Source organism: Canis lupus, chromosome 28 (genome assembly GCF_048164855.1).
Source record: "Canis lupus baileyi chromosome 28, mCanLup2.hap1, whole genome shotgun sequence".
In the NCBI taxonomy this organism is placed as follows: Eukaryota; Metazoa; Chordata; class Mammalia; order Carnivora; family Canidae; genus Canis; species Canis lupus.
In genome coordinates, this window is record NC_132865.1 from 35487059 (window position 1) to 35559147 (window position 72089).

General features: G+C 37.9%; 1 protein-coding gene across 1 annotated transcript; it reads right to left on the reverse strand.

Moving 5' to 3' along the window:
* Window positions 1–23660: 23660 nt before the first annotated feature.
* Window positions 23661–57560, reverse strand: LOC140619897 (lipoxygenase homology domain-containing protein 1-like). Its single transcript, XM_072803776.1, has 5 exons — window positions 57537–57560; window positions 55607–55823; window positions 38838–38894; window positions 29400–29481; window positions 23661–24341 (listed from the first exon to the last, which is right to left on the reverse strand). The coding sequence occupies exons 1-5, from the start codon at window positions 57558–57560 to the stop codon at window positions 24245–24247; spliced, it is 477 nt and encodes a 158-aa protein (XP_072659877.1). The 3' UTR covers window positions 23661–24244.
* Window positions 57561–72089: the final 14529 nt, after the last annotated feature.

Below are 72089 nucleotides of genomic sequence, written 5' to 3' on the forward strand. Positions count from 1 at the left end.
GCCCTGGAGTCAGCTCCCGCAGTCACCACGGAGCTCTCCGTCTGCAGGGCCTGGAGGCTCCGGGCGGGGCGGCTGATCTGCTCAGCTCTGGGCAGGAGCCTCCTCGCTGTCCTGGGGGAGGCCGGATCCTGGGCTGTGTCCCGGCTCCCTGGGCTCCGGGACCTGCGCTGTTGGATTCGTGCTCCCGCCCCGCAGCCCCCTCCGCGGAGCCGCCCCCGAGCCCCCGGAGCTGCTCCGGGTCCCGCCGTGCGCGTTGCAGCCCTTAGGGAGCTCGGCGCACTCTCCCGGGCGCAGGTGTCTGTTAGTGTCCCCGGGAGCCCGAGGGCATCCCCGCCCTCCTGGGTCCTGCTCCACCTCCCCGCGAGCCCCTTTCCGCCCGGGAAGGTCGGTGCAGCTCCTGCGTCTCCGGGACGGGGCTCTCCTGTCCTGGGGACACTCGCCCCGGCCTCAGCCCGGCTCCTCGCGGGGCCCCGCCCCCTTGGAGGCCTTTTGTTCCTTTATTTCTTTTTCCCCGTCTTCCTACCGTGATAGAAGCGCGAACTCTTCTCACTGTAGCATTCCAGCTGGTCTCTCTTTAAATCTCAGGCCGAATTCGTAGATTTTCAGGATGATTTGAAGGTTATCTAGGTAATTTGGTGGGGACAGGTGACTTGGGGACCCTACTCTTCCACCAAATTGCCCCTCCTCTCCTCATATAGTATCATAATTAAGCATCAATGTGTTTTAGAAACAAGATAATGTGAAGGTTATGTAAACACCCTTGATAATAACTCATCATTGGATTATAATAAATACTTGTCACTTCTATCATCGATCCAGGGCACAAAGTATTAAATACAAGGGTTTAACTTAAAATGGTTTGCACTTTTGAACACATACTATTTCTTACCTGTAAGATTATTATGGAATTTAGACTTAGGTGAAAATTGAATTCTGATCCAACATGTACACTAAAAAAGTGATACATTTTCAAAATGATTATGAAGATGTCACAGAAGCAGATATCAAAAGGAGAGAAAAATAAAATGTAGAGCTCTGTTGACTTACTTCCAAAGCCTAGTTGACACTTTCTGTCTTCACCTTATGCGTACCTGACAAAACGTTGTGGTCTTTTCTCTTTGCAGGGAATTCCTCCACCACTTCCCCGTTTCTCTGTTAAGAACCTCCTTTTATGGTCAAAGTTTACCATGTGTTTTATATGTTCCTTTTATTTTTTCTTTAAAGATTTTATTTGCTTACTTGAGAGAAAGAGAGCATGAGTAGGGAGAGAGGGAGAAGCAGGCTCCCTAGAGCTGAACGTGGTGCTCAATTCCAAGACCCTGGGATCACGACCTGAGCTTAGGATCATGACCTGACCCGAAGGTAGATGCTCAACCAACTGAGCCTCCTTGCGCTCCCCCCTAGATGTTCCCTTTCTGTGTGAAAAAAACGCCAAGGACTGGTGAGGCCTCACAGCTGAGTCCAATCTTGTACCAGTCTCCCACATCTACAGCAGAGAGAGTATGGAAGAGAGGGGACACATTATCAAGGCTGTAGAGACCTAAGTATATTAACAGTTTCAGCTTCTGGAATACCATGCACACTACATAACAAATATTGTGCTAAATAGTTACAATGAGGCTTCCTTTAATCCTCACTATTATCTATTAGCCCTAGAAATCAGGGACCATTAAGCTCATCTTCCAAATGGGGAAATTGCAGCTCAGTCACAAGTAGGAAAATTAATATTCACATCCTGGTCAGTCTGATCCCTCCCTCTCAGCCTACCAACCAGCCAACCTGTAGCCAGTGTAAAGGTACCATTCATATCTGGTTAGAATGATGTGAACAATCATGATTTCTTTGCTGATTTTGTGACTGATTAGCCCTTAAGAACATGTACTAGACTAGTGAAACCAGAAAGCCAAGGATGTCCCTAAGATATTTTGTAGTTGGGGAAATAGGATGCTCTGAAGGCAGGCCACCTGCAGTTGGGTGTGGTATGGAATATTTGTGGTTAGAGCAATTAGTTCATGATTGGTATTAACACCCACTAGCTGTTAGAAAACAGTGTGCTGCTACTTGTTGATCTATAGGACTTAGGTTGGTTGATATTTGGGAAGATGAATATAACTAAATAATATTACTTTGAGCTTTTAGAATTAAATTCCACAAACATTTTCTTCATAGAATTGAGGCATTATAAAAGGTGACTCACCAAAAGTCATCCATCTGCCCTCAACACCAGCAATGAAAAAATAAAAGGGATAAAGTGTGGGTAAAATCATTCAAGTCAAAGAGAAGATGATGTGTCCGATTTCCATGGAGTCAGCCACCAGGAGTCTGGCCTGAGGCCTCTGCCTTTCTGCAGGATGCTGACAGAAAATACAGCCATTCTTCCTTTGCTTTATACTTGTGCCATTAACCACTATTGGTTTATGCAATGCTTAAAGCAAGTTGAGCAGAGAATGGTGGGTTCCCTCTGTGATGGGGTGGTGTTGTTGCTGCTGTTGTTATTGTTTATAGACAGATTGTAGAAACTTGTTGAAGAGAATGTATTTAACTATTTTATCCAATTAAGGACCTTTTTTTCTTTAAATTAAAAGCTCTGGGAAAGTCAATTTGTTAGACATTAAGTGGTTCACAAGATTTAAGTTTCTTACCAGTGCAACAAGCCATCTGGACACTTTGGATCTTACATTGCAGGAAGAACCAAAGCAAGGCTGAAGGATTATTAAAGATAGTCCAGGTCTTCAGACATGCATTGAACAGAAAGCCACCCATTAGGCCACATTTGTCTCCTCTTTACAGGAATGCTCTGATGTAATTGTGGATTTTGAAAAATTGCAGAACCAGTTAACAGAGATGACATCACAACTTCCAGGAAGATTCACAGATTTTTTTTTAAGTGGTTCAATTGCTTTCACTGCCTCTGGACCATAGGATTCCAAATGTCTCTGAACTATCATTATTCACTCTGCCTGTGACTCCACATCATCATGTCTATCAAGAAGACAAAGGGTCTCCAGGATAATAATGATGAGTCCATTAATTCTAGATGTCTCCTAAAAGATCTGGCAATGTGGCCAAAGACTGGACAATTTTTAGTAGCAATTAGCTCCAGGAATGCATTCCCTCTTTAATAAATCTTTGGTGATGTAGATTTGGGGTCACATATTAAATATACTCTAACACCTTTCCTAATCCTTGCAATTTCAAGACCAGAAATTCTAATAATGTCATTGAAGTTTCAAGGACTACTTTCAAGGTTGTATAGCTCACTTTTGTGCAAAAAGTTATTAAATACTTTAAAGCCTGCTTTTATAATTTGGGAATAATCCATATATTAAATAATTAACAGACTACTGTTAATCATATCATTATGATCAATTAAACATTTATGTGTACTACATACAGTTGGATTTCTGAATTTTAGCCCATTATAAAAAAAATAAATAAAAGCTTGGTCATCTCTAGAATACAGAGAGCTTCATCTAATTCCATCTCACCCATAGTGATCCCATTGTGGTGGTAACATAACAGTGGTCATAAAGTCTTTAGAAAATTTGTTCTCAGATTTTCTGTCCCCTGTAAAACAGTTGAATTTAGGCTATCCAGTATGTATCCTTACTGTTGGATGTACCAAAATGCTTGCAATCAAGAGTACAGCTGAAAATAAAACACATATTAACCATTTGCACTTCAAAAAGGAACAGTTACTGAAACCTTTGCTTGTCAGCCAATGCTGTCACTAGCTATGCCCAGGGAGAGATACATCTGATTTCATGACAAGATCAAGAGTTTAAAAATGAACCATGTTACAGTAACTGTCATTATCATCATTATTATTTTCGTATTTAGGAGCAATTTTACATATATTATCTCATTTCATGCTTGCCATTAGTTCAAAGAGATAGACAAGATTATTCACATTTTGTAGAGGAAAGCATCAGTCTTGGAGAGAGGTAATGATTTATCAAGGCCACTTCGACAACAAGTTATAGAGCTGAGAGCAGCTCATTCTTATCACTATCATGGTGAGTTTTAGGAAGAATAGTAACTCCCTTAGAAAGAATGAAGTCAGTGTGCGCTCATTGCTTCATTCCACCTGGCCTTTTCTGGTTGCCAGGAAGGCTAGCTCAGAGTATACCAAGGAAGGATTTCTGGAACTCAGGTGGTATGAGAATTCTAACTACAGAGCTAGCTGATCGCTATTCTCTGATCAGAGATTAGAGCCTTTGTTAAAAGGAGTTCCAGCACTCAAAAACCTTAGAAGTGTTTTTGGAAATTTAAGGAAGAATGATAAAAATAGCAAAGTAGCTTTTAAAATACAGACTGCAAATAGAAAAAGTAACTTTGCAAGCCTGTACATGGATATGACTGGAGTAATGTAGACTGAGAAGGTTTTCAGAGTGGATGCTCTGTATTTTCTCCCATGAATGTGATTCTTATTCAAAGGTAAACATGGCTTCATTACCATGCCTCTGAGAGACCCTTTAAAGGCCATGTTTTTCACAGCATTAGACTCAGCCCTCTAGTATATGTCAATATCACACTGGACCTCTCAGGAAAAAAAATGTATGTGAAATCTCTTGGTTTAGGAAGATAATGAATCTTGCAAATCTGCCTACTCATTGCGGAGACTGTCTTGAAACCTAAGAATCATCCCCTGGTTTCCAGTTCTTACTCATAAATGGGATTTTGAACAGCAACGTCTTGTTGGATATATTTTCCCCCTCTTTCATAAAAAGACTGGGTCACAAGCATTGCACCCAAACATTGAAAATTACCTGGAAGCCATTTAAAAGAATATTTTGTTGAGTTGATTGTTTGGATTGCTGTCAAAATGACTTTATGTTTTTAACTTGACTTCTCAAAGTCATGGTTTTCACTTACTTGGTAATTCTCATTGCATACATACACAACAGAAATACATTTGCAACCAAACTTCCCTCCTACTCACTAATTTTAAGATGTTCTTAGATAAACAGTTTTTTTAATGCTTTACCATTCTAGTTAAATTCATCAGTTTGGCCTCCAGCTAGTTGTTGTTTCATTACTTTGCTATGTATTTCCTCCTTACCACCTAGAGTGTATCAAACTTTTTTTCATAATTGAGTAACCAAAGATTTTATCCAATTTATCTTCTTTTCTAATCTCTGTTGTCTTAGGGATATACTCTACTTTGTCATGCCAGCCACTTGCGCCTCACCCGAATTAACTCTATTGTGTTCATCATGACATTGGTATTATTATAAAAAAATAAGATATGCTGAGTCCTCCTGGTTTTCTTCAGAAATGAATGCTCTAGTTCAGATAAAATCTTTATTGATAAAGATAGTAAGAATGACTAGTGACAATGTAGCATCTGTAGTCAAATCTTTCTAACTAGAATGTTATCCATGAAACATCACCTTCTTTTTTTATAATAAATTTATTTTTTATTGGTGTTGAATTTACCAACATACAGAATAACACCCAGTGCTCACCCTGTCAAGTGTCCCCCTCAGTGCCCGTCACCCATTCACCGCCACCCTCCGCCCTCCTCCCCTTCCACCACCCCTAGTTCCTTTCCCAGAGTTAGGAGTCTTTATGTTCTGTCTCCCTTTCTGATATTTCCCAGACATTTCTTCTCCCTTCCCTTATATTCCCTTTCACTATTATTTATATTCCCCAAATGAATGAGAACATATAATGTTTGTCCTTCTTCGATTGACTTACTTCACTCAGCATAATACCCTCCAGTTCCATCCATGTTGAAGCAAATGGTGGGTATTTGTCATTTCTAATGGCTGAGTAATATTCCATTGTATACATAAACCACATCTTCTTTATCCATTCATCTTTCGATGGACACCGAAGCTCCTTCCACAGTTTGGCTATTGTGGACATTGCTGCTATAAACATCGGGGTGCAGGTGTCTTGGCGAAACATCACCTTCTTAATGTTGTGCCCGCTCTTCTGATTATTGTATATTTAAAAATTGATAAAACATCACAATTAAGAAAACAAAACTTTAAATTAAAAAAAAATCACTTCAAGAATACAAATGTTCTGTGAAGTTCATGTATAAACAAGGATGAAATGTACCTCTTCTCCTCATAGATCTGGAAGGATGAGAAGTAAGGACCTGCATTTCTAAGCAGCCAGGGAGGTACCTATCCAAGTACAAATGTGGAGTAAATACAACACCATGAAGACAAAAGTAAAAGAAATGATCACAGTTTGCTGAAATGTCTCCCCTGAAGGATGATTCAATGGAACAGAACCGAAGTAGACATTTCTGACCAGAGTGCTATGAGGCTGGTGAAATCTCATCATGTTTTCTGTCCATTCTGTTTCATGAAATTCTCAGGCTTCATACATTTTATATGACAAACAGACCACGAAACAACCTGCAGCCATTTAGGAGCTTTTCTGCACCCTGAGAGAGGAACCCATCCTACTCGCATTCACTCTCTCATGTCTGAGTGGGCATGGGAGTGGGGTGTAACTGAGAAAGCATTTCTCAGTAACAGCTGGATGAGAGAAGCCCCCATGGAGGGCCCCTTCCTGTCAGTTCTGTCACTCACCTCAGAAGAAGAAAACATTTTCTGGCCACACAGGAACAGACTAGATTTCTATATGGTTCTATCATGGACACTCAGCCTCCTGTTTCACCAAGAACTGGTGGTCAGCAGTGGCAGGCACAGACTGACAGGGATCTCGGGATGAGTCCTGCCAAAGGCCGTTACTTTAGGCTTTTAGCCATGGGAATATTTAGCCCCATTCTTCTTTCTTGATAAAATATTAGGCTCAGTTAAAAGCTATCCATAATTTAAGGATAAAGAAATCCCAGTTGGAGAATGGTCTATCTGGTCTTATTAACTATAATTGCTAGTCACCTTGTACTCAATCCTTCATCACATACTTATGGGATCCTACTGTGTGCCAGGCAATAGTCTAGGTCCTAAGGATTATGTGGTAAGTAGGACAAAGGACACTGCTTTTCTGGAGTCCATGTTATAGTGGGAAAGAGAGCCAAGAAACAAACCAGTAAATGTGCTATCTACAGAGAATATGCAGGGTAATGTGCTTAGGAAGTGCCCTCAGGGAAGGGATGAGAGAAAGGGATCACTGGAAGTGGCCAGTGGAGCCTTTTGTGTGCAGGTGACATACAGCTGGCATCTGGTGAGTAAGAAATTGCTTCATGGGAAGACCACAGGTGCAATTCCAAGTGGATGACTCAAAGATCCTGAAGCAGGGCCAAATAAACACCATGGTGTTGACCATCTGATCCATAAAATAGCCCATCAAATAGGCTACCAAGTGAAAACACACATACATACAATCCTGATAAGTTTTAATTTTAAAATCCACAGAAGGCACAAAATACCTGAATCTGAAGTACACCAAAACCTTCTTACAAATGACCCCTTTCTTTCTGTTGGATTTCCATAATTTAATATACAAAGAACATCTCTTGGTGGCTTCCAAAGAACTCGCTGGTTGCTCCAAGAAGAACACCTTGATTTGGCCTAATTGATGACAAGGAAGAGGTTATGGCTTCTTCCTCTTGGGCCATCAACAACCTGTATTCTCTTACATTCTTGAGCTTCTGCAGAGTCTTCAACTGACTTAACCCATACAATCCACTTTGCTTGGCAGATGGATAAATGTTGTTGAATGTTTGTTGGCATCAAGGACTTTCAGACATCATGATTCATTATCCTTCTAATTTAGGAGGGCTTGCAAAGTTGAAAAAATTTTGAAGGAGAAAAAGATCACACCAAAAACTGAAATGGACTCCAAGTTAACTTTTTCCAAATAACAAATATAATTAATTTTTTTCAGTATTTCATTTGTAAGATTTTTAATTTTTTATTACAGCAGATTGTTCAAAACTCAATTCTTTAAAAGCACACATAACTGCAGTGCCAATAATGCTGTAACTAACTGTGATATACTGAACAAAAGAGGGTGTCATCTGTAAGACCTTAAAATTTAATGGTGATAATGTTTGCAAACATTAATCTATATCAAGGTAAAATATTCCACATAAAATTATCCTTACATTCAATATTTTCAGTTGCTTTTGGAAAGGATACATTTTGAGAAGTAGCAGAGACTAAGCATTAAAGAGAGATAAAAGGTTAAAAAAATCTTCTATTTTTACTCAAAGGCAGAGTAAAGGAAATAGATGTGACACAGATAAAGAAAGATGCTCTGAAGAAACTGCAATATAGAGATTTCCTCCCTTTTCACATATGAGTGTATTTTAATCTTCCAAGGTCAGGCACATAAACTTCCAAAGCTCTATTGCCTTAAAACCTGGAGCATGGTCAGTACTTGGTAAATATTTACAAAATCAGTGCAAGGGAGGGAGTGAGAAAGACATTCCATAAACAGTGGATGCATTTGAAATTGTATATTGAGGTGATTGGGATCCAGTCTCCCAGTGGGTTCCAAATAAAATGAGAAGACACAGATATTAGATATGAGTCTTACACTTGGTAAAATGGAATGAACAATACGCCTTAGCCATGGTGCCAATATGAGATATGAACCTGGGACTCATCCATAGGGCCTCTGGGCCACTGTGCAGACACTTCCAAACTAGCTGTCAAGATAATTGATTGCTATATGTCTCTCACTGCGAACACAAGAGAGCAGGGACTGACAGAAGTAAGGCAAGAGATGTTTCTATATGGCAGACTCCAGCCAGGTCCCTATTTTCCACCCTACAGGGAAGGAAGCAAAAAAAAATTGAGCCCATGTGTGGGCCAGAAAGTGAGAAAAATTGCCCACTGGGAAAGCCAGACCTCCTAACAGGAAGCAGAGAATGTCATTCTGTCAACATACTACCCACAAATCGGGTGAATAATCCTTACTCACAAGGGAAAGATTATGTAAAGAATGGAAAATGCAGAAGTGGCCTCATGGACCGAATGGGACTAGGGATACTGGGTCTTCATATTACCACCACATTCCCAATTTCCTCAAACCCAATTTTTAAAGAAAAGGTAGAAGTGGAGGAAGAAAAGAGTATTCCTAATTTTAAGCTCACGGGGAAATATCCTAGATATATTAGAGAAATACATCCTGTTCTTGGTCAACTTTGGGAAAATAAGGAAAGGTATTTTATATGACTCTTAACCTAATGAGAAAAAATGGAAGTATTCAAATAGACACAACACCAAAGAAGAGATATAGGATATAGATGAAATATTAACATCTGAAAACATCCTTATTATCATTCATTTCTAAGAAAATGCAAATTAAAACTTATTGAGATACCATTAAACACAGCAGAATGATTACAATTTAAAAATTGACAGTACCAAGTAGTAGCAAGAAGGTGGGGTAAATTGAACTCTCATACTCAAGCAATGGGAATACAAAATGGTATAGCCACACTTGAAAACAGTTTAGTAATTTCCTGAGCTTCATCTAACCTGCTTTGCCTGAGGTTTCTTGAAAGGTGTAACCATTAACCCTGCTATATTCATCCAGAAATAAAACAGTGAAAATGATCCATTAATGATATTGATTCTGGCCCATCTGTGAACATTATTCCACCAGGGTTTTTTTCGTAAGAAACAAATGTTTTCTGTAAATCACCCATAGGATAGACCACCAACCTAATCGTATCTCTCTTTAAATATTCCAAATTATACAAAGTTTCTGAGTTTTTGTGAATAAATTATTTAGAATGGCATTAAATGTATTGAATGCCAAGAATGAAATGGGAAAATGTCTTCTCCATTCATGTTCCCAGATTCATTTCTTTTCAAAGGCTGCCCTTTTACACAAAGCATATTTCTATACTTTGCACTACAAGTGGATTCTAATGACAAGATCTACATTGTGTGACAGTCAGGTACAGATTCATCAAAGCACATAGACTGACCATATGCTGCTGACCATGCATATTTACAGAAGTACCAGGGAACTTTGAAAGCATATGAAAAAAATCCGCAGAGAAAATGTTAAATAAGGAATTAATCTGTGAGTTAATGAACAAAATCTATAGTAAGAAGAGAATAATTAAAATTAAGGAATATAAGTTAGGAATACAACTTATTTTTTTAAAAAATCTACCTCAAAATCTATCAATTCTATGTCATATTACTACTCATAAAATACAGATTATTTTCCCTGAACTTATCAGAAGTCTCCTGGTTTTATCTCACAACTGAGATGTAGATTGGTAATGTTTGTTTGCTTGCTTGTTTTTGCAAACACACGTCCAACTTACTCAGGACAATCTGTCTCTCTTCTCTTGACCAACAAGTTATAGTGTCTTATCTGCTGAGGATGAGCTACACTTTTCAGGCAACTCAAAAAATTCCATTTTGTCTCTGACATGGTTTGGTTGGTGTGAACAATATTGTCTCTGACACTCAAGATTTATTTTTTAAAGAGTCAGATTCATTCATTCATTCATTTTTATTTTAGCACTGACTTTCACAGAATGGAAGCTTTTAATCTTAACCAATTCCAATTTATCAATTCATTCTTTCACAGATCAATGCCTTTTGTGTTGCATCTAAAAGGTTACGATCAAACTCAAGGCCATCTATATTTTCTCCTTTTTTTATCTTCTAAGAATTTTATAGCCTCGGGGTCCTGGGATCAAGTCCTGCATCAGGCTAACTGCTCACAGGGAGTTTGCTTCTCTCCCTCTTCCTCTGGCCCTTCCCCTAACGGTGCGCACACATATGCTCACACTCTCTCTCTCTCTCTCTCTCTCTCTAAAACAAATAAATAAAGACTTAAAAAATTATAAAAAGAGTACCTTTTAAAAGAATTCATCAAGACCAATCAGATTCCTTAAGATTAATAAAATTAAAGCAACAGAAGTAGGAATATTGATTTAAACCATCAGCATCTTAAAAACACTAAAATTATTCCAATTACAAAACCTAAATTAAATAGGTTAAAATTTAATTAAATAAGACTAAAATATTAAGGAAACTTAAAATCCAAGAGAAGAAATACAACTTTAACAAGTGCAAAGATTTTAGAGAGCATGCTATAAAGATGATTTCCCAAAATCTATTCTTTCTTCTGTGGCAACATTTAATATGGTTACATTGAGAGTTTCAGGTATTTTTATATAGTTTTTCAGAACTGTCAGTTATGTTTTGTACCACCTGTGCTAACATGCACTGGTGATAAAGATCACTATTGCTTAAAAAGATGACATTTAGCACTTTTTGCTAAAGATCACATCACGGTAGAATACAAGTTGAAATGACTTACTTTCTTTAAACATTTGATTGAGTTTTTTTTTTAACTCTATGTGATATTTCTTTACATCAGCTTTATAGAAAAATGTCCATATTTCTGCAATCACCCTGATTTATATACTATGATTCATCCAGAGATTTACAGGGAAAACCAAAGGCCAATATTTTAAATGCTAAAGATATGCCCAGGGACACTGTATGGTTCACTTAAAGGGATATTAAGAAAGAAAGTCAGATTTTGAAAGACAGGTGTGATTCAAAAATATGCAGATTAAAGATGAAAGAAGGAATTTCACATACTGACTGAAGGATCCTGCTTAGCACCAGAAAGAAAGGACACCATGCTTTCAAGAAGGGCTGAGCTCACATTGGCCTCAGGATAAAATTGTAGAAAATTAGTTCAGGATCACTGAAGAGGCAGATGGGGCAAGATGGCCTGGAATAAAAGATCAAGCCAGTGGGTCCATATCCCATGGGCAATCACATACCTCCAGGGAGCAGAGTCCTCTAGAGCTCAGGCACTGGGAGCAAATGGCTTGGCCTTGAATCTCAGGTCTATGCCAGCCCATGGGGGCATCAACTGGACAAGTTCCTTAATCTGTGCCTTGCTGTCCTCATCTTTACTATAGGCAGCAGTGTATGTCTCTTGGATCATGTGAGAAATAAGATACTTCAGGCAAATCTTTTAGAACAGGGCCTGGCATACGATAACATAAATGCCAGCAAGTGACTGAGTTGGCTTCAGTCTGTAAAGGACAAGTGACCATCTTCACACTGGTATTTGAGTCTGTGAGGAGGAAAAGGCCCTTGCAGCACACATGAGAGCCCAGGTTGACAGAACAGATATCACATATCACACTGTGATGGAGATGCCTGGACGCTTCTAGAGAGGATTCCTCAGCCCAATACCCTTTGTGATCACAGGTGCAGGCCGATGTCAGGCCCATCACATCAGAGCCTCTGCATGTGCCTTGGTTGTCACCTCCCATCAGAGTACGTACTTCATACTGTCAGGGTGTGTGAATCAATCCCCCATTATACTCTGAGCAGCTGGGGGCAGTACCAGGCCTCTTTCATGTTCCCAGACCTAGCTTGGGTGCAGCCTCCTACAACAAACTTTGTGAGGCTTGTTGCATGAAGAATGGTTGGATGAATCCATGCAGCCCCGCCAAAGGAGTGCTGGCTGGCTGGCTGGGCCCTAGTGCCTGAGGTTCAAGAGGCTGAGAGGTCACCTTGGGCATCCTGCAAAGACATTTGGCATTTCTTAAATCCATGGCCCATGACAGCCAGGGAGACCACTGCAGAGCTGACACTCACAGGCAGTGAGTTTCTTTACTAATGGCAATCTATTGGAAGGTCCAGAGGCCCTGGGGGTGCATAGTACTGGGTCAAATCTCCAAGGAAAAGAGAGTCCCCACCCAGCTGGGTTTCATTTCGCTCTGTGTGAAGCCTTGTCAGGAGTATTTGGAAGGGAATTCTAATTACCATTCAGTCAAGAACAACTCTGGAAGAAGCAGGTGACTAATTGTCTGACACAATATGGAACTTTTTCTGTCTTTTTGTACTGCCAGGCTTGAAAGAATTTAGAGTGAGCTATTTTAGGCACTATGGTTAGATTGATAGAGCCACTCCTTTCGTTAAATTAACTGTGAGATGTTACACATATGCCTAGGATGCTACTGTGCTGCTCTTTCTTGAGCTTTGTAACATTGGGAAGACTTGTTCTTCACATTTGTTCTGGGTTCAGGAAATCTGGCAAGGTGTTCAAGGCCAAAAGTAACAGCGGCCCAATACAGCCTGCGTTATCCTGTCCCTACCTCCACGTATAGTGAAAAAGATATGACGGGGGCCAATCAGAAAATCCCCTGGGCCACAGAATCTCTAAGCCTCCAAAAACACAGATGTAAATGTGCACACGCTGTCAAACGCAACATTTAAAAAAAGGATAAATGATGTGACAGCCTCAGTCTCAGCAACATGTAGCAGTGGAATTCCTATTTCAGTGGTTGCCAAACGCCAGCCCGGTCCTTAGTACCTGCCAGACGGTATTAAGAATCACTCCAGGCGCTTCTTGTACACAAACAAGCAAAGCAACAAAAAAGCCCTGGAATCCCCTTCCAGATAGTCTGGTGCATGAAGTCTGTGGTGAGCCCTGGGGGGTCTGCATTTTAAACAACCTTCCCAGCTTATTCTGATGTACAATGACGTCTGGGAATAATATCTTGATCAGAATCACACATGGAGGAAAACTCTTACTCGGACTATCTTGCAGACTCTTTTTAAAAATGTATTCAGAGGCAGAAGATGGGATTCAAAAGGAATTTAAAAATCTCCTTATGTGCAGGCCCTGACCACCTGCACTTAGATACCACAGAGGGAAACTAAAAGAAAATTTTCGTGTACTAAAACAGAAAATACCATATGATTAAAAACTAGAACTTCCCTTTTTCAACAGGTGACTTTGGGTAAAGAGTTTTCTTTCTTAGCATTCTTTCTTTTGCATTGGAAATGGAAATGAAAGTTTGGGACAGAACAGCAACTAGAAGGCATCTTATATATAGATAAAACCTAAATCACAAACTCAACCACTAATTGAGAGACTAGCTACACAATCAGACAATAGGCCGAGTATATATGACAGTGGAACTCAGACTCAGAACCCCCCAGCAGCCAGCCCCGAAGCCAACTACAACCTACACAGCAATGGCCATAAATGGCCAGGAATTGATCAGTGACTGCCAGCTTTCTTAATTTCTGTCCCTTTTTGCAAATTAGGATCAACCAGGAAGTATACAGCAATATACACCCCTAACCAATCACACAGAATGCTAGCTTCCCTTTGCAGCTTCCCCAGGTCAACAGCTCCCCATCTGGGCAAACCTGAAGCTTTCCTTTTTCTATTATAAAGCTCCCCATCTCCACTGTCTCTACCAAAAAAAAAAAAAGCAAGGCAGCTGGCTGTCTTACTATAGCAAGCTCTGAATAAACAGACTTTGCTTTGCTTTTCTCCTTTGGATGGTCTTTGTCTACATCTACATCATCATCAAAGTAATATAAAATAACAAGCCAAAAACCACTACCTCTACTGTCTAAGGGCTTTGATTCTAAAGCATTGTCTTTGCCAGCACACTCCTTAAGAGCTGAAGGTAAAGGAAGGAGCCCTTGGGATGGGAAGAGGAGTCAGCAATTGTGAGCCTGTGAGTGAGGAGCTGGCCTGCAGAAAAAACCTTAAGGCTGAAGAAAAAGAAAGGGAGGATAAAGGTTGGGTGCATTTTTTAGAACACTTCAATTACAGAGAAAGTGGAACCCATGCTAGATACTTAATTGGTTGTGGAAATGTATTTGAAGGGACCAGCCTTGGGGTTGTGGGACGGACCCAGGCAGCTGGCTCTGCTCAAGCACTCAACCATAAATGCTCTGCTCCTAGGGGGCCTTTTCCTGGCTTGGGCTGAAATGCAACAATTTCCCATCTCTTTGCCAATCGAAGACTCAAAGTTGAGCATTAGCTTTGCCTGGGTCACAAATATGAGCCCAACTGAGGGAAACACAGGGGCATGAGGAGTATAATCCATGGGTGTTAGGAAGAGCTAATTACTCTCAAGTAAAACAGGTGTTCTTAGAAAGGGAAAATGGGTGCTGGTCAGACAAAACACACGAACTATTAACAAAGAGCTCTAAGAATTTAACACACCATCCTTAGTCATACCACAAAACTCTAGTAAAAGAGGAGAGACATTTTTAAATTAGGCAATCTGCTGAGATTATATTTATAATCTGTAAAACATTCAAATAATTGTGTCATGCTTAAAGCTGACTTCTCTCAACAATCACCAATTTCTTTTTTCTTTGTGGAAGGGGAGGAGGGCGGGGGGTGGGAGTGAATGGGTGACGGGCACTGGGGGATATTCTGTATGTTAGTAAATTGAACACCAATAAAAAATAAATTAAAAAAAAAACAATCACCAATTTTATTGCTAAAATTAAGGAAGCCAGGAATCATCAATTCTGACAGGGAGATTAGCAGTAAAATAAATTAGAGAGTTATAAAAATTATGACAACGGGGAGAGTGGTAGTAAAATAACGCCAAGTTTTGTGAAAATTAATAAAAGGAAACCTCATTTAAAATGGAGCTAGGAGGCCAGCAGGGGGAGCTCTAACACCCTCCCACTCCTGGTCCACCGCCGACCCAACAAGAAGAGAGGTATTTTTGACTTCAGGCTAGCCTCCAAAAGGAAGAGTTTCCTCCTCCCCAGGCAACAGCTCAGCCAATGAGAGACTGTCACAACTCAACCACTGAAAAACCGTTATAATATTTCAAGCTCCCAGGTTATTCCAATGGACTTTTGTTTAAAAGAGCCCTCCTCACTGCCCTCACCCCTTTTCCTCTGTGAGTGTTCTTAGTTCTGTTGACTTGCCTATGGTTTAGCTGTAGCTTGCTTGTTCCAAATTGGAATTCCCTGCTCTTTCCAAGGAAACCCATTTTTTTACCATTTTTCCTGGTAAAATAACTGGCAGTTTTTATTTTTAAGGTTAACGGCCACTTTATGAGCTTACCCTGAGTCTTCTTTTCTCAATACACTATTCAGAGCAATGTTACTAATATGTGTGTCATTTCAAGGAGCTGGATCCCATTTTCATGGATTCTATGTTAGCCACATACCTCAAGAAAGATATGGCAAGAGTTTCATCAATCAATTTAAAAATTTCCGAATATTCTGAGGAAATCCTTGCATGTTCTCAGTGCACTCTGACCCGCAACTTCTGGAATTGTCACTTCAAGATACATCCTTAGCCTCCTGAGTCTTTCTGAGGAGCCTGTCCCTTTCTATTAACTGTGACACTTGGCTAAGCAAAATACTTCTCAAATCTCTTTTCTAAGAAAATCTTATTGGGCTAACACAGAATCGCAACAACTGTTGGGGAAAAAGAAATCAAGATATCTTTCCTAAAGTAATTCAGTTTTCTTGGCCTTCCTATTAATCTCCTTTATTCCTAAGTATGTTTAATTTGTAATAAGGAAACAGTGATTTTTGTTGTGCCTGTATTGACCAGTCACTGTGCTCAAGGACACAAAGATGAAGAAGATGAGAATTCCTGCTCTCAAGGAATTCATTGTCAAGTGGGAGGAATAGACTAATATGTCAGAAACTGCTGTGAGCTATTAACTCCTGACTTCTTTCATTTGCTCCCTCATCCTCCAACTCCTTTCAAGCAGCAGGTCAGACTAGGTAAATCTCTGCCCCCAGAAGTTCAGTAGTCAGGAGGAAGATTGGAGTTCCCCAAGAATCTAGCCTTTATTTATGTGGTTAGTCTAAATACTTCCTATTCATTTTTAATCATTCATTTATTCATTCTTAACTTTTTAAATAGGCTATAAAAATTCAGGGATTCAAAACAATCAAAAAGACATTCTTACCATCATCTTCCATTCTCTCCATCCCTACCTCTGTCTTGCCATTGGCAACCATTAAAAAGCTTTTAACTAATTTCATGTCTGCTCAGAATAGGCAAATTCACAGAAATAGAAAATAGGTTAGAGGTTACCAGGAGTTTGGGGGAAGGGAGGAAGAGGGAGACACTATTTTACCCTGTGAAATTGAATAAAGGAAACTTCATTTGAAATGGAGCTAGGAGGCCAGAAGGGGAAGCTCTCATATCCTACCCCTTGTCCATTGTAGGCTCTGGCAGAAAGAAAGGTAGGTTGAATTACCAGCAGGAAGAAGCCTACTTTACTACTTCAGAAGGAAGAAGGGAGAATTTTTTCTGACCCAGCGACAAGCTCAGCCAATAAGAAAATACCACAACTCAGCCAATGAGAAATCTTCACTACCCTGAACTCTCACTCTCCTCAAATGGATTTCGTTTAAAGCAGCCCCTCCCAACTTCCTCTTTTTCTCTATAAAGTAACCTTCCTCTCCTCTGATTTCTCAATGTGCTTATGGTTTGCTATAGCTTGCTTGTATGTCCTGAATTGCAATTTCTTTGCTATTCCTGAATAAACCCATTTTGCCAGTAAAATAAATGGCTATTTTACTTTTAAGGTCAACAATGGGTAGAGAGTTTTTATTTGCAGTGATAAAAAAAAAAAGCTCTAGAAATGCATAATGGTGATGGTTGTACAACAATGCAAAGATACTTAACGCCACTGAAATATACATATAAAAATCGCTAATGTGGTAAATTCTATGTTATGCATATTTTATTACAAAACACATATGGACAGGGTTAAGAATGATTATAAAAATCAGCATTCATGCAATCATCATTAAAAGGTCCACAAGAAATAGTGAAAGAGATCCTAAGGGAAAGAGGGAAACTGAGTGGGGAAAAATTAGAGAAGACACACCATGAGAGACTCCTAACTCTGGGAAACAAAGGGTTGCAGAAGGAGAGGTGGGTGAGGGGATGGAGTAACTGCATGATGGGCACTAAGGAGGGCGCATGATGGGATGAGCACTGGGCGTTATACTATATGTTGGCAAATTGAATTTAAATAAAATAAAAATGTTTTTAAAAGGTCCATAAAAGAACACTGCCAGCTGTCTGGAAGCCCCTCCTGCACTGAGCCTCTGCCATTTTTTCCTTACTTTTTTGTAATCTTTTCCAGGCTTTTATTAAAACAAGTATATATATTAATGAATTAAACATTACATTTGAAATATTTGCTGGTTTTTGAAATTTATATAAATAGAATTACTGTTATATATTTGTTGTTTCTTTTGCTCATTGTGTTTATGAAATTCATCCGTGTTATTGATGTATCTGTAGTTCATTCAGTTTTACTGTTGTTTTATGGCCCCACACATGCTCAGAATTTATGATCTATGTATATATAAAGAGATTGTGCATTGGTATTTGTTCGGTGCAGTGTTTTGCATTTGTTTATTAGGTCTTTTGCTAATCATGTCACTTAAATGCTTTGTATCTTTTTTCCCCCACTTATTCTCTCAATTAACAAGAGAGGTATGTGCTAAAATCTCCCAATGCCATTATATATATATATTTTTTCTTATGCTTATGTTTAGTTTTGTTTCATATAATTTGAGTGTATATTATTAGGGACATACTAATTTAATATTATAATATCTTCCTGGTGTATTAAAACATTTTTAATCTCACATATACTTGTTTGGAAGTTTTATCCGTTTTTTTTCTTTCAGTGGTTACTCAAGAAGTTCAAACACACATATTTAATCTAATATCTCCTCTGGATAATACAAGGGCTTTAGAATACAGTGCTTCACTTCTCCCTCCCCACATATAGACTTACATATTACATACATATTGTCTCCAATTTAAATTCTACCTCCTTTTATTTTGAACTCAATATCATTACATGCATGCAGACAATGTTATTTTAGATTTGCTTACACGTTGGCCACTTCCTATGACCGTCATTCTTCGTAACATGTCAGTCATTCCATGTAGGGTCATGTTTTTTCTGCCTCAAGTACCTGCTTCAGAAGTCCTTTAGTGAGAGACTAGTGGCCAAGTCTTAGAATTTTTGTGTGTGTTTTGTGTTTGAAATATCTTCACTTTAGTATCATTCAGGAAATATATTTTTGAAGAATTCTGAAGAATTCTAGATTGCCATTATCATTTTTCATAATTCTGAAGATATCCCTCCATTCTCTGCTTTGCTTTGTTGCTCTTAAGACATCATCTGTAAGTTTACCTTCTATTTCCTTGAAGTTAAGCTTTTCTCTCAGGCTGCTCGTTGAATGTTCCAAAGTTTTTGGTTGTAGGAAGTTTTTACTGTTTTTCTTAGGTGTGTATTTCTTTTAATGTATTCTGTTTAAGATTTATTGGTCTTCTGGAAAGTGAGGTATCTATGAAATGGTATCTTTCAACTTTTCTGGAAACTGCTCAACCATTCTCTCTCCAAGTATTGCCTCCACCACATTCTTTGTGCTCTCTTTAGAAATTTGATAAGACATATTAGAATTTATTTTATTCTCAAAGTCTGCTAACCTCTCATTCATATATATTATCTCTTTGTTCTTCTCTGCTACATTCCAGAAAATTCCTTCTGGCCTATACTCCAGTTAACAAATTTTCTTTTCACCTTGAGCATACTTTGCTGTTAAACCCGGATACTGAGATTTAAATTTTAGGCGCTCTATTTTTTAATTACTACAAGTTTTATTTGGTTGGTTTTCTTCAATGTTAGGTTAATTTTATATTTTCCATTTAGGCAGATATTTTCAAGCCTGTTGCTTACTTTTAAATATAGTACTATAGATGTTTTTATAATCTACTTCAACAATTCCAGTGTCTGAAGGCCTTGTAGCTCTATGTCTGCCATCTGTTATTACTCCTCAGGGCTTCTTTATTTTTATTTAAGGCTTAGCTTTGATTTTACAGAGCACCATCCATTTTCTTTGGCAAATTATTTGTGGAGATGTTTTGAAGCTAGTGGATGTGACATTCCCTATACAGCCTCTGCTTGATCTCAGCCCTCCTCTTTATCTGCCAGCCTTCATATATGTGCCTGTTCCAGCAGTTATAAATTTAAAAATATAGCTTTTTTACTTCCTAGGAGGGTGTGCAATGTTAGTGGATTTTTGTTGGCACTTCCTAAAATTTGCCATTGCTTGGCCCTTTAATTTCCTATTTTATCTGCTTTGGGCAGATTTTCACTCTCGTGCTTTCACTGAAATTGGAGATTGTATGTTTCATTCTCTTTGTTAATTTGAGTAAGAACAGTCGGGAAAGCTGCTTTTCTCTGCTATCACCATGTTCATATTGGTAACAAAGTCCTGTCTTCTATAAAAGCCAAAATGTGTAAATGAGCTTACACTGGTTGTGCTACAGAAGGAGAAAGGGAAAGAGTTTTTGAGAAGTGACACAGTAAAGAGAAGAGATTTTCCTTTACCAGAAAGAAAGATTTGTGGTCCCTGAGTCATGGGATCCCTGTAGGATTTGTCATCATGGGATAAGGAGAGACCCTGAGAGGGTCTTCCCAAGAGAGAGCCACACAGAAGCCTAGGAAGGTGGGACCTGAAGCACTCAGGTCTCCAACCTTGCCACAAACTCCAGCACTTCATAAGTATACCAGAAACAGAGAGAGAACATTCCTCAGCAGGGAGAATGTTAGACTGGTGGGAGAAGCATTTTTTTTTTCTTTTTCCAAACACAGCATTAGCCTGTAGGATTCTGTTGCCCCTTGGGAAGGAGAACACACCACAGTTATGTTTAAGAAAGGATTTTCTACCAGGCTGTGTGATGGAGACTTGGAGTCAGACATTAAGTTGATTTATAGAAAATAAGAAGTATCACCATTTGTCACACTTCTGAGTTTGTAAACTAGGACATATGCCCACTATAGAAATGGTAATTACAATTAGAGAGGAAGGACAAAGTAATATGGACACAGAAGATGGGATGCCTTAACGTTGGCTGATGATGAGAACTTCAAGTGTGGTCTTAGAAGTTGGGTAGGAGTTTTCCAGACAAGGTGGGAAGTACCTTTCAAGCAAAATAAATGACATGGGTTAAGGTCCAGAGAATGGTGTATTTGCAAGGTTTCAATCCACTGATAAGGCTGAGCTGCTACATATTAATGTTTACTTTATATAATCATTTTTTGCATATTTATAAACTTAGTAATCAGTTTAATTGGTACCCTACAGTCTCTGTCACAGAGGCACAGAAAGAGCCCAGGAAAGCTGATTTATAGTCCTAGAACTTCAGACTCATTGTGGTAGAGAACCAAGATTAATTTCTGAACTTAAGGGCCTTTGCTTAGTATACTTTATTCCACTGCCTTGAGGGAATTAAAATGAATCTTTTAAAAACATCAGCATGAAGGAGGACCTACTTTGCTGTGTTTCTCTGCTTCTAAAAGTAATTTAAAATGTAACTATTCAAAAGTGTTATCAGTCCTGATAACTGTAGGATAAACCTAACTCTGGTAGGCTTTCTGAAAAGCCTCTCTCCCTATTAAAGAACAATTAACTTAGCTCTCCAAGATACTATATTACCTAAAGTCACAAAGAAGTTGCATTATCTTTTGGTATAACAAATGCATCACTTAAATATTCACCTGAGTCTGCTTGACAAGTTTATATGAAAACACATTAGAACCTGAGGACCAGCCACATTATCATAGAACCATTACTATAATTTTCTGGTTAAAATATAAGATTTATCCCATCAGGTAAAAGTGCTCTTCACTTCTTGACTTTGCCCAAGAAACAGGAAAACATGAAAAAGTGCCATGGTTGTGCTAGACAATCATGGTACCCCATAAAATGAGCCACATTCTGGCTTTGGCCTTTGTGTTTGCACTTGTTTTCCATTCTTCAACATTTCCAATGGATACACATGGCAGGTTTCTGGATTAGGAGTTTACATCATTCTCTCCACAGGAAAAACCTTCTTTCTACTATGTACTCTGTTAATTTTTGTCTTTTCAGCAAACTCAGAAATAAACACAGATTCTCTCTCCTTCTTCCAGTTTTCAGGGTTTATTCATTATATAAAGGGGTTGCACTAAGGTAGTCCCAGAATCTGGACCATGTTCAAGAAGACAAGGGCTATGATAATGAAGTAAACAAGAACCAACACAAAATGGATCAAATTTGTATTTACACCACTTCTCTTCTCAGGAGAAAGATTGTAAATATGCACCTGGATATAATTGGGACACATCCAACTCTAATGTGTATGGTGGGGGGAGAGGGGTAGGATTATGTTCAGTATTGAAACATGTTGTTGTAGAAAAGTTTGTAAAAATAGAGGAATAGAGTGCAATTATTTGTGAGTACATATTCCATACAACTATGAGCTGAATCAGGTATAATTTAATATTCTAATCACTTAAAAGGTGTATTGTAATTTAAGGCAGGGGTGATTCATGCATTTAATAGACCCAGAGCACTTACTATGAGTCAGGCAGCATGCCAAAAATTAAATATACAAAGGAGCACAAAATGATCTCTACCTCCAATGAGCTTGCAATTTAGCAGTGAGCGATAGTGATCTATGTTTAATTATGCATTATTCACTCAGTTCCCTACTCTGACAGAAGCCCCTCTGAGGGCAGGGAAAATAACTGAGCTGTTTGCCAGTTTATCCCCAATACCTGACTCTGCATCTGGCACACAAGAGATGCTTAACAACTCTGCTTAATAAATGACTGTTTATTCACTATCTTCTTTGTACAGGCACCATGCAATAAGCATTATCAAGCGCTAAATGTAGTTCATCACACTTTCCCAAAGCCTGCTGAAATGTTATCAACTATCTCACCCCTAAGGTGGTCTGTTGACCACTTTAGGGGAAAAAAAATTACTTTTAACTTCAAATCACTAAAGCTATATTCTTGATGTGTTTTCAAACTTAGATGTAAAATGTACAGGATTTAATTAGATTAAGATGTAAGGACTGGATTAGTTTTTAGTCATGGATTGGTAAAAGGTAAACCATGACAATGATGGCTTTTATTTATTGAAACATTATTTACTGATCACTATATGCCAGGACCACTGGGCATTTAAAAGATAATTTCAGGGAACATATAGAATAATCTAAAATTTTTGTTAGATACAAATTCATTTTAATGTGTTTTACGGAAAAATATGACAACATCAATGATTTCATGGATGTTATTAACATAGTTTAGAATGAGGCTAAGTTCCCTTTAGCCCCAAATGACCTGATTTAAAGAGAGTTTAAAGGAAAAAAAATGCTAAGAATATACTGGTGCAGGTGGTACCTACATATGACAATAACATGAAGGTGGTGTGCAAGATTTGACTATGTGGGACCATCTGTGTGATCTCATGGGATACCTGAAACCAGGTGGAGGAAGGCAGTAGGTATAGGGTCACTGTGTGTATGCATAGGGGCTGTGGAACTAGACCACTGGGTTCAAATTCTGGTCTCCTATTTATTTAATTTTCTGAGCTTAGGCAAACCCTTCCAAGTCTCAGCTCTTCATCTGCAAAATGTGATGATACTATCCATTTCACAGTGGGAGAACTGATTCAAACACAGATCTTAAAAACAAAAAACAAAAAAACACAGATCTCTTTGATATCAAAGCCAGGCCGTGGCCTCGTCTAGGCTGGCAGATGGGTTTTACCTCAATGTGCCAATTTGAAGGTTTAGAAGAAGCTGCTTGTGGCACTGAGTGGAAAGTATTTGAGGCTAATTTAAGGAAACGACAAATGGACAGATGTCTGCCTCCATATGTGTCCCCTCCACAGTGCTCGGTGGCTGTCCACCACAGCCCCAGTGACCAAGGTGACAAGAATTGGCGTGAAATGCAGTAAGAATGTGATTTAACCCAATCTGGTTTTTTCTTTTTTACATTTTATTCTTTATTTTTATTTTTTTTATTTATTTTTTATTGGTGTTCAATTTACTAACATACAGAATAACCCCCAGTGCCCGTCACCCATTCACTCCCACCCCCCGCCCTCCTCCCCTTCCAACACCCCTAGTTCGTTTCCCAGATTACCACCAATACTAAGAGAGATATACCATTATCTAAGAATAAGACTTCTACTTTAAAACTAACATATGTTGTCTAACAGTGTTTTACAGTAATCAAATGTTATGTACCTCTTCAGTTACCTTCTACTAAAGCCACCTAAACATTTCAGTAAACAGTAGGTGTCAGATTTGCTAAAAAGTAATGAGAAGTAGAAACAATATTTATTTTTTTTTAATTCCAGTGTAGTTAACATACAGTGCTATATTAGTTTCAGGTTGTACAACATAGTGATTCAACAGTTCTATACATTTTTCAATGCTCATCATAAGTGTACTCTTAATCCCCTTCACCTATTTCACCCATATGAAGAAAAAAGGTATGTACCTATCCCAGCCATCATAGACTAATCTCTGTCAGTTGTTGACTGATTCTTCTCCCAACTTTTGAAGTTGTCAAAAGCAATGGATGAGTCCAGTAGATGTGACCCTTCCCAGGTGTTTGCTTCAGTATGAGGGAAGGACAAACACACTATCTCCATCAGATCAATAGCCTTCCGAAAGCACAAGGAAAGACAGACCCATGTGGGCCCCATCAGGAGGCCACTGATTCAGTCTCTCCTGCATGGTAGCTACTTTCCGCAAACAATTTTCGTTCAGTCCTGCCATCATTTTGGTACTCATCTAGCCATCTGCCATGGGAAGAGGGAAAATAATTAATATGAGAGAGAATTTAAAGAAGGCATGTTACTTAAAACTGAAAATAAAATACAGAAAGGAATTAAAGAGGCCTTCAGGGAGAAGCACAGAGATTTTTAACAGCATTTAAGATGTCATGCTACACCAAATGATCTTTACAAGTGCGACTTTGGCAAACCTTTGTCCTTCTATACTTTAGCTGCAAGGTTACGTTGATTCATCCTAAAATGCTGGATTTTAGGAATTCCTTTGGTAACATGGCAAATATTCTAATATATCATAAAGTCAGTAAAAATTTCTCATTTGGGGTTTTCTTAGTGGAAGCCTTTATTTCTCTCCTTCTGTGTGACTGGTAGATGTATACAGTGCCCCACACCTGAGATTCTAGAATGCCATCCTTCAAGAGAAATATAACATCAGCCATGCATATAAAGACAGTAAAAAATAAAAAGGTGAAATTAATTTTAATATTTTTCAACTTAATAAATTTATAAAAGATGTGAATGTTTGTTTCCTCCGCCCCTGGCTCAAATTCATATGTCAAAATTTTCTGGGAGGTGTTTCACATCATGAGGTCCCTCCTGAATGAGATTAATGCTTTTATAAAAGAGGCTCCAGAGAGATCCTTTGCTTCTTCCACCACATGAGAACACAGCAAGTTTGTAGAGTGCCTTTGTCAGGACCCAACCCTGCTGGCACCCTGATCTTGGGCTTCCAGCCTCTAGAACTGTAAGAAAGAAATCTCTGTTGTTTATAAGCCACCTAGCCTATGGCATTTTGCTATCGCAGCCTGAACAGACTAAGACAATTACATTCATATTCATTCCACATCTTTGATATCTGCTATGTAGCTTATACCTACACCACATCTCAGATGGGACTAGGTGCAGTCCAGGAGTTCAGTAGACATGTGGCTGGTGGCTCCCACATGACACAGTGCAATTCTAGAGTTACACTCATCTCCATCTGAATGCTGATTCCACTGATCACAGTTAGGTAAGAAACTTCATCTCTGTGTTCCCCATCTTCCTCATCTGTAAACCACAAGTATCACAGAGCCTCCTGGAGGTCACCTGTGAGGATCACATGAGCTACATGTGAAACTCTGGCTCCTATCATCCCATGATAGCAGTACACTACATGCTAGTGATGGGCACTCCTTGATTTTCTCCCAGCCAAGCAGAAGATGCTTTGTTTGCTTTTTTATTCCACAATAAAGTAAGCAATTTCCTCTCCAGAGACCTTTTCTTTTCTCATAAGTAGAAGGGGACTTGAGTCTAAATGGCTAAGTTAAGCTGTGAAAATTTAGCAAAACCTGTGTCTTCTAAACACTTCAAATCTCAGTAGAATTTCCAACAAATCAGTTTTATAGTGAACTCAGTAATTTGCACAGGGACTTTCTCCTTAGCGGATAATGCATAAAATCCCGGTGATAAAATGGGAACAGTAGATTGATAGATAGGAAATTAAAATTCCCAAAAGTGTCCAAGGGATCAAGAGACCTGACTAATTCATCTATAACTTATGCATATCATTTAATCTCTTTAGGTGATATTTTTCTGATTTGTCAGTGAGGTGCGAGATTAAATGTTGTTATGGTTTCTTCACCTTTAAGGGAATGTTAGCAACAAGATGTCCCTCTTTTCTTAATCATGTAACCCAAGGCCGTAAGAGAGAATAAACAAGGGAAAGTCTGTTAATACTCTTATGGTTCAGTTGATGATAACAGTGCAGTGGTATCTCTGTCTGCAGTATTTAATATGATGCTTCATGCAGTAAAATGTTTAACACTTTTCATTTGTATCATTTTGTTCCTTACAAATCCAATTCCCAAAGATTGTAATTATTCTAAAATGTTGGCAAGCCCTAAACAAAGAAGGCACCTCTATCTTAACATCTTCTACTCCTTTGCATTGCCAATAACATTAATTTCAGCTCTTAAGAGAATATGACTATTATCACCTGTTCAGGATGATTCTTCATTTTTAAAATGTGACACATTTATAATTTTTAAAATGTGACACATTCATAAAAATAAAAATATTTTATTTGTTCCTTATGTTATTCTATAGGATCACAGTATACTGAGAAATAAAACTATGTTGTATAATATTAAATGTAACTTCATATGATATAAAATATCTAGATGTGATATACAACCAAATGTTGTATATATGCTGGCCAATAGAATAGCCACTAACCATCTGTGGTTATTGAATGCTTGAAATATGGCTAGCGGGATCCCTGGGTGGCGCAGCAGTTTGGCGCCTGCCTTTGGCCCAGGGCGCGATCCTGGAGACCCGGGATCGAATCCCATGTCGGGCTCCCGGTGCATGGAGCCTGCTTCTCCCTCTGCCTGTGTCTCTGCCTCTCTCTTTCTCTCTGTGTGTGACTATCATAAATAATAAAAAATAATAATAGACATGTGGCTAGTATGAGCCAGGAACTGATTTTTTAATTTAATTTAATTTAAATTAATTTACATGTATTATCTCTATGTAGCTAGTGGCTCCCATATTGGGCTGCGTATAACTACATGTTTTTTTTTCTTTTAATGTTGGCCTTTTTTTATTTAAGATTTTATTTATTTATTCATGAGAGACACAGAGAGAGAGAGAGGCAAAGGCACGGGCAGAGGGAGAAACAGGTTCCCTGTGAGGAGCCTGTTGCAGGACTCCATCCCGGACACGGGATCATGCCCTGAGCCAAAGGCAGACGCTCAACCACTAAGCCACCCAGGCCTCCCATAACTAGATGCTTAAAAATAAAAGTTAGTGGGATGCTTGGGTGGTGCAATCGGTTAAGCGTCCAAGTCTTGGTTTTGGCTCAGGTTGTGATCCCAGGGTCCTGAAATTGAGCTTTGTGTCGGGGCTCTGCACTCAGCATAAAAGTCTGCTAAAGTTTCTCTCTCCCTCTCTCTCTACTCCCTCCCCGCCCTGCTCTCTCTCTCCCTGTCTCTATTTCTCTCTCTCTCAAATAAGCAACTAAATCTCTAAAAAATAAAGTTAGTAAATTATTTGGAGACTTCTAATTATTCAACATGTGATCTAGAAATAAAAGTAAGCTTTTCTGCTTCATTTGCATGTATAGCATTGTATCTAAAAAATTCTTTAATTCAAAATTGCTTCTATGACAATAATGTTTATCTTCAGGGAGCTTCCAATAATTGTGAAACACTTTTGCAGTTACTTTGTGTATACTGTGTGCAGTTTTCAAAAAACCCTGCCAAATAGGTGTTATTATTGCTATTTTACATAAGAATAAACTGAGACTCATAGTGCTAGTCAGTAAAGGAACTGGAATTCAAACCCAGTTCTGAAGAACTTCAATCATTGCCCTTTTCATTCTCCATTAATAAAAATAAAAAAAAAATTCTTGCAAAAATAAAAATATAGAGTCTCTCTCCAGAGCTTGAATGTTACACAATGGAAACAAATACTATGATGCATGTGCATTTTAAATGGACGTTTATTAAGAAAACAAACAGAATATCAGAGAAGTGTTGAACATTTTGTTCATACAGAATGCAACTCCTTATTAAGTTTCAAAAGAATCGATATTTCCTAGAATCCACTATTGTAAGGTAAAATCCACTCAGTCAGCCGACATGTTTCTCTATGTGTCTGAAAGAGTATACAACACTTTAGGAGACAGTGATGCCAAAACATCTGCTAAACTCAGAGCACACCCAGCTTTCTGGCTTCATTTAGTACCACATCTCTCTTGCCTTGTTCTAGCATTAAGTGGGAGCTCCTTCAAGACAAGGGTGCTTCATTTTTTATCTCTATATGTCCACAATTTGGCATAGGGCCCAACACCTGGGAGGCATGCAATGCTTTTGCATGCATAAATAAATGAACAAATGAATAAACACAATGCATGAGTTCTTTAGGTTTAAGGAATGTGCAATCACATACACATCCACCTTGGCACCTGGGCTCTTACATAGGTAAGACATGGCTCCAAGAACATTAATGTTCATTCTCACATGGGTACCCACTGATTTCTTTCAGGCCAGGACCATATCACTGGATCTCTTTATCTACTCCATTTCTTTTTTTTTTTTTTTTAAAGATTTTGTTTATTTATTCATGAGAGACACAGAGAGAGAGAGAGAGAGAGAGAGAGGCAGAGACAGGCAGAGGGAGAAGCAGGCTCCATGCAGGGAGCCCCATGTGGGACTCAATCCCGGGTCTCCAGGATCAGGCCCTGGGCTGAAGGCGGCGCTAAACCGCTGAGCTACCTGGGCTGCCCTCTACTCCATTTCTTGAAAAGACAGGTGGTCAGTTACTATTTATACAATGACCAAATGAATGAATTAGTATATTCTATTGACCAACTAATAACAGAGGGAAATCAGTTTGTAATTTCTATCCATAATGTACTTTGTTTTAGGATGTATTGGATATTCTGTTCATAAGAACCTTTAAAAAAAGTAAGTAGATGTGATTTAAACATCTGAAAACTGTGATTTAAATTCTGAAAACTGAGGATCAGAAAATGTAAGTGATACACCTATAAATGGCCCAGGAGTTACAGAGCTGCCTTTGCAATTTGATTCTCCTAATTTATATTCTACCTACACCACATTAGAATAATGCTTTCGAGTTCACAGCTCACATACATAACTTCATTTAATTTTAAATGAGTCTGATGAGCTAGGAGGAACAGGTATTATTCCCATTTTACATACAAGGGAATTGAATGTCTGGGAAGTTGACAGTAGCACCCATGTTTGCAGAACTAGCAGGAGCACGCAAGTATTTGAGAAACACGTTGAGAACCAGTTTTCTAAATCCTTATCCAGATTTCTTCCCATTTCGGCATGGTTATTCCAGAAGAGAAAAATATTAAATAGTACAAATAAAAAGAGAATTGCTAGTGCTATAAGGAACAGCTTGCTGAGGCCTTCAGCTTTGGTATTAAATAAAGGGGTGATGTGAATAGACAGATGGGTGGCATTGGGGGTGGGACTGGCTGATGATGTGGCTGAAATGAACTGGACAGAGGGGAGCATAATTCTGCATATGAGGAATTAAGTAACAGCATACCGGTTGCATGGAAACAGCACCTCTTGATTGCCATCTTCCTCTTCAGACTTAACAACAATACTCTCAAGAAACCACCCATTACCTGTTTAAATGTACAAAGGAGATCACTTTGATTCTTTAGCATAAAACATGCTACTATTGTGATTTTATTCATAGACTCTCCAAATGTTCAAAATTTGGGGAAAAAAACATGCACTTTCAAAATATACCAGGAAAGAAATGAAAGTGTGAGTGAGCAACCCAATTATTCAGAGTAGCAGAAGCAGAGGAAAAGAAGATTCCTCTCAGGATTACACACTCTCTAAATTATTTTCTAAGTATTTAAGGGCCAAGAACAAAAAGAAATAAATTCAGATAAATGCATCTCAGAGCATTATTTATAGAAGGTCGATATATTTACACCATGATGTACAATCACAATAATTATCACTCTTAATGGTGAAAATCTAGAAGATATCACTTATTACTGCATTTGTCAAAGCAATTAAATAAAGAGAAAAGAGAAACAAAGGAAGGAGAATGAAAAGCACTAAGTGTTGGGAAAGAAGAAATGGAACAGTCATCATTCATGTATAATGTGACTTTCTAAATTAAGAACCCCAAGAAGCTTCAGAAGATGAGATGAGAAAAAAATGATTACATAATAAATATGTAAAAATCTATTACATTTCTATTGACCAGAAAAGAAGTGTTAAGAAGCATAGTTCAACAAAAGCTATCATGTTGAGTTGCTATAAAAATTAAAAAATGTAAGGGTAAATCTAAAAACAGATGCAGTATAATTTATAGAAAAACTATTGGGGCACCAGGGTAGCTCAGTTGGTTAAGCATCCAACTCGATTTTAGCTCAGGTCATGATTTCATGGATCTCATTGGTAGTGGGATTAAGCCTGTCCTTGGTCTCCATGCTCAGCAGGGAATTGCTTGGGATTCTCTCTCTCACTCTCACTCTGACGCCCCCCCCCCAAACTCTGGCACTCTCTCTCTCTCTCAAATAAATATTTTTTAAAAAAGAAAAAGAAAAAATCTAAATTAAGCATAACAGCAAAGAATACATAAAGAACTATTCCATATTCCTAGAGTGAAGATTATAGAGGTGTCAGTTTCTTTCAAACTAATCTAAAGCTTGAGTATAATTAAATCAAATACATCATAAGGTTTTACAAGAAAATTGACAAGCAAATGATAAAACCTATATGGATGTGTGAAGCCCAATAATATCCCAGGCACTCCTGAATTAGAGTAAGGTAGGTGAATCATCCTTCCAATCACCAACATTTATTATAAATCTATACTAATTAAGACAATACAGAATTGGTGCTGGCACAGATAAACTGACTGATGGAACCAGAGAAAGGATTCAGAATTGACCTGAATATTGACACAAACTTATTCTGGATAGTCTGTGCTTTGTTCTCAGTGCAGAAGTATATGTAGGACTGCTCACTGGGAACACCATCTTCATCAATGAAGAAAATTATGACTGTTCACTTGTTAAACGTTTTTGCCAAAATATAAAAAAACTCCTTTACTGTTGGTTATAAATGTATAGGAAAATGAAAAAAACCACTAATATTTAGTACACGGTAATTCAAAAACATTAGAAATAGTGAGAATTAAAAGGTATATTTCTTTGTTAAAAAAAATAAACTGAGTGGGAAAAATCAGAGAGGGTGACAAAACATGAGAGACTCCTAACTCTGAGAAATGAACATGGGGTAGTGGAAGGGGAGGTGGGTGGGGAGATGGAGTGACTGGGTGACAGGCACTGAGGGGGGCACTTGATGGGATGAGCACTAGGTGTTATATGTTGGCAAATCGAACTCCAATAAAAAAATACGCAAAAAGAAACTTATCAAGAATAATCTGAATGGTGCTTGCCTTCCTTCTCTCAATATATTACTTACAATTAAGAGCAAGCATCTTTTCGACTCCAAATAGCCAAAGGAATATTGAAAAAGAAAACCAAAGCTGGTGGCATCACAATTCCAGACTTCAAGCTATACTACAAAGCTGTGATCATAAAGACAGTATGGCACTGGCATTAAACAGAAATATAGATCAATAGACAAGAATAGAGAACCCAGAAATAGACCCTCGACTCTGTGGTCAACTAATCTTCAAAAAAGTGGGAAAGAATATCCATTGGAAAAAAGTCTCTTCAACAAATGACGATGGAAAAATTGGACAGTCACATGCAGAAGAATGAAACTGGACCATTTTCTTAAACCATACCAAAAACAAAAAAGACTCAAAATGATTGAAAGACCTAAATGTGATACAGAAATCAATCAAAATCCTAGGGAAGAACACAGGCAGCAGCAGCAACTTCTTGCTAGACACATCTCCAAAGACAAGAGAAACAAAGGTAAAAATGAACTATTGGGGTTTCATCAAGATAAAAAGCTTTTGCACAGCAAAGGAAACAGTCAACAAAAGCAAAAGACAACCGACAGAATGGGAGAAGATATTTTCAAATGTTTAATCAGATAAAGGACTAGCTTCCAAAATCTATAAAGAACATATCAGTCTTAATACCCAAAGAACAAATAATCCAGTCAAGAAATGGGCAGAAGACATGACCAGGCATTTCTTCAAAGAAGACCTACAAATGGCCAACAGACACATGAAAAAATGTTCCATATCACTTGGCATCAGAGAAATATAAATCAAAACCACATTGGGATACCACCTCACACTGGTTAGAATGGCTAATATTAGCAAGACAGGAAACAACAAATGTTGCCAAAGATGTGGAGAAAGGGGAATGGGAATCTTCTTACACTGTTGGTGGGAATGCACACTGGTGCAGCCACTATGGAAAAGAATATGGATGTTCCTCAAAAAGTTGAAAATAGAGCTACTCTATGACCTAGCAATTTCACTACAGGGTATTTATTGCAAGGATACAAATGTAGTGATCTGAAGGGGGACCTACCCTCCAATGTTTAGAGCAGCAATGTCCACAGTAGCCAAACTATGGAAAGAGCCCAGATGTCCAGCAATGGATGAATGGATAAAGAAGATGTGGCATACAGCCAGCAAAAAAATGAAATCATGCCATTTCAACAATATGGATAGAGCCAGAGGGTATTATACTAAGTGAAATAAGTCAATAAGAGAAAGACAGTTACCATTCATATGTGGAATTTAAGAAACAAAACAGGGGATCGTAGGGGAAGGGAGGGAAAAATAAAACAAGACAAAATCAGAGGGGGAGAAAAATCATGAGAGATTCTTATGAGAGGGACATGGGGGGGATGGGATAACTAGGGGATGGGCATTAGGGAGGGCACGAGATGTAATGAGAACTGGGTATTATATAAGACTCATGAATCACTGACCTCTTCCTCTGAAACTAACAATACACTAAGTGTTAACTGAATTTAAATTTAAAAAAAAATTAAAAAATAAACTGAAAAATAAAAATAAAAAAATAGCAAGCATCTTTTCTATGCCCTTGCAAATTCTCTAATTTTTTCTAAGCTTCCATCAGCTTTCTGCTTTTACCCTCTGTGCTTCCAATGTCCTAAACCATCCCTTAGAGTTCCTTTAATGTGAAGTTTTTAGCAACATCACTTCCTCCGGGACATGTTCATCCTTTTCTGTCACCCTTATTCATGATTGTAAGTTCCCTTCACTGATTTCCTTTAGCTGTTTATCTAAAGTCTCTCAAATGGTGACAGTGCCAACATTACCACAATCAGATATTTCTTCTATACCTAAATCCATCTATGTTTGATTTCAACTTCCATCCAGCATTATCACTTTTATTTCTTTGATATGCTTGTATCTTTGAATTGTACATTTTTGTAAAATGTCATATGGATTTATCACTGACAGACAAGGAGTCAATACAACTATAAGCTTTGCTGTCTGTGCCTAAATTGCATAACAGACTGTGAAAAACATAAAGTGACTGGTCACTGATCAGGATGCACACCTGTAATGTACGTAGTGATTTGTGGACTGAGGACCTGGCAATGAAGTTTGCACTTTATGCAATTACAGTTAATATGTCACAATAACTGAACTTTGGACCATGTTGTTGAGGGACTTGTGTTATTTAAATAATTGTCACTGAGGCACCTGGATGGCTCAGTTGGTTAAGCATCTCCCTTTGCCTCAGGTCATGATCCCAGGACCCTGGGATCAAGCCCCACATCAGGTTCCCTGCTCAGTAGGGAGCCTTCTTCTCCTCTGCTCATCACCCCACTCATGCTCTTCCTCTCTCTTGCTTGCTCTTTCTTGCTCCCTCAATCTCTTTCTCAATAAATAAAATCCTTAAAAATAAATAAATAAATCTTTGTCACTAAAATTTGTACATATGGAAACCATGCAAGTTAAGAACTGCCCTATATCTGACAAAAGTTACTTTGTAGAGTACACAGGAGAAGATGGAGTAGATGATAAATCATGATATTACAACTAGTTATCCATGTGGGAAAAAGTGGATTACATCCTTATGTTATACCCAGAAATCAAATATCTAGATTCTAAAGACTTGTGTTTGCCTGCTTGCTTGCTTTCTCTTCTCTTTCTCTTTGTCTTCTCTTTCTGTCTCTTTCTCTTTCTCTTTCTCTTTCTCGTTCTCGTTCTCTTTCTCTCCTCTCCTCTCCTCTCCTCTCTTCTTCTTTCTTTCTATCCAATACCCCCAGGGGTAGAGAAGCTTTCTTAAGATATAAAATTGGATCATTAGAAAAAATATCGCATGGTTAAATTGAAAGACATTAAAATTAGGAATTTCAGTTTATCAAAAAATATACCACACTGCACAAGATTTTGTGGTAGTAACTTCTAGTTGCTGTCCCCTTCTTCAGTCACTGTGATACTAGAGCCACATTTCCCAGATGGCTTTGCAGCTAGAGATAACTGTATGACTAATTTCTCAGTAATGGGATTTAACCAGAAGTAGTGTGGGGAGTTTCTACCTCACTTGCTTGAAAGATATTGTTGCCAGGGATTTTCTCTCTTTTTTATATTCTGTGACCAGCGCTGACCCCTCAGAGGAGGAAGAGGCCTAGGAGATGGTATAATAACAAGATGAAAGGACCCTAGTTCCCCAGTGACTGGCTAGAGCAGACCCATCATAACTACTCACTTTGGAACTGTTACCTCAGTGAGAGACAAGCTTCTATCTTTTAAAAACCCTTTTTGAGTATTTTTCATTAGAGATACTTTACCTTTACCATAAATATTATAGATAAGAACATGTATTTCCACAGAAAAGGAAATTCAATAGACAAAAAGAAACCAAAAAAAAATAAAAAAAGAAAGCTTCTTAGGAAATAGGGAAATGGGAAATGCACATTAAGACCACACTGAGATGCCATATTATATTACAAAATTAAGTGTCCCAGGTGTTTGTGAGACTGTGACACAAGAGAAATTCTTTTTTTAAAAAAAATGATTTTATTTATTTATTCATGAGTGACATAGAAAGAGAAGCAGAGACATAGGCAGAGGGAGAAGCAGGCTTCCTGGGGGAGCCTGATGCGGAACTCGATCCCAGGACCCTGGGATCACAACCTGAGCCAAAGGCAGATGCTCAACCACTGAGCCACCCAGGTGCCCCTAGAAATTCTTAATACACCACAGATAAAACTTAGTAATGTCACCATTTTATGAAGCTGAATAGAATCCATAGTTTTCACCTAGCATTTAAGTTCTATGGATTTACTCAGGAGCAGGATTTCTCAGCCTCAGCACTACTGAGATGTTTGTTGGGCCTGATGATTCTTTGTTAGGGGGGGCTCTTCTGTGCATTATAGGATGGTTGGCAGCATCCCAGGGCTGTACCCACCAGATATAGGTAGCATCTCCTTCCCAGTGTGACAACCAAAACAAATCTCCAGACATTGCCAAATGTCCCCAGGGAAGGTATAATCACCCCCATCTGGGAACTAACACCCTGGAGTAACTTGTTTCCATGAAACAGGGGACACACACAAGAAAGAAGGTTCATTTCAATCTGTGACAGCCAGACTGGAAACAGCACAATCACCCATTAAGAGATGAATAAATTCATTATGTGTAATCATGCAATAGAATATTACAGTCATGAAAAAATTATCTATAGCACCACACAAAAAAGTGAATGAATCTTAGAAACACAATCTTGAGTGAAAAAAGAAATCAAGTCATGTAAGACTCCATGTAACATGCCATGGTTTTTACAAAGCACAAAAACTATCAAAAGTATTTTCAAGAAAGCCTACATAATTAATAGAGCCTCCTTTTTAAAAAAATGCCAGGATAATAATACCAAGAAATTATAAAGAAAAAACTTAGGAGGAGGGAATGGGTGCAGTGAATACAGGTAGGAGCACTACTACCAACAATGTTCTAGGCTTAACTTGTAAGGTGGGTTATCAAATTTATATAATACACATTTTGAAAAGAAAAGAAAGGCAAACATAGCCTAGATACCCTATCATAGTATTTTTTTCTTTTAATGAAAATAGTTTGCAGAATATAGGAAGGATAGTTTAAATAATTTAAAAAGAACGTTAAGGTAATTACAGGCATACCTCATTTTATCCTGCCTTTTATTGCACTTCACGGATACTGCAATTTTTACAAATTGAGGATTTGTGGCAACCTTGCACAAAGCAAGTCTATCTGCACCATTTTCCCAACAGCATTTGCTCACCTCATGTCACCTTTTGGTAATTCCTGCAATATTTTAAACTTTTCATGATTATAATATTTGTTATGGTGATCTGTGATCAGCAACTACTACTTAGTGCAAGTTCAAATGATGGTTTGTATTTTTTAATTAAGGTAAATACATGGTTTCCTTAGACATAATGCTATTGCACACGTACGAGATTACAGGGTAGTGTGAACAGAACTTTCATATGCATTGGGAAACCAAAAACTTCATTTGACTCACTGTATTGCAATATTTCCTTTATTTCAGAGGTCTGAAATGGAATCCACAATACCTAGGATGTATGCCTGTCCTTTCAACTTCCTGAAATTGAATTTCAAGTAGTCTTATCCCATTAGTCAGAGAAAACTGTTAAGATTTCCAAGTATCACACCCAAACCTAGCTCTTACCACAAGCCTACCACATTTTCATCTTTTCTCAGAGAATTTCATGTTCTTCTGAACTCTGCTATGTACCCATGCCATATGTCCAACGGCACTCCAAGGGTCACTTTCAGACAATGAACCATATTTTATGACATTCGCTTATTTCATATGTGTCTGCCCCCACTTGGCCCTGCCTGTGAGGGCAGGGACCACCCGCATCTTTTTCACATTTGAATGCCCAGCCTCTGGCAAAGTTCCTGGCACAGAGCAGCCCCTTAGCAAAGAACTCTTATATCAGAAAGCAGTGCTTGTTAATTAATGACTGTTTTGAGGACCACATGAATCAGATTCCCTTAAACTGCTTACATATACATATTACATGTGTAATGTATATTAAAATATATTATAAAATATATTTTTAAAGCATATTTCTAATAACTCAGTATCTACTGGATCAGAATCTCTGGGGTGGGCCAAGGAGTCTATTTTGTTTGTTTTAAGACACTCAGATAATTCCTGAACATCCTGAAGTTTTGCAAAATTTGCTAAAATGGTAGGGCTTTCCTGAAGTTTTCTTTATTCTATTTGAGATTAGATATCTACAGATACAACTACATTCAAGTCTAAAAATATAATGTGGCAAGTAGCCTCTCTTTTTACAAATGTGATGGGGGGGGAAAAAGCCTTGAGGATTTAGCTGAAATCATTCCCATACTGCATAGGTTTTGTTAATCAATGCATTGGGAAAAAATGATATTCAGCAGTTTGTTGCATCCTCAGCCCAAAGCATTTTTCTATGTGAGTAATTTAGGTCCTTCAAAATATTTAAAATTACAATGTTTCTTTCCTTTTACCTTCTGTCATTTTTATTCTTTGTATCAACCAGCCTTGGTAATGACAGGGCAGCCTTCACATGTCCCACTTGCCCCCTGATTCTGCTTCCTTTTACCTGCAACAGTCCCCTGTGATTGCTGTGCTATGACTCTTGTTTCTATACTCCCTTGACACTGGCCCTTTCAGTATTCAGGGCTTCCTTCGCTCATGTCCAAGAGGAGTCTCAAAATAATTTTCTGAAACGACAGCCTGGTGAAGCCAGGGATTTCTGCTAACTGCTCTGTTCTGACCCACGCCCCAATCTCCAGTTTCGCCTCTCATTAGCTGTTCTGCAAATCCCTGAGCTGTTTGCAGCAGAGATTTGGCATTAAGTCAAGATGATGCCAGTTTCCATCCATCATGAAAATAATGCAAAAATCATATCCCTCTGTAGCGACACTGTGTAGAGAAGGCAGCATGTGTCTTTCTATTTAATTTCTTATTTCTCTCTCTTTCTAGTAATTTGCCGTATATGACCCTCAACTCATTTTACCACATATCCATTCTTTCCATACACCACTACCTTCCCTTTTCTTCTTCCTGTTGGTTCACATCCAGAATAAACATCCTTCTTTCTTGCAAAGGCCATTTTAAACTCTCCTCATTCCTTTTCAAGGATTTTACTCAAAATCATTTCACTGATTTAAATCCACTCATTCAATAAATGGTCAATAACTAAACTTCCAGACTATTAAGCACTATACTAGGAAAGAGAGCAAAGGTAAATAAAATATAATACCAGACTTCAAAAACTCAAAATCAAGTAGAAGGTAAAAAAGAGTATAGAAGTAAATGTAATAAATGGTTTTGGTACATTGATCTGTTACAATATGCAGCTGTATTCTAGCAGTAAAGAATATAGGTTCTAGAAACAAGCATATAAGTTTGAAAAAATGGCTCTATAGGAGATAGTGAAGTAGAGTTGAAGGTCTTGGTTAAAGGGTTAAAGGTAGGCAGTAAAGGAGGAATCAAAAATGATTCTCAAATTGCTGGTTTGCCAAAGAGTATGCGTTGGGGGACCCAGGAGAAACACATCTGCAGGAAACATGATAGATGCAATTGTGAACACTGCCTAATAGGTGTGGAAATTTTATGTATAGGCACACATGCATGTGCACACACACACACACACCAATTAAACTTTTGTCTTCGTAGGAAATTAAACCTAACCAGCCAAAACTTCACCTAACTATAATTTATTAAAGGAAAATTATTTTCAATGGCTCAATCAGTTAAGTATCCAACTCTTAATTTTGGTTTTGGGTCAGGTCGTGATCTCAGTGTCTTGAGACAGCCCCATATCCAGCTCTGCGCTCAGCAGGGAGTCTGCTTGAGATTCACTGTCCCTCTCCCTTAGTCCCTCCTACGTCTGTCTAAAATTAATTAATTAATTAATTAAATTTCTTAAAAATTATTTTCTCATCTCAATTTTACATGACCTGTACATTTATCTTCTTTCACCTGCCTTTTACGCTACATTTAATAAATTTTCAAAACAGATTTCTTACTAAGAAAGCACATCTTACCTGGACCTGTCCCATCATGACTCATCAGAACTTTCTTCAATTTTCCAAGAGATACCACTTTGATGGAAAAATATCAACCTGTACAATAATGAAAATAAACTGAATGACCATTAGGATATTTCCTTTCTCTAGGAAAAAGTAGCATTATTACTACTATATTAAGTTCATCACTATATTGCCATGTATTGCTAAATTATTATTACTATACTATAAAAATTTTCCACTTACTATTTTATATGCAGTCCTACACTGTGCCTTGTGAGACAAATACAAGCAAGTAACCTAATTTTTGCCCTCCTCAATCACACAGTCTAAATAAATCTGAAAAATATTTCCAAAATATAATCGTAACAGTTAAGTTTACCATAGTAGTGATAATAACAGTTAATATTGCCCTCACTAAATGCAAACTCTTCTTGTTTTTCATACATTTAATCCTCAGAACTATGAAGTATGTACTACTCATGGTCTTATTTTACAGTTGAAGAGATGGAGACATACAGAGTTCAATTCTTGCTCAAAGTCAATGTCTAGTGAGGGACCCAGCCAGGACTCAGACCCTAGTAGTCTGCCTCTGGAATGTTTGCCTCTTGGTATCTTTTGTTTCTAAATAAACTATGCATTGCAATATTCACATGTGCATGCATATACAAATGAAATTTTAAAAAAGACTATTAAGTAGACATAAAATATATAAATTAAAATACATAACACACTCAATGCACACATCAATGTAAATGATACAACATTAACAGCACCCCAAGATCCCTCCATGGCCCATTGCAGTTATAATCTCCCCCAGTGGTAACCACTATCCTGACTTTTAATTAGTTTTGCCAGACCATTATTGACTTGCCTTTTTGTATATATTGGAATACATTTCTGATGAACATTAGTAGAGAGTCTACTTTTCTGAAATGCTTATACCACCACACACTGTGCATGCTCAGTGTATGAAAACTCAAGGTGCTCCACAGCTACTCAATACCAATACTGTCATTCTTTTCAAGTTTAAGCCATCTGATCATGCATGGTGACACTTCATTATGGTTTTCATTGTGTTTTCCTGATTACTAACAAAGTAGGGTACACTTTTTGTGTTTATTGACTATTTGGATATCCTCTTTTTAGAAAGGACATATTCAAGTGTCATGCTCATGTTTTAAATTGGGTTATCTGTTTTCTTGTTAATCTGTCAGTGTTCTGTTTATAGTTTGGAAACAAGTCCTTTGCTAGGATATATTTTATAATATCTTCTCCCACTTTGTGACTTGCCTTTTTTATTCTCTTTATGGTGCTCTTTAAGGAAGAGAGGTCTTTGATAAAGTGGTGTGAATTTATCTTTTTTCCTTTATGCTTAGTGCTTTCTCTGTTTTGTCTTTAAAATCTTACTCTATATGTGCACACCCATGTTCGTTCATAGCAGCATTATTCACAATGCTGCTGTAGCCAAAAGGTGGAAGCAATCCAAGTTGCATTCATACTAATGAGTGAATAAACAACATGTTGTATATACACACAATGGAGTATTATTCACCCTTTAAAAAAAAAGGAAATTCTGACACAAGCTACAATACAGATGAACCTTGAAGACATTGTGCTAAGTAAAATAAGCCAGTCACGAAAACACAAATACTCTGATTCCACTTAGACGAGGTTCATAAATGAGTCAAAGTCACAGAGACAGAAAGTAGGATGGTGGTTGCCAGGGGTTGAGTTGGGGGAAACAGAGAGGAGAATGGGAGTTATTGTCTAGTGGGCATAGTTTCAGTTCCACAAGATGAAAAGTTCTGGAGCTAGATGTGGTGATGGTTGCACAACAGTGCGAAAGAATGTGCTCAAAGCCACTGAATTATACACTTGAAGATTGTTAAAGTGGCAAATTTCATGTGTGTATTTTATGACCATTAAGTTTTTCAAAAATCCTAACCTACCCCCAAGACCAATGAAGATTTTTCTCTTATATTGTCTTCTAAATACTTGATTGTCTTACCTTTCCCATTTAGACCTAAATTTGTATGGAGTTGGTTTTAAGATTTAGTGTAAAATAGGGCTCATGATTTCTTTTTTTTTTCTCTAATATCTAATTTACTGCCTTTCCCTGATGCTGCACATCAAGACAAGTGGATCTTTTTCTCTATCCTTTTTCTTTGTTCTATTTGTCTTGCCTTGTACCAATTAATGCTGTCTTAATTACTTCAACATCACAATAAATCTCAATATCTTGTAGTGTGAGCCCTCCAGCTTTGTTTTTCTCTTAATAATCTTCAAGATTATTTTGGGTGTACTTGACTTGTTACCCTTCCACATAAATTTTATAATTCAACTGCCAATTTCCATACAAAAAATTAAGGACGATGCCTGGGTGCCTCAGCGGTTGAGCGTCTGCCTTCAGGTCAGGGCGTAGTCCGGAGTTCTGGGATCAAGTCCCACGTCAGACTCCCTGCATGGAGCCTGCTTCTCCCTCTGCCTATCCCTGCCTCTCACTTTCTGTGTCTCTCGTGAATTAATAAATAAAATCTTTAAAAAATAATAAAAAATAAAAAATAGGTAATTTTGATTGGTATATTGCATTGAAACTGTAGATTAGGAGAAAAGTGAGAACTTTATAATATTGACTCTTCCAATCCAAGAACATAGTTTATCTCTATTAATTTATGACTTTTTAAAATTTCTCAGTGGGATCCCTGGGTGGCGCAGCGGTTTGGCGCCTGCCTTTGGCCCAGGGCGCGATCCTGGAGACCCGGGATCGAATCCCACATCAGGCTCCCGGTGCATGGAGCCTGCTTCTCCCTCTGCCTGTGTCTCTGCCTCTCTCTCTCTCTTTCTCTCTCTCTCTGTGTGACTATCATAAATAAATTTTTAAAAAAAATAAAAAATAAAATAAAAAATAAAATTTCCCAGTAATATTTTGTCATTTTCCATGTAGAGGTCTTGCCTTGGCCATCTGGATGCCTGCTGTGTATTGCGCCTAAGAATGGAGTAAGCCTCAGGGCAGGGCCGCCTGTGCAAGGCCCCAGGACTGTGCTCCTTCCTGCTCAATGGCTTTAGCCACCACTGACATTGGTGCCCATCTGTCAGCAGAGGTCCTGGAAGTTCCAGTCCTTGTTGTCAACAGAGGTGACCTCTAGAATGCATACTTAACTTTGCTCCTCCTCTTTCCTTCTCTCCTTTACATTCTTGCCTTCACTATGCTTCCTAGGATCCCTCCTCCTCCCTCCATTAACCACCCACAGGACCTGTCCCAGTCTCTGCTTTGGGAGAACTCACATGAAGGTCCTACTTTTCAAGTGGGAGTTTGTGAGGGCCTATCTTTGCTGCTGGGTCCAGATTGAATCCCAGCCTGATGAGACCTTCTAAATCTCTACACAGCATTGGGAGTTCTCCATGGCCACTCTCTGATTGGCTTCCTGATTCCACTTACAAATGGTAGAAAGCTATGATGAATATCAGGTTCTTCTGCACACTTCCTTTCTCTCCAGGATCTTGGACTCACACCCTAACTGCCCTGGCAGCCACCCAATGCCTTTAACACCAATTTTAAAAGGTATTCATCAAATGTTTCTAGCAGTCAGCAAGATAGTCACTTTGTTATGAACCAGAGTGCTCTAGTTGGAAGTAGAATCTTGGCAGTTTTGTTTTTGGTTTTGGTTTGTCTTTAATAGCAGAAAAAACTAGGAGTTACTCATGGCTGCACTGTCCCTGGTTAAGCCCACCTCCACTCAGCTCCAGACAGTACAATACACTCTGAAAAGTGCCCACACTTCCCCAGACTTCCTAATTGGTATCAAATGAGCACCTCCAGAATTTTCTATGTGTCTTTTTAGTTAAAGAAATTAGAGGAAAGATGGTTGGTAAGAATCAATAAAGATCTTTCTATTACCTGTCCATGCCGAAACTTGACTTTGTTATTTTTGGATTGATGAAGCTTTTGGTTCCCAGAATCTCCTCTGGTGCCAATGAGGTTGATAAGTATGTTAGCCTCTGTCTCTGCCCCTGGTTTAGTGCCTGTGTACATGCAGATCTCATAGACCACCACTGCAATGTCAAAAATCTGATATTAACTTTCTCATTTTATTTTCTCTTTGAATGTATTAGACAACCTGAAAAACAGCTGAATGTTGCCTGATCTAGCTGACAGAAGCCTCTCTTACGCAGACCCCTACTCAAACATACTCTCGGCTACTCCATGTTTACCTCATTCATAAGACTCTCAGCTATTCCCAAAACTACTGCTGCAAAATGATTTTCGTTAGCAATTATGCACTTTCATTAACCACCATACTTTCACGGCTGTTATGAAAAGTTGTATATTAAAAAAAAATAATAACTCTCTTCTCTCTTAATTAGATGAAAGTGGCAACTTTCCTCCCGAAGTTTGGCTGTTCTAATCACAGCTGGCCACTCATGCTGCTATTTCATAGAGATCACACTCCAATAATGGAGATGTTTAATAGTGCTCTTGACATAAAAAAATACAAAGATCTTAGAGAGATACAAATTTAAATTTTTTAAAAAGAGACCAGGGAGGTACCAGCAAATTATAATCCACTATATTTGATCTTAGAATTAAGGCAATTTCTGAGACATTGGTAGAAGTCGCTAATTAGGAAAGAGATTGCTCTTGCTGATACAACTAATATGAGTAATATCTTGGACACAATGAGTACTTTTTATTCCAAGTCCTAGGATGCTTTATAATTCATACTCTGTGCAATTGAACAGTTGCATTTATAGAAATTCACATTAACATTTGGATTTCCAAAGAACTCAGACATGAAAATCCAACAAGTAAGAAAACAAGGTAAGTGAGAAACATTGCCTGTTTCCATCGTGCCTGACCTTTAAAAAGACAAATGTGGTATACTGGGAAATGGTGTAAGCAGAGAAGATAAATCAGTTTCTTTGAGGAGTCTTACATATTCTAAAATACCCTAGAGTGAAACTCAGCTGAGCTTAAGCAAAAAATTAGAACACTTCTCATGAATTTAGGACAACCAAAGAAATCTTTAAAACTTCCTATAAAGAAGATCTAGTCTTACAACGTGGGTAACTGCCTGAACTGCATTAACCCAAAACTTATACTAGAATTCTTTATGAAAACAGTAATGTGGGCAGGTGTGATCAGAAGTCTTACTATGGAAGTCATGCTTCTGTTTACTGAGATTTTTTTTTTTATTTCAGGTGAACAGTGAGGTTGTTTAAAACTTTAAAAAAAAAATAGAAGACATAAACTATTAAAACACATCTAAAGTAAAAAAAAATAAAGGACTGAAAAAAGATATATAGAAAATTATTTTAGACAGGAATCATATGCTTAGAGCACAAAGACAACAGTAACTCATGTTACCCTATGATCAAATCATGCACCTTGCAGGCAACCTATACAACTCAAATATTTCTTAACACTATATTCCCAGGAGCTCCTATAAGTTAAGTTTAATACTCATGGACCAACAAAAAAAATCACTTGCCATCTAAAATTCAAAGAGAATTAAATGTACCACATATTTAGAACAGAGTGGATATCATAGTTGATCACTAAATTTTATTCTCAAACCACATCAAAAAGAATTACGATAGTTTGAATTAGAAATTGAAAGAAAACATATAATCCTACCCACAGAAACAGACTTTTTGCTGAAATCTTTAACATTGATTCAACTTTAATTGTACGGATTTATATAATTCACTAACCATTTGCTGTAGTTGTACAACAAAAGCATGCAGTTGTTTTAAATGATAAATTCATAACAATAGTTTCTAAGTCCAAACTTTTTCATGATCCTTAAGGCAATACAAAATTCTTCCTTTAACTTAAAGAAAGGGAGGATTTAAAGAATGCCTAGTTAACATGCTACTTAGATGCACCCTAAAACACAATGTGTTTTAAACAAGTCTTAGCAAGTGAAGATCTCAGAGAATTTTTTGTTCAGTCTCTCCTTGGGCGTAAAAGTCAGGTCTCAATGTTGTTGATTCAAAGGTAGGGCCATATGTTCTGGCTAAAAGACCTGCATTATTGTAAAAATATAGAATATTAACAAATTATCTCTATCCTAAGAGAGGGACCCCACACAGAAGAAGGTGAAAACCTGACGGAGTGCAACAGTAAGTCAAAAATGTGAGTTAGGGATCCCTGGGTGGCGCAGCGGTTTGGCGCCTGCCTTTGGCCCAGGGCGCGATCCTGGAAACCCGGGATCGAGTCCCACATCGGGCTCCCGGTGCATGGAGCCTGCTTCTCCCTCTGCCTGTGTCTCTGCCTCTCTCTCTCTCTCTCTCTCTGTGTGACTATCATAAATAAATAAAAATTAAAAAAAACAAAACAAAAATGTGAGTTAGAAGAAAATTTATGATTATCTCAAACACTTGAAAAATACAAGGCTGGGTTTCTAGACATGGATGTTTTACAGACTCGAAGAGATCATTTTACTCGAACATATTCAAAGACAGAATTACTAATAAATTATTCTGGCTGCAAATAACTACTCTTAAAGCACCAGATTTAAGTAGTTATTAATATATATCTCTCATCATGATTTAGGTGACAGTATTGAAAGAACTAACTTGTTGGTTTAGGTTATCCATAAATATTGGACATCTTTGCCCCTAATTTTTTATCTTCTTTTTACCATAGTTGATGCTAAATTTTTCTTTCTGGCAATTAGTCAGGAGCATCAGCAGCTGTGAGCCTTACTTACTCTTAAAGTCTGCCATAGGCACCCAATAACATTGCTTATCTGCCTGTTTGCCACAACTGTCATCCCATTCAATTCATCGCTAAACTATAAAATTTCTTTCATGTTTGGAGGGGAGGGCATTTGTTTCATTTGTGTTCTCAATATCATCAACTCTTTCATCTTTATATTTACCTATACTTATTGTCATTCCAAAACTTTTCCCATCTTTTAAGGAATGCATAGCACACATATTGCTGTCAAAGCTCAGCATTCTTTGGGGTGATACACTTGTGACCTACCTAATAAGATTCAACATCATCTCATTAGTGACACAAAAATCCCTCCAATTTTCACCTGCAGGTTTTTTTCCCCTCAAACATCATTTTAGGCCAGAATCTGTGCCAAGCATTTGTTAATGATGATTTATCAGCATCAACTTCAAGCATTAACTTCTCCATAAATAGTATCCTTAAGATTTCCTTTCAAGAGATCTTGGATTCTTTACCCTCTGCTTATTAGAGCAGCATAGAGTTAAATATATATACATATTATATTTGTTCTTCATAGGGATATATATAATTTCTTAGCCACAAGTATACATTTAAAATGTCATATGGCTGAGGAGGGGGCTGAAAAAAATTCCTCAAATGTGATTTTTCACTGGAAGTTTAGGAGAGGGGGAAACAAAGCCAGGGTAGGACATGTTTCCTCTGGCAGAAGAGGGAGAAGGTGGTATCTAAAGAGGAAGTAGAATGAGATGCCTAAGGGATAGCCACACCAAGAGTCCTCTTCACATCTGAGGGTGACATCCAGGAACTAGTGTACCTGCATGGAATAGGAATGGGAGCAGAATAAGAATTCTGAATTGACCGACTTTTGACCAAAAGAAACTAAGCTTTATTTTGGAAGTGAGTGAGCCTATTTTGAGCTAAAATGATTAAGATTTCCATCACCCATGGAAATAAGGGCTTGGATTATTTTTATATCAGGTTTGTAGAGATATGATTTACAAGTATTAAAATTCACTCTTCTAAGGAATATAGTTTGATGAGTTTTGGGAAATGTTTACAAGTTCTGTAACTACTACCACCATCAAGATAGAGAGTTATTTCTATCACCCCAAAAAGTTTCTCTAGGAGAGGTGTGATTTTAATCAGCTATGGAGCATGGAAAAAGTTGTATTTTTGCACCCCTCAAAGTCATGATTGTGAAGATTCAAATCCATGACATGATGATGAAAACAATGCATAGGGAGTAACCTGGAGGATATCTAGAAAGATTTATTCATACATTTACCTGCCTGATTTTTGAATGAACATGTAAAGGAATTGAATCCAATTAACTGTTTATAAAATATATTTAGTACAGCTCTATAATTTTAATCTGAATTCCATTTGAAGGATCACCTCCTAATATTTTATCATGCCAAGAAGCTTTTCATTCCCTTGGTGGCCCATATCTTAATTACCTAAGGTACCATATACTCAAGTTCTATGGTGATAAGGCAGCCTTTTCACAAAGCTACTGGAATGGAATGTTTTAAATATTTAGGCACCAGAAGTTTATTTGCAGAACTAAATGGAGTCCATAGGGCCATGGTTGAGAAGGACAGGATCACCACTAACCAGATCTAAGATCTCCTCCCAGGGTACATTGTTAAAATTTTCATTGGCTGGTGACTTTGGGACTTATCTTAGAGAGACATGCTTCTGTGCAATTTTGTGTAGATGGACACACACACACACACACACACACACACACTCCATGCCTTGAGTTGAGCTTAAATACATGCATACTTCAGTGAAACTCATGGGACCTTAAATCTTAAGTAGTGCCCTCACTGGAAGACTGTACACCTAGGCCTTCCCAAATATTTAGCTCTCCAATTTAGAAACAGTGGCACCAAATGGTCTCTGGAGCAGCCAGTCTCCCAGCTCTCTCCATCTAACAAATGGTCCTGGGGCCATCATCTGTCAGTGCTCTTTTCTCTATCCTGGGAGACAAATTCTCAAAACATCTCAGGTCTACCAACCTTGGTTGTCATAAACAATCACAGAGTATAAGGAAAAAAGTTTAGAAGGCCATGAACTTTGCATTTGTGCCTCCATCTCTGTCAAAGTGCACAAAATATTTTTAGTGAATGTAAGTTTTAGTTTTGTTTAGTTTTGTTTTCTGAAGACTTTCCTAATCAGAAAAATGAAATGTAATTATCTACTTTTGGGGGAACTTCTTCCTGCCATGTTGTTAGTCGTTATGCTCAATTGTTTCTAGGTACTGTTGAATGACTTTGCCCTGCCAGAGCCTTCTGCATTCCTTCCCATGGGAGACAGCTCCACTCTGCACAAAGTATCTGCAGTGCTGGTGAGCACCACCTCAGGAGTACGAGCTCTGGTACCTATAGAGTTCTCCAGGCAGCACTTCTGAACTTCCCCAAGACAAACCCCATGGCTGAAGCTTTACTTTGATTTAATTAATGGACTGTTTTAGTGCTTTCTCTCAGGTCACCAAGAATTAAGCTTTCTCAGCACTCATCACGGTGTGATCATGTTGACACAAACTGCCCAAAGAAATCTGATCTCAGGAACAGATGGTAAATGAGATTCAGTGTTAAACATGTGCGGATACTTCAGTCTGCACTGAAGGTTTGTGGTCCAAGACCATGTACATTGGCAGCTGAGGACTGAATCTTCATGTGCCTCTTGGTTGCAAATATTTATCTTATTGCTGAAAAAGAAATACCTTTGAACTGCAGAGAGAAGTGCTAGGGTGGGAAGAGAGTGGAATTTCTTCATATTTTATAGAATGTCTCCAGGAAGGCCCCACTGGACCAGAAATGTGATCGAAGGTGAAGGAGCTGGCCATGCAGAGGGCTGGGGGAGGCATAGGCCAGCAGACAGGACAGAAGGGCAAGTCCTAAGGGCTGAGGGGACAGCTTGCCTGGCAAGGAACACTGACAGGGAGTCCGAGTGAGCAGGCTTTGTAGGAATCGTGATGACTTTGGCTTTTACTTTTAGTATGCTGGGGAACCTTGGAGGGTAATAGGCAAAGAAGTGACATAATCTGACTGAGATTTTAAGAAGGCCATTCTGGTTGTGGGGTTGTTGCTGTAGGTTGCCAGCAAGTGTTCAGAAAGACATTTATTTTCTCACTACTTAAAGTCTGATAAATACAAATATTTTAAAGCAGATACATTTCTATCATGATGGTACTTTCTTACATTCTCAGAGCTATCTCTTGCTTGGAAATGAACCACACTTCCTGCAGGCTTACCAAAACCTAGCATCAAATATTTCTTTGGCCAGAGTTGTGGCCCCAAACCTTCCCTCCTATTTTCATGGGTCTCTCCTGAAGAAAGCCTGGAGCCAGAACCTGTAAAGAGGCCACAGTGAGCTGAGTTAGCATTATTATCAGCCCTGGGCATGCCCACCAGACCATTAACTAAAGATTATTAAGAACAACCAAGCCATGATGATCAGCAGCTCTTGATGCCTTTTCCCACAAACATGGCAGATGGTGAGCAAAATTGGAGGAAGGTGTGGAAACCGTGCATGTGAACAGGCTCAGCTTGGCAGTGCTGGTCTCCAAGAGGAGATTGCTCTGATCCCACCAGCAATCCAGCTCAGCCCCCAAAGAGTGATGGTTTATAGACTAATAGTCTCAAAAAAACCCTTTTCTTTTGAAAACATTCCAATAATCTTTTGAAAAGAAGAGGCAAAGTCACAAAATTAATTGGCTCGGAGTATAAGTGCCAACTGCAAGGAAAAGCACTCCTTTTGTGCAACTAAATTAAAAAAAAATATAACCCTCAAGTGTCCCTAGGACTCAAACCTAAGTATTAATAGCTTCATTTTAAAAAAGAAGTTCCTCTACAATCATTCTTTGTGCTCTTCCCTGGGCCAGCTTCAGAATATTTTGACAGACGAACAGACAATCCCAAAATATTGAAGGTCAACCCCTCCTTAGTCCTCCTTTCAAACCTAAACCAGAGAAGCATCAATTCAGTGGTTTGATTCTGCTATGGCTTTCCTTGATGTCACAAGAATAGTAAATGTACCTCTTGGCATCAAGAATGACTTTCCAAAAGCAATACTCAGCATGCCTGGACTGCTTTTTGCTCACCAGTAGATTTTGATCCCTAGTTAAACCTGAACACTGAGGTGCCATTGTCTTTTTGTTTTCTTATTTGAATGATTTTCCCCCAAATGAGTAAATAATCAAACTGAGAAAAGGACAGCTGGATAGATTAGTCAGTACTGGAAAAAAATGACTAGTCTAGACTAGCTCTGGGTATCATGTATTACATTATATTATTTTGTAAGAGAAAATGCTGCAGAAATGGTTTATGTACTTCAGCTAAGAAATTAGCCCTTTAAATGAGAAATGCTAATGGATAAAGTTTCATTAGCTAGTTTGGGAAAAGGGTGAACAGAATGATGCAGGGGAGACATGCTGAGTCTTTATCGCTGCTAAAGTTAAATGAACCCAAAATCAATAGTTCATTTAAAGCACAATGGAGTTTCTTTTGTATCTTGGAATTTTTTTAAAAAACCCATACAACTGCTTTCCACTTTTTTTTTTACATGTAACAAACTGTGCATATGTCAAATAGGTAGCAATTGGAAGAAATACAAAATAGTTTTCAAATAGAGTTTAAATAAAGTTCATTTTTCAAAAAACATAGCTTTTTAAAACACTATAATTCGACAAATAACTACTATATCAAGCCAATAAGATTTCATCTGTTTCTTATTCATATTAGGGATTTCAAAATCTTCCTATACATCATTTTGGGAGAGAAAAGGAGGTAGGGATGAGGGGCAGAAGGAGAAGGAGAGAATCTTAAGCCAGCTGCATATCCAGCATGGAGCCCAACATGGGGCTCAATCTCACAACCCAGATCATGACCTGAGCCAAAATCAAGAGTTGGATGCCTAACTGACTTGAGCCACCCAGGCGCCCCATACATCATTTTAAAAAAGCAGAATGGATTCTTGAAAGATATTAGCAATAGAGTGAATAGTATAGGGGAGTTGTAGAATTCTAAACTTTTTCCCCAACTTCTAGAAGATATCAGCTCCAATTTTTCCTAGTATATACTCTGTATTTCTAACATTCCTACATCACTTTTAGATGATTCATGCACTAGAACATGCTGAGTCTTTTATAAAATTCTCTTATTCAATCTATTTAAACAGTTCCTCATTTCTCCCATCCCCTATCCCCACCTCTTAAAACCACTAATATGTTCTCTGCATCTATGAGCTCAGTGCTTTTTGGTTTTTTGTTTTTAGATTCGACATATAAAACAGATCATAGAGTATTTGCCTTTCTTTGTCTGACTTATTTCACTTGCCAAAATGCCCTCAAGGTCCATCCATATTGTCACAAATGGCAAGACTTCATTCTTTTCTATGGTTGAATAATATATATAGATAGTTCATTATATATAATATATAACCAAAATTATACATATTATATCAAATAATTATAGAATTGTATACATATAATTATATATACCAAAATTATATATATATATTATACTATGGCATAATATACACTAGTACATATAATTACATATCATATATATAGTATATATAATTTTGGTTTATATAATTATAACATATATAATTATTTGGTATAATATTGGTATATATTTGGTATGTGTATGTGTGTGTATGTTTGTGACATATACATATACACCAAAATTTCTTTATCCGTTCATCCATGGATAGTCACTTAGATTGTTTCCCTATCTTGGCTCTCACAAATAATGCTACAATAAACTTGGGGGTCCTTATATCCTTTCAAATTAGTTTTTTCATTTTCTCTGGATGAATACCCAGAAGTGAAATAGCTGGATCACATGGTAGTTCTGATTTTAAATTTTTGAGGAACTTCCATACTGTTTCCACAGTGCCTGCACCAATTTACATTCCCACCAACAATGGGAATGTACCAGGGCTCCCTTTTCTCCACATCCTCACCACCACTTGTTATTTCTTGTCTTTTTTATAATATCCATTCTAACAGATGTGAGGTGATATCTCATTGGTTTTGATATGCATTTCCCTGATGATTATGATTTGAGCATCTTTTCATGTGCTGATTGGCAATATGAATGTCTTTTTCTTGAAGTATAGTTGACAATGTTATATTAGTTTCAATTATACAGTGGGTAATGATTTGACATGTTTATACGTTATGTTGTGTTCACCACAAGTGTAGCTACTATCTGTTCCATACATCACTTCTTCCCATTTTTTAATTGGATTGTTTTTTCCTACCAAGTTGTATGCGTTCTTTATATATTTTAGATTATTAGCCCATCATTAAATATATGGTTTGCAATTCTTTTCTACCATTCAGTAAGTTGTTTTTTTGTTTTGTTGCTGGTTTCCTTTTTTGTACAGGACCTTTTTAATGTGATGTAATCCCACTTGTTTATTTTTGGTTTTGTTGTTTTTGCTTTAAATGTCAGATTTTTAAAAAATAATGAAGACCTATGTTAAGGAGCTTGCCTATTACATTTTCTCCTATGAGTTTTCTGGTTTCAAGTCTATGTTCAAGCCTTTAACCTGCTTTGAGTTAGTTTTTGTGCATGGTGTCAGTCACTGGTCCAGTTTTATTCTTTTACATGTAGCTGTCCAGTTTTCCCAGCACAATTTATTGAAGAGATTGTCCTTTCCCTACTGTATATTCTTGGCTCTTCTGTCATAAACTAATTGACCACATGTAGGCAGATTTATTTCTGGGCTCTCTATTTCTGTTCCATTGAGCTATGGGTCTGTTTTTATGCGAATACCAGACTGTTATGATTGCTTTGTAATAGAGTTTGAAATTAAGGAGTGCAATACTTTCTCAAAATTGTTTTGGCACTGTAATATCTTTCCATTTATTTGTGTGTCTTTCAATGTCTTTCATTAATGTCTAGTAGTTTTCAATATACAGGTCTTTTGCCTCCTTAGTAAAATTTATTCCTATTTTTTTTCAATGCATTTGTAAATGGGATTACTTTCTTAATTTCTTTGATAGTTTGTGATTGTGTAAAAAAATGCAACAGATGGGGATCCCTGGGTGGCGCAGCAGTTTGGCGCCTGCCTTTGGCCCAGGGCGCGATCCTGGAGACCCGGGATCGAATCCCACATCGGGCTCCCGGTGCATGGAGCCTGCTTCTCCCTCTGCCTGTGTCTCTGCCTCTCTCTCTCTCTCTCTCTCTGTGTGACTATCATAAATAAATAAAAAAAAAATTTTAAAAAAATGCAACAGATTATTGTGTATTAACTTTGTATCCTGCAACTTTACCTAAATCACTTATTAGTTCTAACAGTTTTTTAATGGTGTCTTTAGGGCTTTCTATATATGTCAGCTGCAAACAGTGACAGTTTTGCTTTTTCCTTTCAAATTTGGATGCCTTTTATTTCTTTTTCTTCCCTAATTGCTCTGGCTAGAGCTTCCAATACTATGTTGAAAAAAAATGGTGAGAGTCGGCATCCTTGTCTTGTTCTTGACCTTTTAACTTTTCAACAATGAGTATGATGTTAGCTGTGGGTTTTTCATACATGGCCTTTATTATGTTGACATACATTCCCACTATGCCCACCTTTTTGAGAGTTTTTATCATGAATGGATGTTGAATTTTGCCAAATGCTTTTCTTGCATCTTTTGAGATGATATGATTTTTATCCTTCGTTTTGTTAAAGTGGCATATCATATTAACTGATTTGTAGGTGTTAAATCATCCTTGCACTCCTGAAATAAATCCCACTTGATAATGGTGAATGATCCTTTTACTATATAGTTGAATTCAGTTTGCTAATATGCTGTTGAGGATTTCTATATCTATGTTCATCATGGGATTGATGTGTAATTCTTAATTTCTTGGGTCCCTTTTATGTTTTCCATTTCAGTCTTTCTGATTCCTGGACACTACTGCTACCCTCATATGACTGTAGGGCAACTAAAACTGTTAGGATCTAGGGATTTATTTATTAAATGAGATTTTCTATGATTAAATGGTTTCATAAACTGTGAAAATATATAAAGATATAAAGAATTAATATTAAGTATTTCTCCTTTCATTAAGCTGGTATTACCCTAAATATTTTTTTCTATATTTGAATTAATCTACAAGAATTTCTGTGGCACACAGCCCATGTGTCCTGTGCCATGCATCAATCTAACAGGGATTGAGAATATGTAAAATGGGGCCACTGCTGGGAGAAAGGCTAATCAACATGAATTTGGTATAGTAAGACCAGGCTCTCCATGTAGGCTTAAAGGAAACAGTCTGAAGTGGAGAGGCAGGATGGTGATTTCTGTTGGGGGTGTGGTGGGTTCAAAGTATCAGTGAGCTGTGGAGTAAAGATTTGTGAGGGAAATTGAAGAGAAGAAACTAATGAGAAGGCAGAAAGACGGGAGTCATTAGAGCGAAAAATAATAACTGAAACCACAAAACTGAACAACTTGTGGGGAATGGGAGCCCTTTCTAAATCATCTTTTATCCTCTGGTTCTCCATACTCCTGGCACACACTTGGTACCCAATACCTATTTGTATACATGTATTTACCTTTATTTGTGTGGAATGGCTAAATAGACCATGGATGGGTATTACAGATGATGAGGTGGTGAATCATCCCATGGAACATGGGACTCAAGCTAGGAAGAGGACAGGGCTGAAGATGAAGTATTCCACCTCTCTGTAGAGTTGATAACAGAAGTTAGAGAAAGGCTCAGAAGGGCAGAAAAAAATCAAGAATTTAAATCCTTATGTTCAAGGAAAAAAACAAAAACAAAAACAAAAAACAAAAGTATCCAGTGAGAGAAAGAGAAGAAAAATAGAGAAAACAGGGAAGAACTAGGTTGGTATTATGTGATAGAGGTAAAGTTGGAGAGATGTTTAATAACAATGATGGTAATAGCTAGTATTTATTGAATGATTACTATGTACCAGGAGCAAAGCACTGTAAGTACATTATTCTAAAGATTAAGTGCATTATCTCATGTACTCCAAATAATCCTATGACCTAGGCACTATTTTTCATCTCCTTTCATAGATGAAGTATTTTTGGCTAAGAAAGGCTAAGTAGCTTGCCCAGGGTGACGTAGCTAAACACAAAACACACATCACTAAGCCAAGACTAACTTCAGTGAGTCTGGTTCCAGAGCCTCTAGAAATATCTTCTTCTTCAAATGAAGGTTGAACACTGTCAAATATAATAGACATGTCTAGGACACCAAGAACACATACACACACACACACACACACACACACACACACACACACGGTAGACAGGTCTAGGACAGCAAGAACACACACACACATACACACACAATCATTTAATTTGGAACAAAATGGCTAGTGGTATCCTTTGAGAGAGAACATTTTCACTATAACAGTGGAGGCAAAAATAAGGTGGTTGTCAGAGAGATGGAGGGAATGGAGGGAGAGACAATTAAAGCATTATGTGAGTTCACTTTTAGGCAAAACAAAACTGAGTAAGGAAATTCAGGTGCTCCCAAATTCATGATTGCTGATACTTGTTAACACAGTATAGCAAGAAGGAAGCCACATTTAAATGGCTAATAAAGCCAACTGCAGAAAGATGAACTGATGACATACATACATCCCTGAATACACACTTTCACCTTTGAACAGCCATATGAGTGCTAATCCTAAAGCCTAATATTCTAAATCAGGAGTAGGCAAATTATGGCCTGTGGGTCAAATCTGCCAGCACCTGTTTTTATACGGTACAGGAGTGAAGAATGCTTTTTACATTTATTAGTCGTTAAAAAAATTGAAAACAGAAAACTATTTCTTAACAAATGAAATTTATATGAAATTACAAGTTCAGTGTCCACAAATAAAGTTTTATTGGAATGTGGCCACACTGTTAGTTTACATATTATCTTTCTGGCAGCTGCCTCAAAACTCTGGCAAAGCTGAGCAGTTTTGAAAGACTTTATGGCCCACAAACCATAATATATTTAGTGTCTGGCCCCTTCCAGAAAAAGGTTGTTGATCTCCATTCTATATCATCTCAATTATTTTAATTGTTAATACATATCAAAAAGGAAAGGAAATTATATACCTGGCAAAGGTGCCTTATTAGTTCTCACAATGGGCATTTCTTTCCACAGGTCTCCACTTCCATTCTCAGATATCCAAAAGTCAACAGTTAGGCAAAACGACTCACATGTGTCTATATTTTCAAGGCTAATTTCTTCCAGATACCACCCAGAATCCTTTCCACTGTTGTCATGTCCAATGCGTACTTTATAGATTTCACCAGTATCTTTAAGATTAATCTGCAACAAAAAGGGAAATAAAAGTCCTCACATTTATGATTTAATTTTTCAAATAAAAAATTCATATTCAATTTTGAACTCAATATCTGTTTTCCCACACATACTCCTTACTAATTTTTCTTAGAACTATTTACTTGTAACACTATGAAATGCTGTTACATATGGCAAAGCATGAATCCATTGACCATGGGAAACCAATAGGTTAAATCCAGCTAGTTTTCACATTTTTTTAGCAACTCATTATTATTACCTTGCAAAATAAATGGGTTTTTGTGATCATTAAAATACACTGCTTATTTGGTAGTTACACCTGAAAAAGAATTTAATTCTCTGGTATCTATAATAGATTGGATATTCCCATTAAAGAGGGATCGTAAGGAAAAGAAGATATGCTTCTGGATTTAAACTAGGACTAACCAGGTAGCCCTGAAACAGAGTGGCATTGGAAAGACTATGACTTTGCAAAAAAGTGTCGGTAATATGATTAACAAGTAATTCTCCCTGGGATCCCTGGGTGGCTCAGTGGTTTGGTGCCTGCCTTTGGCCAAGGGCGTGATCCTGGAGTCCCGGGATCGAGTCCCACATCAGGTTCCCTGCACGGAGCCTGCTTCTCCCTCTGCCTGTATCTCTGCCTCTCTCTCTCTCTCTCTCTCTCTCCTGTCTCCGTGTGTCTCTCATGAATAAATTTTTTAAAAATCTTAAAAAAAAAGAGTAATTCTCCCTTATATCCCTCTGCACCTCCCAAACAACTAATTACCTGGCATGATAAATATTCTCAAGTATCATTCACTATTCAGAATGAGTAATATTTTCTTTTGAAAATTCTTACAGGGGTCGTATGAAAAAAAATTGATCACTTATATGCTACATTAGTTTTCTAGTGCAAACAAGGACCTTTATTGCTTCCTGATTCTGTAGGTCAGAAATCAGGGCACTGTGTGGCTTAACTAGGTTCTCTGCTCAGGGCTTCACAAATCGAACTCAAGAGGTGGGCTGCACTGGACTTTTCTCTGGGGGTTCTGAGGAGAATTCTGTTTAGGCTCATGCAGGTTGGTGGCAGAATCCAGTTCTTTGTGGATTTAGAATCAAGGTTCCTTTCACTTGACATGTGGCCCTTTCCCCTCCAGGCCAGTAAAGGGCATACAGAGCCCTTCTTATGCTTGGCGTCTCTGGCTTTCCTTCTGCTACCAGAAGTTTGCTTTTAGGGGCATATACGACTTAGATTAGGCCCACCTAAATAAATCAGTTTTATCTCCCTATTTTAAGGTACTTAAAGGTACTTATGCAGACCTGCCACATTTTTTTTTCTACTAAAGTATTTCCTATTGGTAATGTAATTTGGGGTTGCTGCATTGGTGAAAACTGTTGTTAATCAATTCTGTCCTCCAGCCAAAATGCCTTTTGGTCAGGATGCAGAGTTCAACAGAGTTGAGCTAAATAATTGTGCCCCTCCTATTATTTCTGGAATGAAGTGGTTATAAAAGTACTATGATGTAGAAAATCTTGATGTTGGTGCTTTTTACAGATAACTAACCTCCTACAGAGTTAGAGATGCAGATAGTGGGACACATGTATGAAAATAGAGGTCACATCCCAAAACAGATTCAAAGGCAAAATTGTGTGGTGACTAAAACCCTGGTTTTTGAAATGAAATCTGGAGTTGAAAGTTCCTCTGTCCTTGCTGGTTGTGTAAACCACAGCAACTATGCCTACTTTTCTAAGCTTTAGTTTCCCCATCTGAACACTATAATAGTGCCAATCTTATAAAGTTCTATAGCACTCAGTAAGTCTTAGCAGACATTGTTTTATCCAGAAATTAAATGCTAACTGAAAAATGCCTACATCTACCTAATTTAAAGACAATTAATCTAAAGACAGGGTCCAGCATTCACAGAAGGAAATTAAAGCTAGTATTTGGCCATCATACATGAAATTGAAATAGATAAAGCCCATGTCTAACACTGCTGGGAAAAGTAGGTATTTGTCAACAAAACCCTAATGGTGCAATGGTCCAGAAATGAAATCATTACTCACACACCACGCATGCATGGGTTGGCCAATTAAAATCAGAAACAAATGACTGTCCCACAGTCTGGCTAGTGCTGTAGATTGCTCCCAAATTACTTCTAATATGTTAGCCAAACTGATTTGTAACTCTTTGTTCTGGTTTAATATAGTCAACCTGGGTCACTTCAGCTTTAATAAAGTATAAATGCAATATGCCAAGAAATTATTCTTGCACATAACTGTTTCTAGTTTTCTGCACTTAACTTCCTCACTTGAAAACACACATGCACACACACACACACACACACACACACACACAGGTATTCCATAATGTATGATGGCTTTTCTTCATATATATGTACCACATCATGGCTCAGTTATTCTCCAGAAAGACAACTTGCTTAAAGTAGTATAGAGTCACAGATTAAAATAAAATTGTTTTCAACCTGAAGACCAAAGAGGCATATGGATTAAGACATACAAGATCAGAAAGAGAAAGGCAGAAGAAATATAGTTCAGTCCCACTGTTGTAATGTCACATACTGAAAATTATAATAATATCAATAAACTTCCACCATATAACCAGAATATGAAGATAAAAATGTCTGATTTGGGTACTTGAAATTATTAACAAAAGTGGATTAAGTCTACACTGATTTTAAGTAAGAAAGCAAAGTACTCTGTATATCCACACGTTTTGTATAATTCTGTTTATTATATATCTACTCCCAAGAACATCTTAAATTTGGACTAAGCAAATTAAACCATTTAAACATTTAATGAATTTTTATTACATACAACACTACCCTAAGATAAACAGGGGAAAAACAGCTCTCACATTCATGTGAACCACTAATCCAATGCATTCAAAGTGAGAAATAAACAGAGGAGAAGTATAAGAAATGTATGAGATGGGGCAGCCCGGGTGGCTCAGTGGTTTAGCGCTGCCTTCAGCCCAGGGCATGATCCTGGAGACCCGGGATCGAGTCCCACGTCAGGCTCCCTGCATGGACCCTGCTTCTCCCTCTGCCTGTGTCTCTGCCTCTCTCTCTCTCTCTCTCTCTCTCTCTGTGTGTGTGTGTGTGTGTGTGTGTCTCATGAATAAATAAATAAAATCTTCAAAAAAAAAAGAAAAGTATGAGATGGTTCAGTGCAAATAGGGCAGGTAGCAAGGAATCTGGACTTTGAAGATTAAGCACCATGTCCATGAAGGAGAGATGACAGAAAATAGTCTGAGTGAAACCAAGAAGAGTGAATGTACTTTTTGAATCTGAGTGTACTGTTCTTGAAATTTTATAAGTCTGGGTTTTATGCTCTTCTCCTGCATGGAATCTAGTATCCTTTCAGGTAGGAAAAAAGTACTTAGTAAAAGCAGATGCTGCTGCCCAGACGTGGCCCAGGAACAACTACAGGGGTGGAGGTGTCTAGCAGCACACATCGGCACACAGAGGGACATACTGCAAACCCAGGCACTGAGACTTGCTGGCCCTGGGATCTTGAAGAAGTGGTATCTTCTCTCTAAACGCCAGTTTCCTCATTTACAAAATGCAGTAATTAAGAATCACTTTACTGGGAAATTGTGCAGATAAGGGACACATGAATCAGCAGAAATTGGTCAAATAATCACATATTAGGTCATTAGTAAATAGCAGTGATCTTAGTAATTGTTATTATTCCTAAAGGGAGATGGAAGGAAGGAGGTGAAGAATGCAGTGGGGAGAAGGAAAGGAACGTCTGTTTACTTCAGTCATACAGGTATTCTTTCTCAGCACCTTTGATTCTCTGGCCCTGAGCTGGGCAGATGGGAAGAGGAGATATGCCAAGGGAGATCAGTCCTCTCCACCCATCAAGTCCTCACCAGCCAGCAACCTCTCTGGGCCTGGGCTTCCTGACCACGGGGTGGGCCTAACTAGATCAGAGTCTGGCTCTCGGAAGCAAAGCATGAGAGGAAGAGCACAGAGCTTGTTAAAGGAAAACCAGGCTGAAGGATGGTCATTTCATATGCCTGAGTCTCAAGTTTCTCTTTGTAAAAAGAGGGCTTTTGTAAGTACCAAATTAGATCATCTTGTGAAAACATGTTGTAATTCATAGACTGACAGTCAATGCAGACCTCAGGACAGAGAACAGGGTAGAGAGGTGTGGAGAATAACCAGGTGCACCTTGTGTTCAGACCACCCCTTTATTTGGAGCACCCTTGATTCAAATAGTTGGGAAAATTAGGTAGTAATTTGTGGGGTACTCAAGATTAAGAATTTGAAGAAAGGACATTTTCATGTGTCAATGGAAATGGAAATATTCATGCAAAAAATAGCAGAAAAGATTCTCAAAGATGAAAAATGAAGTTGAATAAAATACATTCCCTTTGCAAACTGCATAATACAATGCGTATCCTACCTTACCCAAAGATGAAGGCTTTTATATGCTAAGAGTTGTATAATCTATCAGAGAATGTTGAGTTACAGAACCGTGAAGGAATAACCTGTATTGTCTAGAAAAACAACATGACTGGTGGATCTGTGAATATTCATATAAAAAGTTTATGGAGGGGATCCCTGGGGGGTGCAGCGGTTTGGCGCCTGCCTTTGGCCCAGGGCGCGATCCTGGAGACCCGGGATCGAGTCCCGCGTGGGGCTCCCAGTGCATGGAGCCTGCTTCTCCCTCTGTCTGTGTCTCTGCCTGTCTCTCTCTCTCTCTCTGTGACTATCATGGATAAAAAAAAAATGTTTATGGAAAAAATATTCCCTCTTCAGGTATCCAGTTTTGGGATTTTTTGTTTGTTTGCAGAAAATTTTTGTAAAAAAATTTTTAAACTTTTTTACTTGAGTTGATATAGTGATTCAGCTCCTCTATATGTTATACTGTGCTCACCACAAATATAGCTACCATCAGGTATCTACTTTTTATAATAAATTTATTTTTTATTGGTGTTCAATTTACCAACATACAGAATAACACCCAGTGCTCATCCCGTCAAGTGCCCCCCTCAGTGCCCTTAGATGTAGATCTTAATCCAGACATTTTTGCATATGTAATTACTGACCAGTTGGATTTTTCTAATTTGGAGATGCTAAATCTCTTCATGCACACTTCACTAGTTTTTCAATAAATGGCAACAAAGTTATTTTTTTAAACAATTCTATTCTAGAAGCAAATTTCATGTTCTACAAAGTCTCTTTTCTCTGTTTAAGAACTCTTTCATAGTTTGGAAAAAACATACTGGAATACAAATTAGCTTTGTGATCACTGAATCCCATCTGGGGCATTTCATCTCCATTCAATATCTCAATCTATACAGTATTCTACATATTTATTGCCTTTCAAAAGAACATTATAGCTTAAAAGCTCAGGACAGGAACATGGAAGTGTAGACTAAAAACTTGGGCTTTAATATGTTAGAACTGAAAACTGATTATCAGGGTAAATTTTTAAAAGAAAGTAAGCAACGCCACTAAACACAAATATATGAAAACCATAAGCATAGACAATTTGCTATATTGTATGACATGACAATGAAAATAAGATACTTTTCCCCTCCACATGTCCTACGCAAAAATTCTTGATGTTGATCAGTCCCAGTGCACCCCCCAAAGAGGTAGGAAGCCCCAATACTCCCATAATTTTTTGCAGGCTAACACTGGTGAGCAATTTTCCCTAAGCCCCACCCACTGGCCTCTTCTGTATACCACCAATGTCTTTCCTTTTGAAAGAGCTGGAAAAGAAACCTTTCCTGGCTTAATTAGTAAATGATAGATTTTTTTTTTTTAAAGGGGGGACAGTTTTACGTCCTAGAATGTTTAGGCTTTCTTCTAAAATGAGATAGGAATGCCTGAATTGAAGAATGCCTTATTTTTTATTCTTGGTGTCAGTCACAAGCCAAGTTCAAGAGCACTGGTCTAACTAATCTTAAAAGGTTTAAAGAGCTTCATTATCTCAGATGTGAATAGGTTTTCCCAGTCCCCAGTACCTGACACTGACCTCATCTGTCAGAGTAAACAGCTTCTCATACAATTGGCTACCCAGAGACCCTAAAGACATAGTAGCTACTAGCTCTAAACTAAGTATAGGTACATTACAGTCCCTAGTCTCAGTTTCTTAAGAAAACCTCAGGCTTTGGTACTCTTTTGGTTGTTGCTTTATCTTCCCTACTGGACTCTTAACTCTTTGAGGACCTAAACTCTGTCTTCCTTTCTGTATCCTTAGTATATACAAACATTGAGCATGTAGAAATGAATATAACAGTTGTTGCATACATAATTTAATTTTGATATTTTTAAATTTTCATAAGTTTCCTTCATTCTCTTTGCTTTCTATCAAAATTTGGCTAGGTGAAAAAAACTGATGATAATTTGCAAAATTATGATAATTTGCTATGACATACTTCTGGTAAATATCTGAGTCCCAGTAATTATTAGAAAAAAGTTCTTAGTCATACTATGAAATTATTGCTTTTTTAAAAAATTTAGTAATATTATATAATCCAATTAATGCTGCCCCAATGAATGAACAAAAAAGGCTTTTAGCTTATTATGCCATCTGTATTTTTTTTAGTAGGTTCCATGCCCAGCATTAAGCTCAATATAGAGCCTGAACCCAAGACCCTGAGATTAAGACCTGAGCTGAGATAAGGAGTCAGATACCCAACCAATTGAGCCACCCAGGCACCCCATGCCATCTGTATTTTTGACAGTGAATGAATTCTGAAGGGAAACAAAAGCTGGTATCTTTATAAAAAGGGTTGTATGATTAAGGCTTAAAGCCATTGTCCTATGCTATGGATCTTGGACTTATTCCAACAAAACAGAGATATTTTTTTCTGGATTTCCTCATAAATTTTGATACATTTTGGATAAATGTAAACAGATTGTGACCTATTCTGTATTTAGGTTCCAGTTTCATCAGTGATAGAATAGTTTACATTGACTACTACTCAGCTATAAAAAGGAATGAATTACTGATACAGGCAACAACTTGGGTGGATCTCAAGAGCATTATGCTAAATGAAAAAACCTTAATGTAGCTGTATGGTTTCAATTATATAACATTCACAAGATGACAAGATAATAGAGATTAAAAACAGAACAGTATTTTTCCAGGAATGGCAGTGGTGCACCAGTGGGGGTGGGGTCTGAGACTATAAAGAAATGATACAAGGGAGATCTTTTGGGTTATATAATAGTTCAATGTCATGACTGTGTTAGTGGTTACATAAAGTAAAGTAACTTGATAAAGTAACATGTAACTATACACACAGATTGTACCAATGTTAAAGTCTTGATTTGATATTGAACTATGACTATGTAAGATGAATCCATGGGAAAGAAATTGGGTGCATGGGATCTCTCTGAATGTTCTTTGCCACTTGCTGTGAATCTATAATTATACAACAATAAAAAGGTCAAAAAACATGTCCTTACCAGCATTTTGCTACAATTAGCAAAGCCCTCCAGGGTCTCATCCCTTAGGAGATGAGAGAATTTGTCTGCATAGCAATTTCTCTAGGCATTTGGTTAATTCGTCATTTTGAAGCACCCGGTAACTGGCTGCTTCATTTGGCTAATCTTTTTTTTTTTTTTTTTCATTTGGCTATTCTGATGTCAGTGGGGCAAAGTGGGGCAAAGGCAGACCTTCCTCACCTTGGCATAATTCCTACTTTTTCCTGAGTAACTTGAATTACTCCTAATTCTCTATATTTTTTCCTTCCTTCCCACACAAATAGAAATACAAACATTTTTGTACTTATAAATAGATACATAATTAAAATAAGAAACAAAATACTCATATATTCAAGATATCCATAAAATAAATGTGCAGTTTTAATCTTAATACATTTGCATCTATAGAAGATATAAACAATTTGCAAAATGTAGGAGAGTCAGAATTGACTCATAATTTAAATTAAATTGTTAATGATTCATTTTTTCCAATTTCTTTCTTTTATATTCCAGGTAATAAAAATCATGCTGAATAACATCAAAATTATCCAAAATCACGGTGGATATATTGAAAGATGATTCCTGCAATCAAATATGCTACTCTCTGGGTAATTTTTTCTGTTGCATTTTGCAGATTGTTTACATCTTTTATAGAAGTGAATTTATTAAAATTTCACATGGCATCCCATTTATTAACACTCCTTTATTTATTAAAATCAATAAATAATTAAACATACACTATTATATATGCCCTTCTTTGTATTACATCTACATTTTATACATTTTACATTCACTTTTCTCTTTTGAATATAATTACTAATTCATAGCTGTTCACAGTCTCCACTTGTTTCAATTAACTATTATGATTATTATCACTATTATGAAGATGGTACTTGCAGCTTAGCTAGTACAAGCCCCCTTCAAATTTGCTCTTCTGTCCTTTAGCACTGCCCTTGACATTTTTGAAGTTATCACTGGGATTCCAGACAACAAAAGGATATTCCAGACCAATTCTGGCTTGGTGTTTTGGGGTGTTTTTTTGGTCTTGGGGGGTTTTTTTGCTCAAAGACATAGGATCAATTTCCTACCCAGGAATTCTGCTTTTGGTTTTTTGTTTTGTTTTGTTTTGTTTGTTTTTTTAGTGGTGTACATTACCAGAGACAAAATATGGGCACTATGGGACACATGAGAGTTGCAGGTAGGTGGAAGTGCGGCTGTTGCAGGGAAAATTAGTGATGACAGACTATAAAATATGCAACTTTTTAAGGTCACAAGATCACATTCATAGTTCCAATTTAACACATGAAGTTACTCTCCCTACTTTTCCTAGAGTCTGAAATTTTATCAACCACTGCGGCCACCTATGCTGATAGCTTCATGTCCACAATCCACATAAGAAGTAAATATCTGTAAATTTAAAAAAAGTAAAGTAAATTCTTATGTGGCCATCCACATAAGAAGTAAATATCTGTATCCCTTTTTTATAAATGAGAAGGCAGAGTTTTGGAAAGTATTAAATTGACCTTCCTTACACAGTAAAGCAGAATATGGAATCAAGCCCATAAATACCAAAATTTATTTTAGACAATGTAAGTCTACTGAAATTGGTGTCAGTAGATTTATATAAATTATTTGTGTGGTTCAGCAGCATCTATTTTTTGTGTGTGTGCAGAGACCTGCAGGGTTATCTTAGCATTCCAAAAAGCTGACAAGGTGTCTGTGTGGGTCCCTTTCCCCTGGTTTTGTATAGAACCTGATGAGCCCCTTCATTTATATATGATAGTCTTTCCATAACACTAGAAAGTTTGTTCCATCATTGTTTTATGGCTATTATTACCTATTCTCTTGTTTCTTTTTCCAAAACACCTTGGCTTACTTTGGGTTTTTGATCCTCTATCCCTGCCTTCTTTTCTCCGTTTTCTCTCTTTCTCTCTGGGGGATTGCTTCTGGCATGCCCCATGACATGATTTAGATCCTAGGCAGTGCTGTTTTGCACTCTTCCTGATTTACATATAAATTTTCACTCTTTGGTTGCATTTTTGTTTCAAAGATGCTTCCAGCTCTACCTCTCATCTTGCTGCTTCATCTTGTGGATTCCTGGAGACCATGGCTTCTTTTCCTCTTATGAGGAAACCAATCTTCCAAACACGCTCTGGGTGCTGCAGGAGGGCACTGCACTGTTCTGATCCTGCCTCAGCCCAGCCCCCCTTATCTGTAACATCCAGGTGTGGTAAGCATGGACTGCTCCCTGCGGGCTACCTGCCCTACTATCTCCAGGGCTTTGCTCTTAAAGACTCCACCTCACAGAATGCAATCTAGACTGCCAATTTCCTCCTACTTTTTGCTCCATGGTTCCTGAGATTTGCAGTATCTGCCTTGTTCTGGGATCCTGGTAGACAGCATCCTAGGGCTTCAAGAAAAACCAGAGCAAACAGCAGTTTGCCTCAGTAGTTCCATGGGGATGAACATCATAGCTGGCTTTTCCAGTGGCTATGCACCCTAAGACTAGATGCAGGTATACTACCCCCCACCTCACTACCTTGGCAGCTGCTCACCTGGACTGAAGCTGAGACTGCCATTCTAACTCAGCTCCATTCAGATGCCCTTGTGATCAAGAGGTCTGTTGTTATTCTTAGTAGTCCATGCTGAAATTTTTCACTGTTACTGAGTCTTCATGTGTTTGTTGTGAGATAGATGCCATTCTGAACAAAAAGTCTCAACCTAAATAAATCTGAGGGATTTTTATAAAATAGCACTTCTCAGTGTTGATAGAAGTGAGCGGATAGGAAAGTTCCTGTCAGAATAGGCCATCATTAGCATAAGGCTTATTTCAGCTACAGTTTGCATTTTTGCAAAGACACTGTTTATTGAATCCATTTCACAGTTGAGGAAATTGAGCTAAAGTAGGTAGTCCAAGGTTGCACAGGAAGCATGCAAATTAACAACGAAGGTCTCCAGCCCATATTTGGTTCAAAACCGTCAATCAAGCTCAATCCTGACTGAGGCAGCTTACAATGACCTTGGCATGAGAAAGTGACCTAAGCAATTGTTAACATATTGAATCTTTGCAATGTTAAAAATGATTGAGAGTTTTTATTTGTATGCTTTGGTTTATTTTTTTCTTATTCTATTGAGAAACTCTTGTTGTAAGCATTTAGGTTGGTCAAGCTTTGTGATAGGAAATATAAGCTCCGTGAGGAACTGTCACATTTTCCAATTATGAAATGTCTTTCATGGTTCTTCTGTGAAAATAAAATGAAATGGGCCACATATTAATTATGACCTTCTCTGCAAGTGGAATTCTGTAATACTACAACTCAAGTCTAATAAGTTAAAATAAAGAGTGTATATTAGTTTTAGAGAAAAATCGTTTACTTTACATCTGTGTGAACATCAGTAGAATTGACAGATGTAATAATAAGGGTTTCTAGAGTCATTTAACAACAAAAATGTCTGTATAGTAAATGACAAAATTATTTAGAAAATTAGTTGTGACAAAATGTGCTCTGTATTAAACATAGTTTTATTTTGCATATAACAGATACACAGAATATACACTATTTTCCAGAATCACTGATCTTTCTGTGTAGTTTGCAAACTAACCTGCCATTAATTGGACCCCACTCTGTCTAGTCTCATTCCCTATCACTTCCTGTCATGCAAGTTTCTCTCTAGGCTGGTTCATTTTTCACCAGTTTCCAGATGCCGGGGGCCTTCCCCTTCTACCAATCCCCTGGCCCAGAATATGTGCCCAGGTCTCTCTTCCACCTTTCCAAGCCCTGGGCAAAATTCCAGCCTCTTCCAGAAGCATCCCCTGGATTAAGCTCCTTTGTCTTTGATTTCCCCTAGCATTTTTTCCTTTTAAAGATTTTATTTCTTTATTTGAGAGAGAGGGAGAGAGAGCACAAGAGAGAGCAGAGAGCGGACAGCACAAACAGGGTGGGGGAAAAGGAGAGGGAGAAGCAGACTCCCCACTAAGAAGGGAGCCTATCACGGGACTCCATCCCAGGACCTCAAGGTCAAGACCTGAGCTGAAGGCAGATGCTTAACCGACTGAGCGACCCAGACACCCCTGATTTCTCCCAGCTCTTAGTCATTCATACATTCAGTCAGTCAGTCAGTCAGTCATGCAAACCTTTTCTTGAGAGCCTATTATATACGAGGCACTGTTCTAGGCATGGGGGAGACACAGCAATGCACAAAATAGACAGGGTATCTACCCTTGTAGACCTTTTCATGGGGTGAGACAGACAGTAGACACACAGACAAATGGATGACTGTTCTACATAGGATGTCCTGGGAAGGCCTCCCTGAGAAAGTGATACCCAGGTGGAGGTGTGGGTGATGTGAAGATACCCAGCTGGTGGATACTAGGAGAAAAACCATTGCATGTAGAAGGAATAGCTACCATGGTCTCTTAAAGGTCCTAAAATGAGAATAAGTTTGGAATGTTCAAGCGTTGAGCAGAAAGAAGTTCCATGGGCTCCTGTAGCCAGGGAAGCACCGAATGGGTGAAGGACAAGGAGGTAGAGAGGTCCCATCCATCAGGGATGGGGCTGTAAGCATGACATAACAGGAGCTGGTTTATGGTTGTAAAACACTTCCCTGACTGCTCTGCAAATGCAGGAATTGCAAGGAAGTCCATGTGAAAGCAAATGGACCATGTAACAGACCAATGCTTCATCTGAGTGACAGAACATGGGTATCTTGACTAAGGTGTTGGAAATGGAAGTGAAAAAGGATCCTGAATATACTTGGAGCACATTCTATGCCCCATATTTTATCTGACCACATCCTTAATTTCTTGGACTGAAATTCTCCCTGATTTGCCTTTATATTTCCAGATTAGAGATTATTCTCATTAAAATAATTTTCATGATGTTCCCCCTTTTCCCTGGTTTTTGTTCACATTATCCATTTGACCGAAGCAAGAAGTCTACCCTTTTATCTTCCTGGCTTTTAATGGCTCCCAGCATTTTCCACACATCTTTAGTTAAATAAGGCTTTAGCTTTATATAGACCTATTTTGAAAGCTCCTGCTATTTATTTTTATGTGTCCTTAATTCTGGCCCTTCATACATTTTAGACCAGCTTTCAAAATTTTAGTTCATCAAAGAAATCTCTGTGGAGCTATAGTTACTTTATTAAGTAGTTTCCCCTTTTCTCCACTTGGTTCTATTTATAATTGAAGGCTAAGGGTTTTATTTTTAAGAGTCTACCTTTCTTTGTAAGCCAAATCCCCCTAGGTTTCACATTTACACCTGTGAAAGACAGAGTTAAGACTCAGCATCCATCTCAAAGCTAGTAGACAAGAGATCTGCAACAACACCCAATGTTATGGTCAAATTGAGATATATCAGTATGCTACAGGTTCATAGTCATGTTGTATTAAAGTTTCTGAAGTAATAATCCCACTACAAGCAAAGGCAAAATGCTCATATGTAGACATAAGTTAATCCCCATTATAATAATTACCCACAACTTAGCTAAATATGAACCATCATTCTCTAAAATATTAACATTAGCAAATAGAACTTCAAGCAGGTTTCTATTTTTAAAATTTGAAATGTTAGAACTGCTAGTCTTCATTCTCTCTCTCTCTCTCTCTCTCACACACACACACACACACACACACACACGTTTGTTGTGAAAGTACTACAGGAAATAAAGGGCTGAAAAGCAGTTTGCAATGCTGTCTAATCTACTCATCTTGACATTAAGAAGCCTACAAATAGACCATCCCAGACCATGAAGAAAATTCCACACTTCCCTGGTAATTTACTTCAATACTCACACCTTACATTAGGAATATTGTTATTAAACTACATTGTTGGGAGCATAACAAATCAGTACTAGACATATTCATAGGCTAGAATATCAAGAGTAAACCCCTTCCTTGGTTTGATGTGGAAATTAAATAATGGTTAATAGGTTATTTTTTAATTTAATAAAAGTACAAAAAAAAAACAAAACAAAAATAAAAATAAAAATAAAAGTACAAGAAGAGAGTTTCTAATTTATTTTAACAGCTTTATTTAGATACAGCTGATATACAAAAAGCTGTACATATTTAATGTACACAATTTGATGGGTTTGATGCATATGGCATATGCATACCCGTGAAACCATCACTGAAATCAAGGTGATAAACATGTCTATCACATTCAAGCATGTTTATCACTCTTCAAAGAAGAGAGTTTTAAAGTTTGATTTTAACTTGAGAATTAGACAATAAGCTTTTCTAAGATTTAGAGTCATTCAACAAATATGTCATAGAATATTTTGAAAATAGTTCCTCCATAAGCCAAGTAACTTAAAAAGAATAATTTGGTCACAAAGGAGAGAATTCTGCAGTGGTGGGTTGGAGGAGGGCAGAGCTCTTTGTGTCTGTCAAATTACCTACACTACAAAAGAAGGCTAGGCCAAATGCTGAGGTTCTTTTTCTGGTAGTATTTCCACTGTTTTCAATGGGCCCATGGGCACTATAATTTCGTGATCAATGGTAAACCTCTCCAAAGAGAACAAAATAGCTCAAACAATTTAAGCAGTATCAAATGTCAGCTTAACAAAGTTAAAATCTACCAAATAAAAAAGGGTTAAGTAACCAGCACACCTGAGAGAGAGAGAGAGCTTTAAAAACACAATAACCAGAGCTTTTACTTCATGGGGCAAGTTGGGAAGCTAAATTCCATGTTCATGCCTCCCACCACCATATAAGGAGTCCTAGTACAGCACCTATTCACCACAGAACTTACTTGGTGAATTCTGAGTACACACACCAGGTTTTATGTTCTAATGATATCCATCACGCAGTTTGTTCTCCATAGAGAAACCACCATCCACCCCATGTTATATGGACACCATAATCTGAAATACTTCCAAAGGACAGCACCATTACTCGGTGTTACTTTGGACTATTTGTTTGCACTGTTGCTTTTTCTTCATTTTGTTTACTTTTGATTTATTTTGAGTGCTCATTCATTCTAGGTTGATGCTGCTTAAGGCTCTGTTCATTCTTAATATACCATGAATTTCATATTCCATTCATTTTTCAGAATTATAATAAGAATTTTGGAGCTTTTACTTAAAACTAGTCCAGTTTTATAATCAAAATCAAGTCAAGATTCAAGATGTTTATCTGGTCTAATAACACCAGTGATGAGAACATGTTGAGGAAAGGAGATTTTCTGCCAAACACTTCACATATGTTATTTTAAATCCTTACAGCAAATGTATAAGATGTACATAATTCTCTCCATCTTGCAAAAGAGGAAACTGAGCATCAAAGAGGTTATGTCATTTGCCCAAAGCCCTCACGCCCTTAAATTTCAAGCAGGAATTTTAACTCAGGATGACTAGATTTTATAGTATACATACTTTCCACTCCATAGCACACTAACACAGGTGGGTAACTCTATCTCAAGAGGTGAACAAAAAAGAGAGAGAGAGAGAGAGGTGAACCTGATCCATATAGGAAAATAAGACAAAACAAAGTGGAAACAAAAACATAACTGGTGCATTACATGAGTAAATCAATTTCCCTCCTTTTCCCTTCCCCCATCACTTCCTACACGACTATCCTCTATGTAGATACAGCCTGTGCTTTATCAAATAAATATGTGTGTGTGAATGTCATATGCATGAGTACAAGTGTATGACTGTATCTGTGAGGACCAGCTCTCAAATATCCTACAGTATTTTCCAGAGAAAATTTTCCAGTATTACCTAATTCAGTAATACTAATCATGTGTAAGACCAAAAAATTAAACAATGTCACAACTGATTAAATTAAAATGCTCTTTACATCAACTGAGTTGGAATGTTTTTGCCACTCTGCTCTAAGTTGAAGAAGGTTGACAGCATCCATTCCAATCCTCCAGGGCTCTCTGGGCAGTGGCCTGGTTTTACCTTGGCACTGGTATTTCTATTTGCATTTGGAGCAAAGGTTGACCATTTCTGTAAATGCTGATGCTATATTAGGGGACACTTAAGCAGTAAAACACAGGCATGGTGACACAAAAAGTAGACTGCATGAGCAAAATAGAATCCACTTTGTCCTGGGTCAGAGATGGAGCTTGTTGAGAAGCTAAAGGCAGAGAAGCCTCCAGGGTACAGCAAGGCACTCAGTCTGTGTCTCCCTACAGCATACAGGAGGGCTGTTTGTTCACGGAATTCAGTCTGCCTAAATGAGGTGACAGACCTGAAATATGGGCCTCTTTTCTCAGCATGCTAGGTTGCTGGCCATTAACTTAGTCTCTAGGTCCAGGCAAAGAAGAGTGAAATATATTCCGTGGGAACAAAGTAGATACTGATTTGATTGGCTTCCACTACTAGTCCTAGGAAAGTGCTGGAAACAACTGAGGTGCACAGTCGCCCCCTTATCCATAGGGACCTGTTCCAAGACCCCCAGAGGAGGCCTGAAATCACCGATAATGCTGATACGATGTTCTTTTCCTACATATACATACTTATGATTAAGTTTAATTTCTAAATTTGGGGCAGTAAGAGATTAACAACAATAGCTAGTAATAGAATAATTACAACATATATTGGCATATGTGTTCAGTATTCACCCCTTTTCTTCTGATGGTGACATCAGGTGACAAAACACCTATATGACGAGATGAAGTGAAACAAAGGACATAAGCATTTTGACATAGCACTGGCTACTAGTGACCTGATGACAAGTCATAACTACTTTCTTACCATGGTTGACCATGGGTAACTGAAAGGGAGGACAGGAGGTGCATTAACAAACACCCCAACTGAGTATGGGAGGATGACTGTAATTAAAGTTCAATACACAAGGCTTCCCTCTCACACTCAA

What these genes read in the sequence shown, in the direction of transcription:
- LOC140619897 (XM_072803776.1), bottom strand. Translation starts at nt 57,560, where the DNA reads ATGGGGAAACTAAAGCTTAGAAAA. An exon ending in GGAAACTAAAGCTTAGAAAA is followed by an intron (nt 55,824 to 57,536) that starts GTAGGCATAGTT and finishes TTTTTGTTGCAG; the next exon opens with ATTAATCTTAAAGATACTGG. An exon ending in TCATGATGGGACAGGTCCAG is followed by an intron (nt 29,482 to 38,837) that starts GTAAGATGTGCT and finishes ACATTTAAACAG; the next exon opens with GTAATGGGTGGTTTCTTGAG.